The 72,089-nt window shown below is 34.8% G+C and overlaps 1 pseudogene; it reads left to right on the top strand.

Moving 5' to 3' along the window:
- The first annotated feature begins 13,170 nt into the window (after window positions 1-13,170).
- On the top strand, window positions 13,171-45,433 carry LOC116751131 (annotated as a pseudogene).
- Window positions 45,434-72,089: the final 26,656 nt, after the last annotated feature.

The raw sequence follows: 72,089 nt of genomic DNA, 5'->3' as shown, positions 1-72,089 counted from the left end.
TGTGCTGTACATTCCTAACAGTACTGGCCATTTAATCTGTATAATGTACCTGTTCACTCTGCATTTTTTAGATCGTTGACTTCCCATTACAGTGAGAAGTTTGGTTTTGGTTCATAATGATTACTATTTCATGTTAATTGACAGAGATGAAAATACCTATTTTTCAATAATATTTTGATTTTTAGAATGTTTTCTATAAAGTATTCAGAAACTAATACTCAAGCAATACATATTTATTAGATAACCTATTTGGTAATATCTCATAATTACATTACCTTTATGCTATAGCTCCAAAAGTTAAATTCAAACTTTTGTTTCACTCCTGAATTGTTATTTAAACATTTTGCTAGTGGGAGTCAGTTTTTAAATTTTGAGATTTAAAATTAAGAAATGATTACATTCATTCATGTAATTAGTTACATTTTGAAGGATGTTTCTTATATGATCAATACATTTTATCTTTTTGATATTATCTTGCAAGTGAAATAAGAATCCAGGAGGCAGGGATATACTTCTCATTTATAACTATGACATCATTCAATGGAAAGCATAAGTCAAATCGTCAATCTCTTTGTTAGGGAAGAGACAGTAAATCAGAACAAAATGCTAAATATGTAATTTTGATTCACTAAGTAGTATTAATACCTACTCTAGGAAATATTGTGTGTTTGTAATTTAGCAGATCATTTGAGCTATAAGAAAGTTTCATTTACCGTATCCCTTACTTATCAACTCTAAAACTTTTTGAGTTAAGTCACTAACTAAACTCCTAATAATAATGAAGAATGATGAAGAAACTACAATGAATCATAAGGTAAATTATTACCATACATCTAGGTGTAATCAGCTTTCGACCTACATGTCTTTGTTATGCAGTACTTAAGAAATAAAGGATTCCATGCCAACAATTCACTCAATTCAGTATAACTCTTTGTGGATGATACACAGTTTAAGTACTCAAAATCTTGGTCAAGGATTATGGACATAAGTAGGTAAAAAGTGTCTGAATTGGATTATCAGTTGACACGGGGAAAGGAGCAACCTCGTTGGGCACTAGGATGATAAAGATTTGAGAAACTAACGGCAAGGCAAGATGGAAGAAAAATGGTAAATATTTCTGAGAAAAATGAGGCAAATTGTGAATTTTTCTTCTGGGTACACTGCTTGGGCTGATTGGTCTGTATAAGAGCCAAAAATGTCAGGTATATATTTTCTCCTCTACCTGTTTTTGTGAAGTAGTATCCAGATTCCTTCTCCTTAAACATATTTTCCACCTTTGGTTATTAGTTAAAATAAGGCAGTAGAGGGACTTCCCTGGCGGTCCAGTGGTTAAGACTCCACACTTCCACTGCAGGGGGCACAGGTTTGATTCCTGGTTGGGGAGCTATGATCCCATGGGGCACGGCCAAAAAAAAAAAAAAAAAAAGACAGTAGAGTTGAGACTGAGCTCTGAGCATAGACCCTGATACTAGAGTGCCTGAGGTTGTTCCCTAGCTCTATTTTGGGGGGCAAGTTTTCTGCACTTAAATTTCCCCTTTTGTGAAACAGAGCTAACCAAAGTACCTAATTTATAATATTTTGTGAGAATGTTAAATAAGCTTTTATTTAAATAGAATGTAATCATTCTAGGCAAGAGGTACACATTTGAAAAATGCCTTTATGTCTCTTCAAAAAATTAATAAGTATTCAATAAGAAATTATTCTTCATTTTTACTGATATGAAAATGTTAATAGACTACAAATGCAAGCTATCTCAGGAAAGCTGGACAGGTGCTGGGGTAACAGGTATCCCCTCAGTTTGTTGCTTTCAGGTACAATAAACCTTGTGGGGAGTCTTCAGTTTGTGGTTCTACCAGAACATGGTCTGACACTGTGTCCCATGAGCCCAGAAATTAGAAAGCATGTGAGCTAGGTTTGGCATTCAGTACTTTGTCACTTTATGCTGACTATAGCCAAGAACTTCTCACCTCTGAGCATTTATTTCAAGAGTATCTTAGACAAATGACCCTTGGAATCAACAGATGGGTTCATGTTCCAGGAGCCAAGGAGGACAACACATAGTCCAAGAAATATGGCCGCTAGTGGTGTCCTAGCTGGTTCAGTTCCAGGCAGCAGTCTTGTATCTTTGCAGCTGTCGTCCCTTTTAATATTATCCAAACAAACTCCCAGGGTTACTACCCTGCCAAGATGGATGTGCTGCAAAATGGGACTTCTCAGTAATTTTAAATTCTTGATATTAATACATTCAAATAGATTTGATTCATACATTAAGTGGATTCAAATTCATTTAATTCATTTAAAAGTTCAAGAAGTTGAAATGCTACAGTTGCTCATAGAAAATAAAGTGAAGGTATTAAATCATTTAATTTCATCTGTTGTAAATTTTTAAAAGATGGTAAAAAGACATGTAAAATATTTTAGTTATGTAAAAATGATAGTTGTGTCTATCTAAACTTTGAAGAGACCATTATTAAAATTTATTATAAAAAACTACATGAGGTCATTTCCAGTGTAAAACCTGATATGAAAATGTTTATTAATGGAAGCAAGCTGTTTTAAAACTGTTAATAATTTGTTTTAAAATCTTCTTTATATTTGATATTTACTATATCCCTTAATATTTTGTATTTTAGTTTTTACTGTAATATATAATGCACAGAATTAAATTTTACCAAACCATATATGGATGCTCCCAAGTCCCCCAAATTATTTCCAGTATATGCCCACTGTAATGTATTATAATTTTCTGTACATTCCAGAACATTAAAGAGGTAGGAAAGTTGTCTCCCAGAGCTCAGACACCAATCTCTGACCAAAATACTGGATTTAAAAAAATGTTTTCCTGGAAGATGGCGGAAGAGTAAGACGCGGAGATCGCCTTCCTCCCCACGGATACACCAGAAATACATCCACACGTGGAACAACTCCTACAGAACTCCTACTGAAGGCTGGCAGAAGACCTCAGACCTCCCAAAAGGCAAGAAACTCCCCACGTAACTGGGTAGGGCAAAAGAAAAAACAGAGACAAAAGAATAAGGACGGCACCTGCACCAGTGGGAGGGAGCTGTGAAGGAGGAAAAGTTTCCACACACTAGGAAGCCCCTCCGCGGGCGGAGACTGCGGGAGGCAGAGGGGGGAGTTTCGGGACCGCGGAGTGGTGCACAGCGACGGGTGCGGAGGGCAAAGCGGGGAGATTCCTGCACAGACGATCGGTGCCGACCAGCACTCACCAACCCGAGAGGCTTGCTGCTCACCCACCGGGGCGGGCGGGGCTGCGAGCTGAGGCTCGGGTTTTGGTTTTGGACGGAGCTCAGGGAGAGGACTGGGGTTGGCGGCTTGAACATAGCCTGAAGGGGTTAGTGCACCACGACTAGCCGGGAGGGAGTTCGGGGAAAAGCCTGCACCGGCCGAAGAGGCAAGAGACTTTTTCTTCCCTCTTTGTCTCCTGGTGCGCGAGGAGAGGGGTTTAAGAGCGCTGCTTAAAGGAACTCCAGAGACGGGCGCGAGCCGCGGCTAAAAGCGCGAACCCCAGAGACGGGCGCGAGCCGCGGCTGAGGGCGCGAGCCCCCGAGACGGGCACGAGCCGCGGCTGAAAGCGCAAACCCCAGAGACGGGCGCGAGCCGCGGCTGAGGGCGCGAGCCCCCGAGACGGGCGCGAGCCGCGGCTGAAAGCGCAAACTCCAGAGACGGGCGCGAGCCGCGGCTAAAACCGCGGACCCCAGAGACGAGCGGGAGACGCTAAGGCTGCTGCTGCCGCCACCAAGGGGCCTGTGTGCGAGCACAGGTCACTCTCCACACCCCTCTTCCGCGGAGCCTGTGCAGCCCGCCACTGCCAGGTTCCCGGGATCCAGGGACAACTTCCCCGGGACAGCGCACGGCGGGCCTCAGGCTGGTGCAACGTCACGCCGGCCTCTGCCGCAACGTCACGCTGCCTCTGCTGCTGCAGGCCCGCCCCGCACGCAGTGCCCCTCCTTCCCCCATCCCCCAACCCCCGGCCTGAGTGAGCCGGAGGCCCCGAATCAGCGGCTCCTTTTTTTTTTTTTTTTTTTTTTTTTTTTGCGTTACGCGGGCCTCTCACTGTTGTGGCCTCTCCCGTTGCGGAGGACAGGCTCCGGACGCGCAGGCTCAGCGGCCACGGCTCACGGGCCCAGCCGCTCTCAGCGGCTCCTTTAACCCCGTCCTGTCTGAGCGAAAAAACAGACGCCCTCCAGCGACCTACACGCAGAGGCAGGGCCAAATCCAAAGCTGAGCTCCTGTGAGCTGTGAAAACAAAGAAGAGAAAGGGAAATCTCTCCCAGCAGCCACAGAAGCAGCGGATTAAAGCTCCACAATCAACTTGATATACCCTGCATCTGTGGAATACCTGAATAGACAAGGAATGATCCCAAATTGAAGAGGTGGAATTTAGGAGCGAAATCTATGATTTTTTTCCCTTTTCCTCTTTTTGTGAAGGTGTACGTGTATGCTCCTGTGTGACATCTAGTCTGTATACTCTAGCTTCCACCATTTGTCCTAGGGCTCTATCCGTCCATGACTTTTTTTTAAAAATTCTTTTTCTTAATAATTAAGTTTAATTGTAATAACTTTATTATACTTTACCTTCGTTCTTTCTTTCTTTCCTTCCTTCCCTCCCTCCTTTAGACAACGAATCACCCCAAATTGAGGAGGTGGTCTCAGGGAGCAGGATTTATGATTTTTCCCCCTTTACCTCTTTTTGTGAAGGTGTATGTGTATGCTTCTGTGTAAGATTTTCTCTGTATAGCTTTGCTTCCAACATTTGTCCTAAGGTTCTATCCGTCCCTTTTTTTTTTTTCTAAATATTTTTTAATTCAATAACTATATTATACTTTATTTTATTTTTACTGTATCATCTTTCTTTCTGTCTTTTTTTCCTTCTTTCCCTCCTTCCTTCCTTCCTCCCTCCCTCCCTCCCTCCCTCCTTTCTTTCCTTCTTTGCTTCTTTCTTCCTTCCTTCCTTTCCTCCTTTCCTTCTTTCTTTCCTCATACTTCTACTAATTCTCTCTACTTTTTCTCCCTTTTATTCTGAGCCGTGTGGATGAAAGGCTCTTGGTGCTCCAGCCAGGAGTCAGGGCTCTGCCTCTGAGGTAGGAGAGCCAACTTCAGGTCACTGGTCAACAAGAGACCTCCCAGCTCCACATAATATTAAACGGCGGAAATCTCCCAGAGTCCTCCATCTTAACACCAGCACCCAGCTTCACTCAACGGCCAGCAAGCCACAGTGCTGGACAACCTATGCCAAACAACTAGCAAAACAGGAACACAACCCCACCCATTAGCAGAGAGGCTGCCTAAAATCATAATAAGGCCACAGACACCCCAAAACACACCACCAGACGTGAACCTGCCCACTAGAGAGACAAGATCCAGCCTCATCCAGCACAACACAGGCACTAGTCCCCTCCACCAGGAAGCCTACACAACCCACTGAAACAACCTTAGCCACTGGAGACAGACATCAAAAACAACGGGAACTACGAAAGTGCAGCCTGCAAAAAGGAGACCCCAAACACAGTAAGATAAGCAAAATGAGAAGACAGAAAAACACACAGCAGATGAAGGAGCAAGATAAAAACCCACCAGACCTAACAAATGAAGAGGAAATAGGCAATCTACCTGAAAAAGAATTCAGAATAATGATAGTAAGGATGATCCAAAATCTTGGAAGTAGAATGGACAAAATGCAAGAAACAGTTAACAAGGACCTACAAGAACTAAAGATGAAACAAGCAACGATGAACAATGCAATAAATGAAATTAAAATCACTCTAGATAGGATCAATAGCAGAATAACTGAGGCAGAAGAACGGATAAGTGACCTGGAAGATAAAGTAGTGGAAATAACTACTGCAGAGCAGAATAAAGAAAAAAGAATGAAAAGAACTGAGGACAGTCTCAGAGACCTCTGGGACAACATGAAATGCACCAACATTCGAATTATAGGGGTTCCAGAAGAAGAAGAAAGAAAGAAAGGGACTGAGAAAATATTTGAAGAGATTATAGTTGAAAACTTCCCTAATATGGGAAAGGAAATAGTTAATCAAGTCCAGGAAGCACAGAGGGTCCCATACAGGATAAATACAAGGAGAAACACGCCAAGACACATATTAATCAAACTGTCAAAAATTAAATACAAAGAAAGCATATTAAAAGCAGCAAGGGAAAAACAACAAATAACACACAAGGGAATCCCCATAAGGTTAACAGCGGATCTCTCAGCAGAAACCCTACAAGCCAGAAGGGAGTGGCAGGACATACTGAAAGTGATGAAGGAGAATAGCCTGCAACCAAGACTACTCTACCCAGCAAGGATCTCATTCACATTTGATGGAGAAATTAAAACCTTTACAGACAAGCAAAAGCTGAGAGAGTTCAGCACCACCAAACCAGCTTTACAACAAATGCTAAAGGAACTTCTCTAGACACGAAACACAAGAGAAGGAAATGACCTATAGTAGCGAACCCAAAACAATATATAAAATGGAAATAGGAACATACATATCAATAATTACCTTAAATGTAAATGGACTAAATGCTCCCACCAAAAGACACAGATTGGCTGAATGGATACAAAAACAAGACCCTTATATATGCTGTCTACAAGAGACCCACTTCAGAACTAGAGACACATACAGACTGAAAGTAAGGGGATGGAAAAAGATATTCCATGCAAATGGAAACCAAAAGAAAGCTGGAGTAGCAATTCTCATATCAGACAAAATAGACTTTAAAATAAGGACTATTAAAAGGGACAAAGAAGGACACTACATAATGATCAAGGGATCGATCCAAGAAGAAGATATAACAATTGTAAATATTTATGCACCCAACATAGGAGCACCTCAATACATAAGGCAAATACTAACAACCATAAAAGGGGAGATCAACAGTAACACATTCACTAGTAGGGGACTTTAACACCCCACTTTCACCCATGGACAGATCATCCAAAATGAAAATAAATAAGGAAACACAAGCTTTAAATGATACATTAAACAAGATGGACTTAATTGATATTTATAGGACACTCCATCCAAAAACAACAGAATACACATTTTTCTCAAGTGCTCATGGAACATTCTCCAGGATAGATCATATCTTGGGTCACAAATCAAGCCTTGGTAAATTTAAGAAAACTGAAATTGTATCAAGTATCTTTTCCGACCACAACGCCATGAGACTAGATATCAATTACAGGAAAAGATCTGTAAAAAATACAAACACATGGAGGCTAAACAATACACTACTTAATAATGAAGTGATCACTGAAGAAATCAAAGAGGAAATAAAAAAATACCTAGAAACAAATGACAATGGAGACACAACGACCCAAAACCTATGGGATGCAGCAAAAGCAGTTCTAAGGGGGAAGTTTATAGCAATACAAGCCCACCTTAAGAAGCAGGAAACATCTCGAATAAACAACCTAACCTTGCACCTCAAGCAATTAGAGAAAGAAGAACAAAAAAGCCCCAAAGCTAGCAGAAGGAAAGAAATCATAAAAATCAGATCAGAAATAAATGAAAAAGAAATGAAGGAAACAATAGCAAAGATCAATAAAACTAAAAGCTGGTTCTTTGAGAAGATAAGCAAAATAGATAAACCACTAGCCAGACTCATCAAGAAAAAAAGGGAGAAGACTCAAATCAATAGAATTAGAAATGAAAAAGGAGAAGTAACAACTGACACTGCAGAAATAAAAAAAATCATGAGAGATTACTACAAGCAACTCTATGCCAATAAAATGGACAATCTGGAAGAAATGGACAAATTCTTAGAAATGCACAACCTGCCAAGACTGAATCAGGAAGAAATAGAAAATATGAACAGACCAATCACAAGCACTGAAATTGAAACTGTGATTAAAAACCTTCCAACAAACAAAAGCCCAGGACCAGATGGCTTCACAGGTGAATTCTATCAAACGTTTAGAGAAGAGCTAACACCTATCCTTCTCAAACTCTTCCAAAATATAGCAGAGGGAGGAACACTCCCAAATTCCTTCTACGAAGCCACCATCACCTTGATACCGAAACCAGACAAGGATGTCACAAAGAAAGAAAACTACAGGCCAATATCACTGATGAACATAGATGCAAAAATCCTCAACAAAATACTAGCAAACAGAATCCAACAGCACATTAAAAGGATCATACACCATGATCAAGTGGGGTTTATTCCAGGAATGCAAGGATTCTTCAATATACGCAAATCTATCAATGTGATAAACTATATTAACAAATTGAAGGAGAAAAACCATATGATCATCTCAATAGATGCAGAGAAAGCTTTCGACAAAATTCAACACCCATTTATGATAAAAACCCTCCAGAAAGTAGGCATAGATGGAACTTTCCTAAACATAATAAAAGCCATATATGACAAGCCCACAGCAAACATCATCCTCAATGGTGAAAAACTGAAAGCATTTCCACTAAAATCAGGAACAAGACAAGGTTGCCCACTCTCACCACTCTTATTCAACATAGTTTTGGAAGTTTTAGCCACAGCAATCAGAGAAGAAAAGGCAATAAAAGGAATCCAAATCGGAAAAGAAGTAAAGCTGTCACTGTTTGCAGATGACATGATACTATACATAGAGAATCCTAAAGATGCTACCAGAAAACTACTAGAGCTAATCAATGAATTTGGTAAAGTAGCAGGATACAAAATTAATGCACAGAAATCTCTGGCATTCCTATATACTAATGATGAAAAATCTGAAAGTGAAATCAAGAAAACACTCCCATTTACCATTGCAACAAAAAGAATAAAATATCTAGGAATAAACCTACCTAAGGATACGAAAGACCTGTATGCAGAAAATTATAAGACACTGATGAAAGAAATTAAAGATGATACAAATAGATGGAGAGATATACCATGTTCTTGGATGGGAAGAATCAACATTGTGAAAATGACTCTACTACCCAAAGCAATCTACAGATTCAATGCAATCCCTATCAAACTACCACTGGCATTTTTCACAGAACTAGAACAAAAAATTTCGCAATTTGTATGGAAACACAAAAGACCCCGAATAGCCAAAGCAATCTTTAGAACGAAAAAAGGAGCTGGAGGAATAAGGCTCCCTGACTTCAGACTATATTACAAAGCAACAGTAATCAAGACAGTATGGTACTGGCACAAAAACAGAAAGATAGATCAGTGGAACAGGATAGAAAGCCCAGAGATAAACCCACGCACATATGGACACCTTATCTTTGATAAAGGAGGCAGGAATGTACAGTGGAGAAAGGACAGCCTCTTCAATAAATGGTGCTGGGAAAACTGGACAGGTACATGTAAAAGTATGAGATTAGATCACTCCCTAACACCATACACAAAAATAAGCTCAAAATGGATTAAAGACCTAAATGTAAGGCCAGAAACTATCAAACTCTTAGAAGAAAACATAGGAAGAACACTCTATGACATAAATCACAGCAAGATCCTTTCTGACCCACCTCCTAGAGTAATGGAAATAAAAACAAAAATAAACAAATGGGACCTAATGAAACTTCAAAGCTTTTGCACAGCAAAGGAAACCATAACCAAGACCAAAAGACAACCCTCAGAATGGGAGAAAACATTTGCAAATGAAGCAACTGACAAAGGATTAATCTCCAAAATTTACAAGCAGCTCATGCAGCTCAATAACAAAAATACAAACAACCCCATCCAAAAATGGGCAGAAGACCTAAATAGACATTTCTCCAAAGAAGATATACAGAATGCCAACAAACACATGAAAGAATGCTCAACATCATTAATCATTAGAGAAATGCAAATCAAAACTACAATGAGATATCATCTCACACCAGTCAGAATGGCCATCATCAAAAAATCAAGAAACAATAAATGCTGGAGAGGGTGTGGAGAAAAGGGGACACTCTTGCACTGCTGGTGGGAATGTGAATTGGTTCAGCCACTGTGGAGAACAGTATGGAGTTTCCTTAAAAAACTACAAATAGAATTACCATATGACCCAGCAATCCCACTACTTGGCATATACCCTGAGAAAACCAAAATTCAAAGAGAGTCATGTACCAAAATGTTCATTGCAGCTCTATTTACAATAGCCAGGACATGGAAACAACCTAAGCGCCCATCATCAGATGAATGGATAAAGAAGATGTGGCACATATACACAATGGAATATTACTCAGCCTTAAAAAGAAATGAAATTGAGCTATTTGTAATGAGATGGATAGACCTAGAATCTGTCATACAGAGTGAAGTAAGTCAGAAAGAAAAAGACAAATACCGTATGCTAACACATATATATGGAATTTAAGGGAAAAAAATGTCATGAAGAACCTAGGGGTAAGATAGGAATAAAGACGCAGACCTACTGGAGAACGGACTTAAGGATATGGGGAGGGGGAAGGGTGAGTTTTGACAGGGCGAGAGAGAGTCATGGACATATACACACTAACAAACGTAGTAAGGTAGATATCTGGGGGGAAGCAGCCGCAAGGCACAGGGATATTAGCTCGGTGCTTTGTGACAGCCTGGAAGGGTGGGATGGGGAGAGTGGGAGGGAGGGAGACGCAAGAGGGAAGACATATGGGAACATATGTATATGTATAGCTGATTCACTTTGTTGTAAATCAGAAACTAACACACCATTGTAAAGCAATTATACCCCAATAAAGATGTTTAAAAAAAAAAAAAAAAAAAACTTAACATCCAATGTGATGGTATTTGGGGACTTTGGGAAGTGATGGTGGGACCTTTATCAATGCGATGAGTGCCCTTATACAAGAGACCCCAGAGAGCTCCCTTCCCCTTCCAACATGAAAGGACACAAGGAGAAGTTGGCCATCTGCAACCTGCACCTGAACCTGACCCTGCTGGCATCCTGATCTCAGACTTCCAGCCTCCAGAACTGTTCAAAACTGTGAGAAATACACTTCTGATGTGTATAAGCCACATAGAATTGTACCCTGTTTTCATGGACCTTTATTGGCTGTCTTCTTTTCCTTGTCTCACTCCCATCCACTGACTGCACTCCCTTCACCTCCCAAATAAACCATTTGCACTTAAAAAAAAAAAAAAAAAAAAAAAATGTTTTCCTTAGCCAATGCTGAGATACTGAACATGAACTTAGACCTTTCTTTTACCTAATGATGACATCATGCTCAGGGGGATATTAGGTTCCCTAATAGAGAATTTCAATTGAAATTGGAACTTCTCTTGAATATAATTAAAAATTGAATTTCCATGAGTTGTTTAATTCAAGATGATAAGACATTATTTGTTTAACGTTAATGCAGTCAAGTTGATGCCTTTGCATATATTTATAACACCAGATAAAACTTAAGTTTTCCTTCTCCTTAGAAAGGGAGTAGGAAGAGTTTATTACATACGTTTAGATTACTATAAGCCTCTGCTAAAAATGTTTTAATCTTCCATTAAATACATGCAGAAGTTCAGAGCAATTGGTTGGAGTACTCAGACTTGCACAGAATTAAAATAAAAGTTGGAATAGCTTGAAATAAAATAAAAACAGACTGAAAAAATAAATATTCCTTAAAGAGAGAAAATAATACATTTATTAATAATATTTCAAGGGGGTAAATTTTGCTGGATGTAAATTCAGCAGTAGGTATAAAGCTAGGACTTCACATACTACTAAATTTACATATATGTAAATTTATATATATAAATATACATATATAAGATCTCTATATATAAGTTTAACTTTATGTGTATATCTCAGATTATTTTACTTTTTACTTGTATAGATTTATTCTAATGAATTAAATATAAGCATGTCTGATGTACAAATATTTATGAGATATTTTAACTAAAAGAATAAATGTCAAAATTAGAGTGTTAATGAATTGATTATATAATATTCATGCAAGATAATAATGATAATAGCATTAGTTGGCAACTATCAATGCCCATTATACATTATAAACTGAGTTAATGGATTTTCTGTTTAAATATGCACTCTGCTTTTGCTTACCTGACATCCATTTCCAACCTTCTACTACCTTCTTTGCCTCTACTGTAGATCCTGAAGCAGGGAATACTACTTTATCCAAGCACCCCTAGATAGCAGAACAGTTGTTATAAAGTTCCAGACAATGAGATAGAAGCAGAATCCGTTGTACCCACCCCTTTTCCCCCATCATTCTTTTCCTGAACTGAGTGTGGTTATGACAGCTAGAATTATGTCAGCCATAAGGGAAAGGCCAAGAAAATCAGAGATATTAAACAGGCCCTATGGTCAAATTGTTAAACCAATGTCATCAAATTAGCAAATTGTACCTTCTAACTTCTTATTTTATATGAGGATAATATATATATGCATATATATTTACATACATTATATATATATTTGTGTGTATAATTTTCATTAGAGTCATGTAATTGTTTCTTGCAACCTTACATATTCTAGGCTAATATTTGTGCTTCATCTACTGTTTTCATTAAAATAACCATAAAGTGGTTTCAGTAGAGGATATCAAGTTTTATGGAGGTTAAATGGCTTGTCTGAAATCACATAATTTGTTTGAGAGTTGGAGCTTGAACCAACTTTTGTCTTGTCTCCAAAACTTATGTTCTCAGCCAGTCTACAACTACTGAAATTCGTGCTATGAAAGACCTGCTTTCTTTCTGCTATGAAAGAAAGTTAATGATATAATCTGAGTTTGTTTTTAGATGAACTGAATCTACTCTGCTCCTTTTTCCTCTGAGTTTTGTCTGGGTTTGTCTAATTGGAGGTACGTGCAGAATATTGGATGGTGGGGGGAGAAATAAGTATTTGTTATCCTGATTCCTTCTCTTCTGCACGCATGTTTTCCAGTGAGTTCCTACCAAAAACTATGGCTCCTACACCTGGGTTCTAGAAACAGCTCTCTCCCCTCAGACCTATCAGTGGTAACAGTGGTTAGCAGACATTTGGTTCTGTCCAAAATGTCCATAAGACATTTGGCCCTATTTGATCATATCCATTAGCATTTGGTGTGGACCAAATATGCTCATGGACATTTTGAACAGAACCTAATAAATGTCCTGCAAGGGTAACAGTTTCCCAATGTTTCTCGCTTTGGGTACTTTTCCATCTCTTGTGGATGCTCTTAACTCTGTCAGTACCTTTTGTTATGGTTAATTTTGTGTATCAACCAGACTGGGATAATGGATGCCCAGGCAGCTGGTAAAACATCATTTCTGCACGTATTGGTGAGGGTGTCTCAGGAAGAGATCAGCATTTGAAGCAGTAGATTGTATACAGAAGATCTGCCCTCACCCACACAGGCACCATCCAGTCCATTAAGGAACTGAATAGAGCAAAAAGGAGGAGAAAGGGCAAATTCTCTCTCTCTCTGTCTCTGTCTCTCTCTCTCTCTGTCTCTCTGCTTGAGCCGAGACATCCATCTTCCCCTTCCCTCAGATACTGGTGCTCTTAGTTCTCAGGTTCTTAAACTGAGAATAGGTCTACACCATTGCCCGCCACCCTTCTCAGACCTTCAGACTGGGACTGAATTACATCGCAGGCTTTCCTGGTTTGTTTCTCAGTCTTGTAGACTCCAGATCATTGGACTCTTGGCCTCCATAACTGTGTGAACCAATTCCTACAATAAATCTTCTCATATATTATCTATCTATCTATCTATCTATGTATCTATCTATCTCCTATTGCTTCTGTTTCTCAGGAGAACCTGACTAATCCACCTCTAAAACACTCTCTCCGTTAAACTCTCTTCAGGCACCCTGTGGTGGCAGCATGTTCTCTGGTCTCTGCCAACACTTTAAAGGATAAAATCAGCCAAGACACTATAGACTCTGCTATATTTATTACCTTTTATAATCAAAATGTAGAAAACTGTATATAAAATATTATTATATATGTTTGATTATATCTAAATTTTGAAAACCCTGAAGACTAAATGAAGATAGTGGTTATCTATAAAGTGAAGTGGACAGTGGAATAAGTGGGAACATAAGTAGATGAACAATTTTAATGCATACATTGCATTATGATTTGATGCTTAAAATATATAAAAAGAGTATGTATTCAAAGGAAAGCAAATAAGATTAATTACAGTTGTTTTAATACTAAAGGTGAATTTTTTTGTCCAAAAGAATAAGACTAATATTATTTACTAAATTTATCTATAGTTATTAAGATCATGTATCTTCCTTTTTATACCCTAGAATGTGGGTGATCAAGACCTCTCACTTTTTCACTTTATCACTAGACAATTTTTAATATAATCCTAGGACAAAAAGGAGACCAAAATGGGAGAAGTTCAGTGCAACAATATATGGAAAGAGAGAAGGCTTTGACTTGTTTCTTTTTTTTAAACTTCATTTCAACTCTATTTTCATTTCAGAATGAATGCACGATTTTTCAGGGCTCAAGGAAACATCTGGAAAAACACCCAAAAGAACACTAAACTGATCCTCTAGGCTCTATGGGAGACAGTGATCTAAGGAAAATATTTGGTCGTGCTCAGGGTAAGAGCACCGGGAGGAATCTGAAGCCTGCTCAGGCTACATATATGTGCTGCAGGCAAGGCCGGTGATGTTCACTGGAACTCACAATCTAGCCACCTGTGCTTAGGAGATACAACTACTATGAATGTGGTCAATTTAGGAAATGTATCCAGCCGTAGGCACCCTAACATCAGCTGATAAATATTTGATTTATAAAGCAATTTTCTGAGAATTTACTTTTTTTGTAGCAGGTAGAGAAAAGTGTTCATTTGTAACAACTCTTTACCTCTATTCATTAGTAATCTTTAAAAACTTTTATATAAAGAACAATACTTTTTTATTTTATTTAGAACTCTTAACAGCGCAAATAGGGATGTTCTATTATTTCATCCTCAATAAAGAAATCTCTTAATTTTATAAAAACAAATGTATAATCTCCCATGATTTTTTAAAAAATTTAATGCAAGCAAGGTATGTATATACTTACAGGGAGTAAGTTGACTTTTAAGAATCTGCTTCCTCCTTTCAATACTTTTCTAATTGTATTTCTATCATGTAAATCTGTTCTGTCATTTGTATCTCTTGATTCCAAGAGTCCCAGTGAGGATATGTATTTTTCCCTAGGGAGTATCCCAGGGGAGGAGTGTGTGGAATGTATTGGTGGATCCACAGGACTAATGGCTAGGGCTATCGATGAATCATGCGAAGACTTAAGTGGCAGATTTTCATGGCCACCACAAATTGATCTTACTGTGTTTCTTGAGTTAATATCGCCTTCCCAAATGATATAGCCTTATTATAGGTTTTAGTGTGCTGCATAAGGTAGTGCCTTACAATGTTTTATTTCACCCAAGGTTATGAAAGCCTGTCACTGAAGAGAGCTTATTAAAGTAGCAGGCATGCCAACTACAGAATCTATGCTTATTCATCTGTCATAAAGCATATCTACAGTCTATGAATCCTTGCACAGTTTCTAAATCATTTTCAAACTGGAACAAAAAAATAAGCATGGAAAATTCCGTTACCATTTTGTTTATCTCCCTTTCTTTTCTCTGCAATCTTAAATATTTTGGATTAAAAATTTAATACATTCAGATTATTAACATGTTACTATGTTTATTACAGTGACTCTGATCTTGAAACTTAAGTTCAGTTGGCCCTTGAACACCAGGGGTTTGAACTGCATGGATCCACTTATACACAGATTATTTTCAACAAATATACAGTCAGCCCTCTGTATCCCTGGGTTCCACATTGTAGAAGGCCACCTGTGGCCCTGTAATAACAGTATATTACACTGCAATTATTTTCTTTGTCTATAGCACAGTTAAAAGGTATAAATAATCATTAAAAAATATTAAACAGGGGCTTCCCTGGTGGCGCAGTGGTTGAGAGTCCGCCTGCCGATGCAGGGGACACGGGTTCGTGCCCCGGTCCGGGAAGATCCCACATGCCGCGGAGCAGCTGGGCCCGTGAGCCATGGCCGCTGAGCCTGCGCGTCCGGAGCCTGTGCTTCGCAACGGGAGAGGCCACAGCAGTGGGGGGCCCGCTTACCGCAAAAAATAAATAAAAATATTAACCAAAATATTTGTATTAAAAACAATGTTGGCAATGTGAGAAGTTTGAAAATTAAGTATTGGGAAAATTATCCCATATATGGCTGAACATTATTGCTTACTTGTTCTACATAATTAAAACTAGAATAACATACTGTACAGTCAGCAAGTAATCAAACCAGACTATGTATATTTAGCTGTCAGCTCTAGAAATTTCCAATTTAGTGACCATGAGTAAGATACCCTTCTGTGCTTTAACTTCCTCATTTTTAAAATTGGTAGAGTAATATAAACCACCTCCGAGGTACTTGGGAAGACCATTTAACATGTACAACACGCTATAAAGTGACCTACTATTACCGAACTCAGGTTTGGTTGCTAGTTGCTCAAGGATCCAATACTGAGAGACAAGTGTTGTGTAAAAAGAAAGACAGCTTTATTCGGGAAGCCGGCAACCTGGGGGAGGAAGTGGACTCATGTCCCAAGGAACCAATTCCCAACTCCCCAGGTTTTTTTTTTTTTTTTTTTTTGTACGTGGTAGAGGCAGGTAGAGGACATGGCGGCAGGGAGGTCTGTCCCAGGAAGGCTCCAATAACGTCCTGCTCAGTTACACTACTACGGTTTTAATTTTTTTAGTTAGAAAAAGAAATGTTACTTTAAAATTTGATATGAAGTAATGTTTTAGGATCACATAGCATATGTAGATGATTAACTTTATGGAATAAGAATTTATAGTATATTCATTTTGCCAATTGTGGATCATTAGAATGGTACGCCATCTATTGTTCCAGAAAACCTTATTGCGTGAATGATATTTAAAAATAAGTAGAGACTTATTGTGGTAATCATTTTGCAATACATACAAATATTGAATCATTATGTTGTACACATGAAACTAGTATGTCATATGTCAATCATATCTCAATAAAAATTGAAAAATAAAAATAAGTATAATCAATGTATCTAGTATTTTTATTAAACTTATAAAATTTTGATAATACTATGAATCTGAGAATAGCTTGCAAGTGGAATATATTTTAAGCCATATCAGTAGTTCAGGGAGTATACTCCCCTAGATTATGTTGGAATTATTATTCTATTCTAGGCTTTGTTTATGCTGTAGGAGAAAAATTGCCAACATTTAAAGGTTCAGAACAGAGAATAGTATATCAGTTTGGCCCACTTGTATATATTTCTTCCCATCAGGCTACAAACTACTACTAAAATACAGAAATGGACGAAGAAACATAGTATTATATGGACGTAATACATTCCTTATCACCCTCAATACAGTGGTCTCATGGAAAGTTTTAGTAAGCAATAAAACATGTTGTTTAATTCAGAAGGGGAAAACGTCTTGAAAGTTACAATGCAGATGTGATTTCCAATTGAATGTGGGAGGAGAGAAGGTGGAGATACTATTGAAAAGCTTTCAAGGATTGGGGTGTAGAAATAAGTTATGGGAATGATGTAATTATGCAGCTTTATTATCTTTATTATTTCTCAGAACTTTTTATTTTACTTTGACTGACTTGATTGTCTAAAGATAGCAGCTACACTGGGCCAGTTGGATATGTCACTGAAAAAGACAGGAACCTATAACACTGAATTTGGCTTGTGCATTCCTGAATAAAACCTTCAGTGGATCATAACATCCTCCTGTGTAGTTAAAATAGGGTTAGCTGTGACCACATTAGCAAGTAGAAGGCAGTTGTGTAGTTCTTTACCAGTCAGATGACATGGCATCTTCCAGGGGAGGAGGCAAAGGAGAAACCATATCAGTGTTATCACTGCTTGCTTTATGGCTAAGCTGTACTGCCAAATGAGGCTAATCTACCAGGGTAGGTTCAATGAGATGACAGATAGATACTGATGGAGACGGTGGCAAATGAGAAGACTCATAAGACCTCCTCAGAGAAAGAACAATACTACTACCAACTTTTTTTCAGGTTTCTTGCTGACAAAGCTGATGCTAAAAGCAGCTATCTATAGTCATTTTTCCAGAAAAGAAATATTGGGTCACTGCTTACTTCAAGTGTCTGCCTAAAGACTCGACCTGTATAGTCTGGATTTAAGATGTGTAGCACTTCCTAACTGGCCATTGCCTTCTTGGAGCTAACATTTGGTTCATGACATTAGAATTCTATTTTCTGTTCTTTTTCAAAAACTTAAGAAATATTACCTTTGTATCACACAGGATAAAGACTGTTGGATAGCTCAGCATCTGCACACTGTGTCACTGAATTAAATGACACATTGTTAGGCCAGATGTCTGGATATGATGAGAAGCAGATTTTGCCACCTACTTAGTTTGTCATGTCTTTACTTTTTCACCTCTACCAAATCCGAATGTGGATGAAATGCCTTTAAGAAGAGAGATAATGGGACCTGGATAGCCTTGAAGACAGTGACAGTGATGATAAAGTGGCCAAATATCACTGGTAATTATCCTCTGGTGTTTCATATGGGCCACTAGTGGGGAGTCCTATAGAGCACCCAGACAGCTGTCTTTATCAGAGAATGTGCTGTTCCTAGGTGAAAGTCCAAATAGTGGCACTAGAGGGAGCTCTTTTCCAAGAGTTCGCAGTGATCTTCACGTCAGTGGACAGGGTTTGCTTCCAAGCTGAAAAGGATACTCATCAGCAACACTGGAGGAGGCCTTTACTCTCACCCAGGAAGGAATATTAAAGATTTCTATTACTGTGGAATCTTTGAAATCATTCAGGAGTCCTAGAGGACAAGTTGGCATTGGGGGAGGCACTTCATTTATAAGAACTCTATGGTAGGCCTAAGCTATGGGAAAAAAAAAAAAAAACTTGTTGGATAGTGTGGCTTTAATTGAAATATTTGAGATATTGTGTCCCATGCATATTTTGAGAGACTAATTTGAAAAACCCATCTCAAGAGATAAACAATGAACTTGTTCAGCTGAAAGCACAGTGCAATTGCCCTTTTAAAACATATTAGTAATAATAATAAATTTAAATGGATTAAGGGTTCCATGGCACTTTCTTGTCAAAACTTAGCCAGTAAAATATACAGAAGGCTTTTTGGTTTTGCTTTCTCTACTAGAAATCCATCATGTATTTTAGGGAAAAATAGAATGGAAACTTACTGAATATTCATGAGGTTTATGGTATCAAACTGTGATGCTACAGCAAAGCAAAAATATTTAAACAATTGTTAAATTGTATCAGATCCAATAAAAATGATTTCTGTATATTCCAGTAGAGGTTCTTACATATATAATGCTATCAATATTTATTGAGCTTAATTAACTATGTGGATATATCAATACATGACTGCCTGATAACTTTAGGATACTTGACATACGTAGGATTTTGAGTCTTCTTCTGGTTTTAGCAGGAGCCATACTGAAGCCTACCTGATTTTAAGTAAAACAATTCATCAAGGTGTTTATACATTATTGATGAAATTAATCCACTGTAACTCACAATGCTTATGTCTTTCTTACTATCTTTTTGAACACTACTCTTCTGAGCATCTGTAATTCCCTGGGTAGTTTTCCTGACTCCCCTAATGCTGTGCCTGATAGAGACTTTTTACTCTACCTACAAAGCTCTGCACCCTAATTCTCCCCATTTACCCACCTAAGTAAGCAATTTACGTGATTCTTCTCAATTGAACTGTCAAAGTGCCTTGCTTTAGTTTTATCTTTCATGACACTTGCTATATCTTGTCTTACATTTTTATTTTTATTTATACTGAACCAGAAAAGATACCGTATTTTATCATAATTGTCTCATTTCAGTGGTTAGCACAGTGCCTTATGCATATCAATTTTTCAGCAATTATGTTTTATTTATGAGCTATAATCCCATCTACTTTGAGAATAAGATTGTTATTTTTACTATAATAATGATGCTTTTAATGATATTATTGCAAAAATGATTTAGGGAGGAATCAACAGTCTATTTCATCATTACTTTCCAGAGGTTAAACAAAAGCTCTGGTTTAAACCTGAGCAGGCTTAATACAATTCTAAAAACAACAAAACAAAACAAAAACCTGTAGAAAAACACACACACAAAAAAATTGATGAGTTGAACAAACTCATCAATTTAAATAACTTCTCCTTTTTCATTTTATTTTTATATTCTAATGTGTTTAATAAATATCTGTTTCTATATTCTGCTCAAGTTATGAACACAGTGTTCAATTCTATAGTCAATACTACTAGAGCCCTCTGCCGTGTGCTAGAAATATAACAGTAGAATATGGTTGCTTCAGATACACTGGAAATAGTGCAGTGAGTAATGTCCTTATAGCTACTCCCTTCATGTTTCAAAACTACATCATTGGGCTTCCCTGGTGGCGCAGTGGTTGAGAGTCCGCCTGCCGATGCAGGGGACTCGGGTTCATGCCCCGGTCTGGGAGGATCCCACGTGCCGCGGAGCGGCTGGGCCCGTGAGCCATGGCCGCTGAGCCTGCGCGTCCGGAGCCTGTGCTCCACAACGGGAGAGGCCACAACAGTGAGAGGCCTGTGTACCGCAAAAAAAAAAAAAAAAAAAAACCTACATCATTTAGGTTACCTAGGCTATATTACTATAACATGAATGGTAGTTTTAAAAATTAATACACTGTAGTAAGTAACTAGATTTTTTCTCTCTGTGACTGCTAGTTGTAAAACAATGATTTGTATATTCAAAAGTAGAAAGAAATCAAGAGCCAATCCCCTCTTCTCAGATTTCTTGTTAGTTTATTCCTATAAGAAATATTTTCTTATCCTGACAACTAGGGTCTTTCTTCATTTACTAGGGCTTTCAACTAACTGGCTGTTTTGCTCTTTTTTGATTATAGTGCCCAATCCATTAAATAATAGATCCTTCTTCCTTTCCTCCTTTCCTTCCCTTCCTTCCTTCCTTTCATTCTTTCTTCATAGAGCCAGACTTGTAAAATTCCAATTTTCTTTGCATTTCAGGAGTGACACACTATTTCACATACCATTCTTATTGCATTAGACAGGAACTTTAAAAATCTTGGGCACAGTTTCTCTGTGACTCACAGATCAAAATTTTTTTAAGCAGAATACATTCTCTCTGTTGGGGTTACACCTCTTATTTGAGAAATAATAGTATTCTCACCTTGATTGAGGGAAAATAAATGGTGTTCATATGACATTAAAAAACTTATGTTCAAATATTCTGTGAGATCAGGGGCTGGGTTTGGATTTTTCACATCTGTATTTTCAGTGTAATATACAGTTTTCAAGAGTAATTTATCAATTTATCAATTGTGTGAACAATCGGTAGTATTTGGATGGAACCCACAAGCACTCTCACTGTTCATTAGTTCTCTAGCATGTTTACACAGTGAAAAAATGCACACAGAAATCATTATAAGCTGAAGTTAATTTAAGAAGTTTTATTTATGCATAAAATAAAATCCATAGCATTTTGAAAACGTTATTGCTTCAAGCTTAATAGAGAATGTATTTCCACAAAGTGTAAACAGTCAGTAAATTATTATAAGAAAAAACTGACTAGAGCTTAATCTCATATAACAAGGGAACATTTTTGTGAATTAATTATACAGATTATAGTATTTTTAATTTCTAAAAAAAGAAGACTTTATTTCAAAGTATAGTGTTGTGCTAGTATGAACGTGTGTAGAATAAGATAAAGTTCTAATAATTTTTAAATTAATTTTATCTAAGGATATGTTAATATTGATAGAGCAATAATTATATGAGAAATTGACCAGGTTATTTTTTGTTCTGGCAATGTGAGAGACCACATCAATAATATCTTTAAAAATAATAAAAAATGTAAAGCTATGAAAGTTGAGAAATTTTTGACTCCTTGTAAAAGCAGCAAATTGCAATTAAATACTCACTCTGAAACTATACTTCTAATGACATGTTAGATTAGAAAAACTAAAACAAAAACTCTACTATCACAGAGGTAAAATATGACAATCATGTGTTATCTTTTCTTCCCTCAGCTGTGGATCTCCAGATCATTTAAAAACACTGGGCTTCATGGTGTTTTGGGGTTTGAATTTACATGGTTCACATTGTGTGAGAATAAATGCTACCAGACCCCCTGCCAGAAACTAATTTTTTAAATATAAAATTATTGCTTGACTAATGATTCTCCAAAAGCTCATATTAGAAAAGATTTTCACACAAAAGTAAGCCCACCAAATGTGAGCAAAAACTCAAATGTGTCATTAAAACCCTATGAAAACATAATCCCCCATGTCAGAGAATTGCATTGAATGCAGCACAGAGAGGTGAAACACCAGAATATGAAAGACTTCAGGAGCCTGGAGATTAGGATGTGAAGTCCAAGCTATATGTCTAATAGGAATCACAGAAGAAGAATTAAGGAAGACTTAGTATTTTTAAAACAGCCACAGAAATAAAAACTATAACGCACACAAGACAATAGAGAATTTACTCTTCACCAATTCTTCTGGAAAAAATAATAATTTTAAGATATTCTCCATGAGGATGGAACTAAAATTGATTAAAAAAACAAAATGCAAAAAGCTGTGGTGAAGAAGTAAATTTCTCTACGTGTGTGTGATGTGCACATTATTTTTCTGATCTGAAGAAATAAAAGGTTATAAACCTATAATTTAGATCAATATAACTTATAAGTTGGAGGGATGTGGAGATAAGAATGAAAGTGTATTTTGGAGAAATATAATCTATAATTCCAAACCAACACAGCAAAAGAACACAGAATCAAGAAAAAATAATTGATCTAATCGATGAGGGGGAAAAGCACAACATATAAGCATAACTAAATTAGGTAATAAAAAAATATCCAAACATTCAATAATCAAAAAATATGAACAAGTTAAATGTACCTTAGGAGACTATTTTTTCAGTCAGATAAATAGGTAGAGTAAGTATTCACTGCATATTTGATAAATTGCATAAATAATTTTCTAACAATGAAAAGATAACCTTTCTGACATTTCTATTATCCACCTCGCCATCTCCATCCTTAAGAACTTCAACAATAATTTGTCATGGTCTTTTCAATGTGATTTTTTTTTTAAAAGGAGGAATTTTTATTTATTTATTTTTATGATATTTTTTAACTTTTTATTTAGATTGTTAATCAACATTGTTGATTAACAATGTTTTAGTAGTTTCAGGTATGCAACAAAGTGATTCCGTTACACATATATATGTTTTTAAAGACATCTTATTAACAGCACTGATGAAGATAAAGCAATAGTTTTTGCATCAATGTTAACTTAAGAATACAAATAAGTGTTATTTATCTAGCATTCTTGAACATTTGTATAAGTAAATGTACTGTGTGCATATGGCATGATACTGAATTTTTCAAAGAGCTTGGCTGACCTCTATTTGAAAGATTTGCTAAGAAGATAATATCTTGATAAATTGGAAGGATATAAAAAATATATCTCAATTATTTTTTAAAAATATAAAAAATAAAAGGGATATAGAGTACATGAATTAAAAATCAGTAGTGACCCAATTTATAATGATAAATAAGAGGCAAGGTCCATAGTCTAAGTGTAATTTTCTAAAAGATTCTGAAGTAATCGACGCAAAAAAATATTTTTGTTTAAATGTAGGAAGAGGCACTGTTACATATTATTTGAGATGGTAATATCTGTTTCAAATTCTGCTTCCACTGACTATTAACTTCATTACATTTAGCAAGTGATTTAACTTTTATGTGTATTAGGTACTTCTGTAAAATTTGGGGAAAATGCCAAATATATAGAGCTATTGCGTGAGTTTAATTGGATAGGTCATGTGAAATAAAAGAACAGTGCCTGGAAAATAGAAAGCACTCACTAAATAAATCCAGGTATGATTGAAATCTGTAGCAGAGAAGATTATATTTCTTTAGATTATGTCTGTGAATAGGAAGCATGATACAGCTTCCTCCCTCAAGAAGATGGTTAGGAATTTTGAAAAATTCCTCTGATACCAAGTTGATTCATCTGTCATACTTGACACGGAAGGGAAAATGTATACAATATGAAATTTAAAAGTCAGAGCCCAAAGATGTAGATAGAAAATACATAGTAAGAAAAAAATGTTTAAAAATGTTCTTACTTGCAGCTCTTCAATAAGCAGGTTCCCTGTTGTTCAGTTTAGGTATTTAGGGTGTGGGAAAGTAGGCATGAGGACAGACAAAAATCAGGACCTGGACAGAGTTCCCCAGGACTGGTAGTGCAATATAGGTATATGGTAACTTGAATTGGGAACTAGTAGATATTTATACTTAACAATTTTTTTCTAGACTTGTCAATGAGACTCCAGTAGGCAGTACAATACAGGAGTGAACTATGGCAGTAAAGGGAAGAAAGACCATGTGTGGCCATCAATAATTAAAATCAGTTAAGGAGCCCATTAGATTAGACCCTGAAGAAAATTCACAGCATTTGAAAATAATATTGTTAATATACTATCTGTTTACAAAACCAAGCTAATTTGTTGCTGAGTGGCTTAACTGATGTGTTTAAGCTAATTATTTTCCCTGTAATGAAGAACTTGTCAATAGATGCAGTTCCTTCCTTGGTATCGGGTTTAGCATGTAGCCAGTTGGACTCTTGCAAGGAATATCACTATGATATGCTCAGAATGAGGTGAATGTGAATGCCCCAAATTCCATCATTTATCAGAGTGAAATATAATGTGGAATTTAGCTAGAATCAGCAGAGTGCCCTGAATATAACCAGACAGCTAATAGACATAGAAACATGAGGAATTTCAAGATATGTGACTACTACAGTAATTACTTTTTATTTTCAAATGTCTCAAACTTTCTGTGGAAATCTGTTGCCTTTAAAAGCTTAGAATTTACCCTGAGCATTGTAATATAGTTTGAAATCAGAAAATGTGATACCTCCAAGCTTTGTTTGTCTTTCTCAAGTTTGCTTTGGCTATTGGGGTGTCTTTTGTGGTTCCATTAAACTCTAAGAGTTTTCATTGTTTTTTTTTTTTTTTTTCCTTGTATTTCTGTGAAAAATGCCATTGCAGTTTTGGTAGGGATTGTGTGGAATATGTAGATTTCCTTGGGTCATATGGACATTTTAATAATATTAATTCTTCAAATTCTTGAACATACTAGACCAACAATAAATCCACACTTATACAGTCAATTAATCTTTGACAAGGGTATCAGGAACACACAATGAGGAAAGGACCCTCTTCAGTAAATGGTGTTGGGAAAACTGAATATCCACATGTGAAAGAATGAAACTAGACCCTTATCTTACACCACCTAGAAAAATTAACTTGAAATGGATTAAAATTTTTAACCTGAAACCATACAATTCCCAGAAGAAAGCATAAGGAGAAAGCACCTTGGTATTGGTGCTGCAGTGATTTCTTTAGGATATGAATTGAATATTATTTAGCCACGAGAAAGAAGGAAATCTTGCCTATTGCAACAGTGTAGGTAAACCTGGAGGACATTATGATAAGTTAAATAGACAAGGCAGAGAAAGACAAATTCTGTATCATCTCACTCTTATGTGTAATCTAAAAAGAAGTTTAACTCATAGAAACAGAGTGATTGCTAGGAACTGGGGAGTCAGGGAAATGAAGAGATGTTGGTCACAGGGTACAAACTTTCAGTTATAAAATAAATAAGTTCTGGGGGTCTAATGCACAGCATGGTGACTCTAGTTAATAATGCTGTATTTATATACTCGAAATTTGACAATAGAGTAGATTTTAAGCATTCTCACCACGCAAACACAACAGGTAACTCCTTGAGGTGATGAACGTGTTAATTAACTTGATTGTGCTTATCATTTCACAATGTATACATATATCAAAACATCACGTTGTACACTTTAAATATGTACAATTGTATTTGTCAATTGTATCTCAATAAAGTTGGGGGAAGAAAATAATTTACCCTGAGATTCTACCTTACGTAGAATCTACCTACCTAAGGTAGAGAGTAATTGGTCAATGACAAGGATACACTAGCTGCTCCAGTGCCCACACCACAGGCTGGCAGAATATATGTCACAGTGGCTCATGGTTTTAACACTGATCCAAAGAGATTCTGAAATTCCAGCACAACTGGGGACTCCTAAGTATCTATCAAAGGAGGGAAGATTTGATAGCTAAGTCATTGAAAGTAAATTGGAAATTTGGTTTAATTGATTTTCTAGCAAATAGAAGTTAACTTTTTGTCTTCTTCTTTGATCTCAGCTGAGTGCAGGACAAGAGGACCTATGGATAAACTGAAACATAAGAAAACTAAACATCACTGTATCCTCTCTATTTCTCCTATATTCACAACTTCTGTCTGTCTCTTTCATTTGGTGGTCCTCGGGATTTTCTCAGTCTCCCTTTCTCATCTCAATTGATACACAGCTCTTGCATTTCATCCAATTTTTCTTGGCTTCTACTACCTTTGTACACAGTTCTATGAGTCTCATTCCCAATTATACTCATAAGTTCCAAATCCATATGTCTGATGGGTTATGAAAACATCTACTTGAAAATCCATTAAGAAATATTAAATTATCATCTATATCATTAAATAATCTCTCATCATCTTACCACCTTTCTCCTAAACCTGCTTTTCTGCTGATCTCTCTTATGTTATTTGCGTTTAAATACTAGCGCTATACTTGACTTTCACTCCTCCATTCCTCTTTCTAGTCAGTCACAAACTCATGTTGATTCTGCCCCTTATATGATGATCAAACTGTCCATTTCTCTCCTACTCAGTGCTATAGCTGTAAAACACACCATTATAATTCTCACCTTGCTTATTGTAGTTACTAGTATTGTTTATCTATCTTTAGATTTGTATTGAAATATTCTGTTTCTAAAACCCAAATGTGATAAATGTTTAACATATCTTTCCTAACTACTTCACGCTGAAGCTGGGACATAGTTGCCCTTACTCTCTTATCTATACTTTGCGTTATCTTTTATGCCATATAAACTTCCCTAGACTGTCCTATATGAGACGGCAAGAATATCCACTCTATAAACCTTTGTATTCCCATGTTTTAGTAAATGCTGATCGCGTAGAGAGCTCCAATAATTTTATTGAATGAATAATAAACTTGGGTAGATTTTAGGACAATAAGAGGGTTCACAGTCTCTTCTTTCATCATCAAAAATAAGATAAATGTCTATTATCTGGGTTGCAAGTACTTATGTTCTTAGGGAAGAGTTTGTACTCCTAAGATTATAAAATGCGTAACTAATACCAGTGTAGAAAAAGCCCTCTATTCTCCATTGCATTAAAAAATAAATAAAAACTATAACAGTGGAGTACTGATAGTTTGTTCTATTGTGGTTTGTGTGTATGTGTGGTGGGTGGGATTCTTGACTCTGATCCTTCATTCCTCCCTGTATCCATAGCCTTGTCATAGCCTCATTGTGGGCAGAGTCCCTTGGCATTGGGTTTGGCCCAATGTCTTGCTAAGGACAATGGTAAGTACAAGTAGTTGAATTTTTAATGCACTAAATCCAAGCTGAGGTCTGAAAAAGTCTTATGCGTTTTCACTAGCTTGGTTGCACTTTTGACATCACCATGAGAGGATCATGGACCCAGGAAGAGGAAAGCCATGGGCAGCAGAACCACCACAACTGAACTGCCCCAGCCAAGACCTGCCTTAAGCAGCAAACCCCCAGTGACAAGCAGATGCATTAGAAAAAATAAATGAGTGTTGTTACAAGCCAGGGGTGTTGGGTGGTTTTATATAACAGTAGTTAACTGATGCAGTTTTATTAAACTTCATTAAAAGTACAGGCAAATCTGTAGTACAACTGAAACATCCATTGTTAATCAACCCCTGAGACTGATCACTTACCTCATTAATAAACTTAGTTTATATTCAGTTTCATACTAATTTCCCCAAAGCTGATAGGTGAACCTGTATGGAGGAAATCAGGGAGATAAAACTTTTAGATACTGTTATATATATGAGCTATGTAGGGAACAAAACAAACAACACTTCATGCCATAAAGAATAAAAGGTAAATCAGCTGAAATTATTTAAATTGATGTAGAACACTATGCTTCCCTGCACATAATTATAGATAATTTTTCTACTTGACCTTTGAAATATGCATGTACTTCTCAATCCTCCCTGGAAAAATAACGCTATTGGCAACTAATTATTAGAGTGAGGCAGTAAATGATGTGATTTATAATATGTGCTACAATTTCTTTATATTTTCATTATAAATAAGCAAATTTTAGTAACTGATAAATTTATATTTAATTGTGCATTAACTCAGACTTTAAATAGGAAATGTCCGGTAATTAAGCTTTACAAATACTCATAATTATTTGGTGTAGGGGTGGAAGTATTGAATAGCTGTGCCAGGAGGTTCTAGATTTGAGTTTTTCATGATCAGTTAGAGCAGGCAGTATGCAACATGCAGATTCTAAAGTTAAAGGAAAATAAATGTGTAGATTTACTTTTATTCAAGTGCTATGGCATATTTGGTCTTTTTATTTTTTTTAGCCAGTAGCAGCTAATACTTTTCTGTACTATAAACATGAAATCTGTTTGATAACTGTTATCAAAACATCTGTTCTGTATATGCCATTTCTGAAATAGGCATTTTTATGTCTTCCCACTGGAATAATTGAATCCAAGTTTGGCTTCTGCATCATATATGGATTTCTAGTTCTATTTCAAGAGTTATTTTGCTCTTGGATGTTATCAGTTTTAAAATGTGTCCCCCGTGTGGAAGAGAGGAGATAAATCAGCTTTATATTTTGTGGTAAAGCAAACATTGTGCTTAAACACTTATGGGCTGCAGGCTACCCTGATAAAGAGACTGAAGACAGTTCCCGGAGAAGGACTTAGATTAAAATTGTAATCCGTCAACATTCCTAGAAGATGGAGGAATGGGGCCTTGGTCTTGTTGGGGGATATAGGAAGAATACCACAGAAGTCTGCAGTATTAATTCTTTTTTAGACAAGAAATCCACATTGTGGGTTTGAAATTACTTTATTTACAATTTGATAGAAGTCTGCTTAAAAATGATATAAAATGCCAAATAGGTTTAGTCAGTATATAAGCTAAACATAAGCAAAAACATTAACCATTGTACAGATAATTGGTTTGCATAGATGTTACCCATTTAATGGCATGTTTCATGTTCTGTATTTTATGAACTTTAAGACATTATATTTTTTTTGTATTGAAAAACTTCCCAAACCAAGACAAATTAAATGATTACTCATTATAGCCATTCTTGTTGACATTGCCTGAACATATGTAAAATAGCTTATGTCTATTTCTGTTTCCTCACCTCGACTGAAATATATGCATCAGTGATTCCACTTACATTAATTAAGTTGTCACCTAATTTTCATTCCATAGTATTACAACCAGTCTTAACACTTGGGTAAGGGTTGTCAAGATTTGAAGAAAATGTTTGAAACAGTACTGGAGAGCTTTTTTAAGAAATGATACATTATACCCACAACGTTAACAGAATGAAAAAAAATGATTATCTCAATAGATGCAGGAAAAAGTTTTGACAAAATTTAACATTTATTAATAATAAATTTTTTTTTAAACTCTTAACAAAATCGGTATAGAAGGAATGCACCTCAGCACAATAGTCCATATATGAAAAGCCCACAGCTAACATCATAATCAATGGGGAAAAACATGAAAGCTTTTCCTCTAAGATAGTACAAAGCAAGGTTGCCCACTGTTGCCACTTCTATTTGTATAGTACTGGAACTCTTAGCGAGATGAATTGGACAAGAAAAAGAAGGCATCCAATTCAGAAAAGAAGAAGTAAAATTACCTCTGTTTGCAGATATATGTAGAAAATCCTAGAGACACAACAAGATAACTGCTAGTACTAATAAATGAATTTAGTAATATTGCAGGATCAAAAGTAACTTACAAACACCAGTCATTTTTTATATGCAGACAATGAACTATCCAAAAAAGAATTTAAGAAAACAATCCCATTCAAAATAGCAAAATAATGAACAAAATAACTTAGGAATAAACCTAACCGTAAATGTTGTTCACTGAAAATTATAAAATATTAATAAAGAAAACTAAAGGAGACACAGATAAATTTAAAGACATTCCATGTTCATGGAAAAATGAATATTGTCAAAATGTCTATACTACCCAAAATGATCTACAGATTCAATGCAATCTGTATCAAAATACCTTTACAGAAATAAAGAAGACAATCCTAAAAATCATACGTAGCCACAAAAGACCCAAAGTAATCAAAGCAATGTTGAGCAGCAAGAGCAAAGTTGGAGGCATTATACTTCCTGACTTCAAAATAAATTACAAAGTTACAGCAAGCAAAACAGTATAGATTGGCTTAAAAACAGACATATAGGCCAATTGAACAGAATAGAGAACCCAGAAATAAATCCATAAATTTATGATCAATTCATCTTCAGAATTGTGTACCAAGAACATACAATGGGGAAAGATTACCTCTTCAATAAATTATGATGGAAAACTGGTTATCCACATGGATAAGACTGAAACTAAGCCCTTATCTCATACCATATACAAAAATCAACTCAAAATTGATTAAAGATGTAAACATGAAGCCTGAAACAGTAAAAGTACTGGAAGAAGATATGGCGAAAAAGCTTCTTGACATGAGTCTGGTCAATTATATGACTCTAAAAGCAATGGCAACAAAAGCAAAAAATGACAAGCAGGATTGCATCAAACTAAAAATCTTCTGCACAGCAAAGGAAAACAGTCAAAAGGGTGAAAAGGCAACCTATGGAATGGGAGAAAATATTTGCAAGCCATATATCTGTAAGGGTTTAATATCCAAAGTATACAAGCAAATAGTCTGACTTAAAAATGAGCAAAGGACCTAAACAGACATTTCTCAAAAGAAATACAAATGTCAAAGAGTTATATGAAAAGGAGCTGAACATCACCAATCATTGGGAAATGCAAATCAAAACCACAATGAGGTATCATCTTACACCTGTTAGAATGTAGATATCATTCTAACATACGGAGAAAATGGAACAGTTTTATGCTGTTGGTGGGAGTGTAAATTGGCACAGTCATTATGGAAAATAGTATGGAGATTCCTGGAAAATTTAAAAATAGAACTACCATATGATCCAGCAACTCCACTTCTGGGTATATATCCGAAGGAAATGAAATCAGTTCTTCGAAGAAATATCTGCACTCCATGTTCATTGTAGCATTATTCACAAGTGCTAAGATATGGAAACAAACTAAACAGCCATCAATGGATGTGTGGATAAAGAAAATGTGGTATATACATGAAATGGAATACTTTTCATTATTTAAAAAGAAGGAAATCCTGCCATTTGTGGCAACACAGATAAAAGTTTCATCATCTGGAGAATGGTCAACTGTAGGACATTATGCTAAGTGAAATAAGTAGTCAGAGAGAGAAGAACAAATACTGCATTATCTCATTTATGTGTGAAATATTAAATTGTCAGACTCACAAAAACAGAATAGAATCGTGGTTGCCAGGGACTAGAGTATGGAAACAGGGACCTGTTGATCAAGGGGTACAAAGTTTCAGTTATGCAAGATTAATAAGGTCTGAAGATCTAATGTACAGCAATGTGACTATAGTTAACAATACTATATTGGATATTTGAAATTTGCTAAGTGGTTAGATCTTAAGTGTTCTCAGCACCATGGGAAAAAAAAAGAAAAAAGACAATGTTCACTGTGTGAGGTGATGAATATGTTAATTAGCTCAATTGTTATGATTACTTCACAATGTATAAGTAAATCAAAACATAAAGTAGTATACCTTAAATATATATAATTTTTATTTGTTAATTATACTTCTGTACCACTTGGTGGGGGGGAAGAATGATGCTTCACAAATGCCTTCGATGGTCCAGAAGACAATGTTATTTAAGAAAAATGCAGGAATGAGAAATCATTTTCATACAGTTTTACTGGCAGTGTTTTTGCTTTCTTAGTGATAGATGAAATAAGACTGCATAGTGCATAGCATAGTGATGCCTTATATATGATGAAATACAGTCCTTAAGAAATTTTACCCATAATTTCAAATTTTGTTTAATAATTATTAAAGTTGTATAATTATAATATCAATAAGTATTAATATTATATCAAATAGCATTGAAGACAATAAGTATTAAATATTATATGAGGCATTTTATGTAAATTGAAATGAATAAAATTGCAGAAACATACAAGTCATGATTATGTGTGTACCAGATAAACTATCTTCAAAAATATTCAATTATAATGATTAAAATAACTCAAGAAACTCACAGAAATACAGTTCCACAAAAAACAACTTCAATACAATTTGTCTGAAACAAGTAAATAGGACAAATATGATTAAAAACACCTAATAAATATTTAAAAGGTTAAATAATATATATTTATACAAATACATTAGAAAAATATATCAATTTTTAGTGATATTTAGTCTTAGATAAATCTTGTTAGTGATATCTAGTCTTGGATAAATATTATATGCCTTTTTCTAGATGAATATATACATAATGAAAGATAAAGAAAACAAGTTGGGCAGATATTTTTTAATACAACATGATAAAATAAATTTTTAAAACATGAAACAAATGACAATATGTTTCTACTCTTTTCTAAAACCTTTAATGTAGCTGATATTAATTTTGTCACTTAGCTTTCCACATCTTTCCTAATGTTTAAAGATATAGCTGAGTCACCCATGTAAGGTCTTCTTCCTTCCATTTTTTTCTCTTCCTTTTTCCCAGCCTTTTCTGCTTTTCTTCTGTCTCCCCTGCTTTCCTCCCCTCCCTCTTGTCTTTCCCCCTTTGCTCTTTTCTGTTTTCCCTCCTCCTCCTTCCTCCCTTTCTTCCTTCCTTCCTTCCTTATCTCTAATCTTTCCCTGTTATATTGAGAAAAAAATCTGTTCAGGTTATTACCCTTATTCATCTTGCTTGAAATAAGATTGTATATAATTAAATATTTAAATAAATATAATATAAATCAAATCCATAATCAGCAAATAATTGCTGCCTCTGAAAGTTAATAATAATTTTACTATTTACACATGAGTTTTTAATTTTTTACAATTTGTTTTGCTTCTTGTGTAGTTTATATGTTGAAATTTTTAGTTTGCTTTATTTGCTTTGCCTTTTTTGGCCGATCATAACAATAAAATACTACATTGATAATACAGGGCATATATGTAATATGTAATCAAAATTCATGGAAAACTAAAAATGAATGAGGCAAAATAAATGTATCTGTAAATGGTAAATTATAAAAGAGAAATGAATGTAATATGTGCATAAACAAGTTTTACTTAAACTCCATTACATTAGTGGAATAATGAACACTGATAGTGCTATGTAAAAGCTTTTCCATGTCTGGCCATTCGTTGAGTTTTGTCCAGTATGTAGGTGTACATAGCACCAAAGTAAGGAACAAGTACTGATACATGCTACAACATGGATAAATTGTGAAATACTATGCTAAATGAAAGAAGTGAGTCACAGAGGACCGTATGTGATTCCATTCGTATGAAATGTTCAGAATAGGCAAATCTATAGATAAAGTATATTGGTTGCCTAGAGCTAAAGATGGGGGTAAAGTGGGTAAAATAGAATGGGAAGTGACTACTAATGTTTACAGAGTTTTTGAGGAGCTGATAAAATTCCCCAGAATTAGATTGTGGTGATATATTCACAACTCTGCCAACGTACTAATAAAAGATTGAATAATACATTTTAAATAGGTGAATTTTATGGTTATGATTTGTATCATAATAACACTTAAAAACATGTTCTTTTAATAAATTACAATGATCTATGAAAAAAATTTACATAATCCTTTAAAGTTTCTTAGTAACCTAAAATTTAACTTTTAGACCACAAATTATCTAAATGAAAAGGGAACCATGTATATAATATTTCTAGAAATAATGCAAACAAAAATAAGAAAACTGAGGCAACATTAGAGAAAGAAAATCTTTAATGGTTTAGTATGTAATGTTAATTCTATGAGAAGCTTTATTTAAATACTACAGAAACGTTAGAGGATTACATATAATTCTTCAAATTGTTTCTGAAACATCGTGTGATATATTTTATTTGAATTACTAAGTAATCTGCTTATTTGCTGAATAACTTAAAAGCAGTTCTTTTAGTTATATAATGTAGAATTCATAATATTTTAAATTTTTGTATGTGCTTCCCATGATATGTGGTTTTTATTTAATCTTTGGTTAAACAGATTGGTATAACCTATTAATTATACTTACAAAATATAAAGTGTTTGACAGCAAGGGCAATACGTTTTTACATATTAAATCAAGTAAAGAAACTTGATTTTTTTTCTAAAATACGTGACACGCCCAGGAAGGGGAAAATTAAAGGTACTGGACTCTATCAAAGATACAGATTTCAGCAATGTAGCTATAATATACTCTGATCCAGTTTAATACAGCAAAGAGATTCCTCTGAAACCAAGCTGAAACCTGTCTCCTATAATGTTTATCGTATCATCCTATTCTAAATACCTTTGAAGCCACTTCATGGTACCCATTCAAACATCTTATTTGTTCTGAATAGAAATGTGAATAGTGCTTTTCAGGCACAGAAAGATTTATTGCATTTTCTCGATCCTAGACTGTGGAGAGACTATGAAGAAAATTATCTGTTCATGTGTTTGCCTGTGGTGAGGTTATAAAAGATACTGCCATTTCTTCTCTACTTCTGTATTATAAATATTTAGTGAGTAATAGATATTACCTTTAAGCCAAAACAACAAAAAATTAGGAGTTACTTAAAAAATTTTTAAGTTAGTCATATATTTACCAAAGTACAGGGACACTAAAATTTGGTTAAAGTATTAAAGTTATCAATTTTATACAAAATTTTAATCTTGAGTATAAAAACATATGGTTTCTTAAAATTAGCTAAATATGAGTTAAGAAAAATAAACCTAAGGAAATGCTAACAAATATTTTATCAAGTGTTGAGTTGATTTAAACATGTAATTTTTAAATATAAAGTAAAGGCAGCTAGACCCTAAGCTGCCCTCCCCCGCAAAATGAGAGACAGAGAATCAGAAGAAAACCAAAGATCTCCTGAAGCCTTGATTATAAATCTTACGGACCTAATGACACTTCTGTGTAGTCCTGATGTCAATATTTTACATAATATGAAATAATTTAAAACATTTTTCATTTTAATGAAATGTTTCTTACAATTTTATTATTAGCACTTTGCCTAGGAAAATTGAAAAGTAAAATAATAACAATTTAATTAAAACTATATTTTATTTGATTTTTAAACATTATTAGAATTTTGCAAGATACTGGCCATAAAAAAAAAATTTACTGTTTGAATGTATACAAAGCAAGAAAATGCAGCCAAGCAAATATTAAGTAAACTCCAAATTTTCAGGATCAAAAATCTAAAAGAGGTAAACACTACTTCTGATTTATGAGCTAGAGAACATGCAAGAAAACATCAGTGGTATAGTTTGAGGTTTAAGATTTGGAAAGCAAAATCATTAAAGAGAAGAAAGGTTGTATATAAAATGAGTGACAGTGGTAAGGTGTAGTAGAGTGTTGCTGTGCCAGCTTGAATTTTGGTTTTTTTAGTTGATGCTTTGCAATCTTTGCATCCCTGTGACTTACCATGTAAAACACACAACTGAAAATGTAGATCAGCAAGAGTGAAGTCCTGGTTCAGTACCATCTTGTGGGAGAAGTTCACTTTCTTATAAGCATTCTTTGGATGAGATATTTAAGAAGAGTCAGGTGGGTGTTAAGGCAAATTATTTTTCCTACATTTTTGTGTATTTTAATCATTAAATAACCTTTACATTTTATAAGTGTATGGTTTATTTCATATGGTAGTTTGAAGTTGAGCATTTAAACATGATTTTACATTATTTTTTTAAATTTTAGTTGAGATGGTTCTTTTAAGGATGAGAACTGAAATCCAAATAGATCAAATAAGTTAGGTTTTCTCTGGAAGACTGAGGCAGATTTCACAAGCACCCACAAAGTGTTATGAAAATACGATTGTCATCTAAGGGACAATTCCATACCATTCATTGAAGATATAGAATAAATATTAAATGCTGCTTATTCCTTCTAGACATAGAATTGCTTTATTATTTTACTATTTTTTTAAACATCCAGTGAAATGTGCAAGGTGGAGATGATGCCTGGAAATTCATATTGGCCAATATCTTCTAACAATCTGCTCTGGGAAATTGGTGGTATTTTGCATCCTATTTCAGCCTTATTCAGGCTTGAAATGTGGCACAATAGTCAGTATAAGCAACTGGTACATCATGACCATCTGGCTTTTTTTGGCAAAGTGCAGTTGTAATTTCATAATACTGTGGGAAACAGTGACATATGCTTAGTGTAGCATTCTATCCAAAATGGATAAACCAATTCACTGTAATCCTGATAATGCGAGTGTTGTGGAACACTTTTTTACCGTGTGTGTGTGTGTGTGTGTGTGTGTGTGTGTGTGTGTGTTGGCAATCTTTTTTAAAAACAGCATGTTTCTATTTTTCTATGAAGGAAAAAATGTTCTTTGAAACATAAACACACACACACACACACACAAATCATAGCAAAGCAAAATTATACAAAGTTTCAAAGGGAATAGGAAGAAAATAAAGATTCTCTTTTTACCACTCTCAGTTTCGCAGTCCAACTACTCAGAGGTAAGCGCAACATATTTTATGTATCCTTCCATACATATGCACAGATTATACATAGATGCAAATAAAATTGCAAATATATTTTAGACGTATTCAAAAGTGAGAATGTGTTTTAGATAAGCAAGATGATGCTCAATATATATCTTCAACTTCGCTTTATTATTCTATGGTTTTCCATTGTAAGGCTATCTTGAAACTACAGAATTTGTCTAATTCAACCTATATTTCTAGTTATTAATATTGTTTTCTAGATTTTGGTTTAGGGGCAATTGTAAATACTATTTCAGCATATCTGTAAGTGTATATCAGTGTCCTTCGTGGAGTAGATTACTTTAGATTACTTTCAAAAGCACAAGTGAAAATTCTATCTCCAATATAGTACTGGTTACTTTTTGAACAAAATAAACAAACAATATGCCCACAAAACTGGATGATTTTTACTTTAGTGTATGTATTATACTCAGGCATAGAACAGCAAATAATGAACATCTACTCTACTTTGGCATTGTTGTAGATACATTATATTACAAAATTAAATATAAATACATTTCATCCCTTTTTAGCACTAGCAATTTTAATCTAAAGCTTACTCTGTCAAATATCAGTATGTAATCAAAGATTTATTTGGTTGTTATTTGTGTGATATAGATTTTATGTCTATTCTAATCTCACATTTTCTGTGTCCCCATTAAAAATAAAAAGTGTTTCTCATGCAAAGCATTTTTTTTAAAAATTTCTTTGTATTTCAGCAGCTGTATTAAGATGTGCCTAGGTGTGATTTTCTTTTTATTAGTTTTTATTGTACTTCAGGAATCTGGGGGTTAATGTCTATTATGTTTTTTAGAAAATGTTTAGCTAGTGTTTCTTCAAATATTTCCACTTAAATTATATATATTTTAGAATTTCTTATGCTTCTCACATATTTCTTCCCCCCCCCCCCTCCGTTTTTTTCTGCACTATCCATTCTCTTTATTTATCTCTTCTCTTTATTTCTGTGTGTTCAATTCAATAATCTTACATTGGGTCTAGCCTGCATTTAAAAGGATATATTGAAATCCTAATTTCATTTTATTTTTTTTTTAAACATCTTTATTGGGGTATAATTGCTTTACAATGGTGTGTTAGTTTCTGCTTTATAACAAAGTGAATCAGCTATACATATACATATGTTCCCATATGTCTTCCCTCTTGCGTCTCCCTCCCTCCCACTCTCCCCATCCCACCCTTCCAGGCTGTCACAAAGCACCGAGCTAATATCCCTGTGCCTTGCGGCTGCTTCCCCCCAGCTATCTACCTTACTACGTTTGTTAGTGTGTATATGTCCATGACTTTCTCTCGCCCTGTCAAAACTCACCCCTCCCCCTCCCCATACCCTCAAGTCCGTTCTCCAGTAGGTCTGCGTCTTTATTCCTATCTTACCCCTAGGTTCTTCATGACATTTTTTTTCCCTTAAATTCCATATATATGTGTTAGCATACGGTATTTGTCTTTTTCTTTCTGACTTACTTCACTCTGTATGACAGACTCTAGGTCTATCCATCTCATTACAAATAGCTCAATTTCATTTCTTTTTAAGGCTGAGTAATATTCCATTGTGTATATGTGCCACATCTTCTTTATCCATTCATCCGATGATGGGCGCTTAGGTTGTTTCCATGTCCTGGCTATTGTAAATAGAGCTGCAATGAACATTTTGGTACATGACTCTTTTTGAATTTTGGTTTTCTCAGGGTATATGCCAAGTAGTGGGATTGCTGGGTCATATGGTAATTCTATTTGTAGTTTTTTAAGGAACCTCCATACTGTTCTCCACAGTGGCTGAACCAATTCACATTCCCACCAGCAGTGCAAGAGTGTCCCCTTTTCTCCACACCCTCTCCAGCATTTATTGTTTCTAGATTTTTTGATGATGGCCATTCTGACTGGTGTGAGATGATATCTCATTGTAGTTTTGATTTGCATTTCTCTAATGATTAATGATGTTGAGCATTCTTTCATGTGTTTGTTGGCATTCTGTATATCTTCTTTGGAGAAATGTCTATTTAGGTCTTCTGCCCATTTTGGATGGGGTTGTTTGTTTTTTTGTTATGAGCTGCATGAGCTGCTTGTAAATTTTGGAGATTAATCCTTTGTCAGTTGCTTCATTTGCAAATGTTTTCTCCCATTCTGAGGGTTGTCTTTTGGTCTTGGTTATGGTTTCCTTTGCTGTGCAAAAGCTTTGAAGTTTCATTAGGTCCCATTTGTTTATTTTTGTTTTTATTTCCATTACTCTAGGAGGTGGGTCAGAAAGGATCTTGCTGTGATTTATGTCATAGAGTGTTCTTCCTATGTTTTCTTCTAAGAGTTTGATAGTTTCTGGCCTTACATTTAGGTCTTTAATCCATTTTGAGCTTATTTTTGTGTATGGTGTTAGGGAGTGATCTAATCTCATACTTTTACATGTACCTGTCCAGTTTTCCCAGCACCATTTATTGAAGAGGCTGTCCTTTCTCCACTGTACATTCCTGCCTCCTTTATCAAAGATAAGGTGTCCATATGTGCGTGGGTTTATCTCTGGGCTTTCTATCCTGTTCCACTGATCTATCTTTCTGTTTTTGTGCCAGTACCATACTGTCTTGATTACTGTTGCTTTTGTAATATAGTCTAAAGTCAGGGAGCCTTATTCCTCCAGCTCCTTTTTTCGTTCTCAAGATTGCTTTGGCTATTCGGGGTCTTTGTGTTTCCATACAAATTGCAAATTTTTTGTTCTAGTTCTGTGAAAAATGCCAGTGGTAGTTTGATAGGGATTGCATTGAATCTGTAGATTGCTTGGGTAGTAGAGTCATTTTCACAATGTTGATTCTTCCCATCCAAGAACATGGTATAATCTCTCCATCTATTTGTATCATCTTTAATTTCTTTCATCAGTGTCTTATAATTTTCTGCATACAGGTCTTTCGTATCCTTAGGTAGGTTTATTCCTAGATATTTTATTCTTTTTGTTGCAATGGTAAATGGGAGTGTTTTCTTGATTTCACTTTCAGATTTTTCATCATTAGTATATAGGAATGCCAGAGATTTCTGTGCATTAATTTTGTATCCTGCTACTTTACCAATTCATTGATTAGCTCTAGTAGTTTTCTGGTAGCATCTTTAGGATTCTCTAATGTATAGTATCATGTCATCTGCAAACAGTGACAGCTTTACTTCTTCTTTTCCGATTTGGATTCCTTTTATTTCCTTTTCTTCTCTGATTGCTGTGGCTAAAACTTCCAAAACTATGTTGAATAAGAGTGGTGAGAGTGGGCAACCTTGTCTTGTTCCTGATCTTAGTGGAAATGCTTTCAGTTTTTCACCATTGAGGATGATGTTTGCTGTGGGCTTGTCATATATGGCTTTTATTATGTTTAGGAAAGTTCCCTCTATGCCTACTTTCTGGAGGGTTTTTATCATAAATGGGTGTTGAATTTTGTCGAAAGCTTTCTCTGCATCTATTGAGATGATCATATGGTTTTTCTCCTTCAATTTGTTAATATGGTTTATCACATTGATAGATTTGCGTATATTGAAGAATCCTTGCATTCCTGGAATAAACCCCACTTGATCATGGTGTATGATCCTTTTAATGTGCTGTTGGATTCTGTTTGCTAGTATTTTGTTGAGGATTTTTGCATCTATGTTCATCAGTGATATTGGCCTGTAGTTTTCTTTCTTTGTGACATCCTTGTCTGGTTTTGGTATCAAGGTGATGGTGGCTTCGTAGAAGGAATTTGGGAGTGTTCCTCCCTCTGCTATATTTTGGAAGAGTTTGAGAAGGATAGGTGTTAGCTCTTCTCTAAACGTTTGATAGAATTCACCTGTGAAGCCATCTGGTCCTGGGCTTTTGTTTGTTGGAAGGTTTTTAATCACAGTTTCAATTTCAGTGCTTGTGATTGGTCTGTTCATATTTTCTATTTCTTCCTGATTCAGTCTTGGCAGGTTGTGCATTTCTAAGAATTTGTCCATTTCTTCCAGATTGTCCATTTTATTGGCATAGAGTTGCTTGTAGTAATCTCTCATGATTTTTTTTATTTCTGCAGTGTCAGTTGTTACTTCTCCTTTTTCATTTCTAATTCTATTGATTTGAGTCTTCTCCCTTTTTTTCTTGATGAGTCTGGCTAGTGGTTTATCTATTTTGTTTATCTTCTCAAAGAACCAGCTTTTAGTTTTATTGATCTTTGCTATTGTTTCCTTCATTTCTTTTTCATTTATTTCTGATCTGATTTTTATGATTTCTTTCCTTCTGCTAGCTTTGGGGTTTTTTTGTTCTTCTTTCTCTAATTGCTTGAGGTGCAAGGTTAGGTTGTTTATTCGAGATGTTTCCTGCTTCTTAAGGTGGGCTTGTATTGCTATAAACTTCCCCCTTAGAAAAATCCTAATTTCATTTTAAATTCTAAAATTTCCATTTGATTTGTTTTTAGATATTGAATCTCTTTTAGATATTGCAATGTTGACACAAATAATCAGTAAAGAATCTATACTAAGAAATAGAATAGAGTTTTATTCAAGCCAAACTGAGGACTAGCTCAGGAGTGCAGCCTCTACCAAGGAAGAAACTGCTCCAGACAAGCATGGTTTTCAGTACAGTTTTATACCTTATTAGAACAAAAAACATTCATCAAACATGACAGGGGTACGTTCCTTCAGGTTTCAACAGAGGTGTATAGTTACAGATTAGCATGTACACAGAAAGTCTCATGACCCTGGCATCTGGGAAGGGAACCTTATCTTTGAAGGCATGGCAACACTGTTGTCATAGGAAGGGAGGCATTTTCTATCTTCAAAGTGGACATTCTTTACTTTAATGATTAAAGCAGATGTACAATGTATGTTTGGCAGGCCACAAGTCAGGCTGTTCTATTTCACATAAACTTCAGGTGAAATTATGTATAAGCCAGAATGGCTTCCCCGTACCCCAATATGCAAAAATTTCTTCCATCAAAAATTTTCTGAAAAAAAAAATTCTGCTGAAAATCTCTATTATGTTTTCAGGACATGAGAAACTTAAATTATCCTTTCAAGAAGGTAAAACATCCAAATCTCAATAGCGTTTCATGTGTAACATCCATTAGATCATAAGTCAGATGGGTACTTCTGACCTGCCCACTGCTGGCCCAGTGAAACCAGCTTGAAACCGTGACAAAGCGGCGCTGAACATGCTGCAAACTTTTCACATATGAGAGTTTCTATCTGAAGCTGCTTCTGTTTCTCACTGGTTTAATAATCACTGTTCCTATAGGGTTATATTTTACTACTAAATCGCATATATTTGAAAGAGCCTTTGGTATAGAGACAACTGTGTTTATGCCAATATTTTTTCCTGTGGTTGCTGTCCATGTGATCATGGTGCTTTTTGTCTCAGAGGCATTTGTATTCAATGTGGACAACTGGAAAAAATGTATATTAAAAAAAAGAAAAAGAAAAATTCTCCCATAATTTTACCACCCATAGATAACTGCTATTTTGGTTTATATTCTGCTCAGTTTTGAAAACTATTTCTTACTGCTAGTTTAATATGTACTTGTAGTTTAAGGTAACATTCTACCAGGTTACCTGAGAGCTATTTGTAGCCTTTCACATGAGTGGCTATTTAATTTTGCTGTTTTCTAATAAAACATATTTTACCTTTTTTTCTTCTATTTGAATTTTATTTTAATTTTTTATATAGCAGGTTCTTATTAGTTATCTATTTTATACATATTAGATAAGTTACCTTTTATCATTTAACTAGGCATCACATTATTCAAGTATCCTGCTATTGATACTTGAATAAATGACTTAAAACAATGATCTTTACTTAAATGGTTAGGCATAAAAATGGTTAAGCAAGAAAACCAAGAAATGGTTAGGCATAAAAACCAAGTAAAAGGCATTCATTTTTATTTGTTGAGAAGAATAAATTATAAGAGTGTATTGTTATTTGGGGTCTATTTTTATTCTTATTGTGGTTACATGCCATCTACAATTTAAAATCTCCTTTAAGCAGTTAATCCAAATATAAAATGTTATAAATATTTGATATGGGAGTATTACGTTGGGTAGGTTTGTAGGCAGTCCCATCTTTGGATGTGCAAACATACTTAGAATTGTTGTTCATCTCATTTCTTTTTATATAATGCCAATGTTTTTCTTGTATTTGGGGGATCTTTTTCGCTACTTGTAAAAGATTAACATCTATAGTGTTCGATCGTTTTGTAGATCTTAGATATTTGCTGAGTAGATATTAATATGTGTGTGTTTCTTCAAGTATTTAAACCATGGATACATTCAAAAGCAATTCTAGCTGCCACCTGGTAAAACATATCCTATGGTGTCTACCTTATTCAGATGTATACACTGCAAGTGTTTTAAAGTTGGAATCAAATACTGGCATTGATATTTTAAAAGATTGCATAATAAGCTTGTTTTTAAGCCTCTAGATTTTTTCCCCTAGATTTTGACTGTTGACTCACTAGTCACTGATATTTTTAACTATATTAAATAGATAGTATTTATTTATTTATGGCATTTGAAAAATAAATATATTTTTCAAGCTCTTTCTCTGGTGTCTTCTAGGGTGTATGTACTTGATGTACAGAAAGAAAAGCTACAGTTAACCCGTGTAAATGTCTTAGTGATATATGAAATTTTAAACAATGATTATTAAAATAATAACCTTAATTAGGAATTGCAACTTGAAGTGTCAGTACAAGCTGCAGGTTTTACACCATTTACTGTAACCAACATAAAATTTTTTTTTTTTTTGTGGTATGCGGGCCTCTCACCGCTGCGGCCTCTCCCGCTGCGGAGCACAGGCTCCGGTCGCGCAGGCTCAGCGGCCATGGCTCACGGTCCCAGCCGCTCCGCGGCATGTGGGATCTTCCCAGACCGGGGCACGCACCCGCGTCCCCTGCATCGGCAGGCGGACTCCCAACCACTGCGCCACCAGGGAAGCCCCACCAACATAAAATTTTTACCATTAAATGAATATATTAGAAGAAAAGCTGCTATGATCTATTTATTAAAAACTTTGAGATAGATAAAAAGCACTAAAATAACTGTAGCTAGATGACTTTTTACATAAATGTACATTTGTTTTATCATAACCCTTATCAAGATTTTTCTAGCATCCTTTAATCTTTTTTTCAGTCAGTAGGTCCCCAACAAAGGCGGTTCTAACAACACAAAGTAATCTTGACTGTTTTTGAACTATATATGTATGGTATCATGGAGTATATATTATTTGTGCTTACTTTTTTGTGTGTTGTGTGTAAAAAGTTATTTTTGTGTGTGTTTTTGCTTTTTTAGCAAAAAAAAAGGCATTGTGTTTTATGGGTATTTCATAATTTAGTAATACGTTCTACCACTAATGGACACTGGGTTGTTTTTGTTTTTTAACTGTTATGCATGAAATGCTATGAAAATAATTTCACTTTGTGTGTGTGTGTATGTGTGGACATTGGCACTCATTTCCTTTGCGCACATACCTATGAGTATAAATGCTGGGTCATAAAATAGGTGTTTGTTTAGTTTTAACAGTATTGTCAAAGAGTGTTCAAAACTTATTGTATCAATCTTTACTTCCATCTAGAAAATTATGATTCCCTCTGACTTCACATTTTATCCAACACTTATTATTATCACCGTTTAATTATAATTCCAGTGTGTGTGTCTGTCCTTCTTATAGTTTGATATGCACTTACTTGATAAGTACTGTGCTGAAACAACTTTTTTTATTCTTAGGAGTCTTTGATATCCTCATTTATTATTATTATCTCTCAGATTATTTATACTTTGTTTTATTAATTTATGGGATTAAAAAATCCAGATAGGAGAACTTACTCAGTTCTGCAAATATTTTCTCTGTTTCTGGCTTGTTCCTTCTTCTGTGATTTTTGGTTGATAGAAGTTATCAATTTTAGTGATGAGCAAACTATCCATCTTTACTTTTACGGTTATTGATTTCTGTGATGTGTTTAACAAATGTTTTTGTACCCTGGTCATGTATTCTTCCTTCTTTTCTCTAAGTTTTATCACTCTATGAATATTTAAAGCATCTGAGCTTAATTTTTGTGTGTAGTGAGACCCAAACTAAATTCCCGGTGAAGGTGAAAGTAGAGAAATAAGAATTGAAGATGTCCCAGACCAGGAACAACTGGATGCCCTTCCGCAGTGTCTGTTGGAGGAAGAGTTACAAGGACAGGGTGCATCTGGCTGAGGAAGCCTGGAAGACCCACTCAGATACCCACAGCATGGATTGCTCCATCATTGTGGCCACCGGCAAAAGGCCATCTGCCCACTTCTGCCACCAGCAAATGAGGAAGAAGAGGAAGATGGATGGGCTGGCAGAGGGAGACTGCAGGAAGCCAATAAGTATGTGATCAAGCTGTTTGACTGGAGTGGTGATTTAGCTCGGTTTAGGGAGAACACACTGCTGTAGTCAATCTGTAGCGCCTGGATGTGCAGTAGCCTCTCATTGCTAATGTGGCAACGCTCGTCCAGCTCACTGCTAATCACAGTGTTTGAGGATGCAGAGGTTTCAGAGGTCACCAACAGCAAGAGTCGTTAGGTGTACAAGCTGCTTTCGCCCATAGCCCCTGGGCCACCTGGAGATGCCTGCAGATTCTGCATACCTTCCCCACTGCAGCCAGAGACACAGGATACCCCCAATGATGGGGCCAAGTCTGAGCCCTCAACTACAGCAATGTGGAGAACTGGAAACTCATTTGACAGTGGTTGACCAGCATCCTTACTCATAAATCATGAAGTTACAATAGGAGATGTCAGAGAAAGAGTGATGTTCCCTTGTCCCCCCACTCCAATAAGCATTTCCCTTCTTTGAAAAATAAGGTCAAAGTACATTTTTTCATATAGAGATTCACTTTCACTTAGGACCATTTCTTAAAAAGACCATCATTTCCCCGGTGAACTGCAATGGCCATTTTGCTGCAAGTCAGGCCAATATATATGTGCCGATCATTTTCTGGAATGCCTATTCAACCTATCTTTTGACTGTGCTTATGCCAGTATATCTTTATAGTTAGATTTTAAATGTGGTGATATATGCCCATCTATTATTTTCTTCTTTTTCAAGGTTTCCTTGTTTTTTTCTGGGCACTTCTCATTTTCACATGAAAAATAGAATTATATTACCATTCACACACTCACACACACAGAGACTGCTTATGATTGGAATCAAAATCAACTTGGAGAGAAGAGACATTTTAACCTCTTGAGTCTTCTAACTCATAAATATAGTACATCTCACCATTTATTTTGGCCTTTTTAGTTTCTCAGAGCAATAATTTTTAGTTTTCATTGTATATAACTGGGACATTTTTGTTACATTTATATTATAAACATTTGTATATATATGACCCATTAGTAGTCAGGAGAGCATTGTGTAAAATCACTAGACAAAGGAATAGAAGAATTTAAAACATGTGTGTCAGTAACTTAGGTAAGTAAAAGTTTAAGTAAACTAAGAAAAGCGAGGAATACATCCATAAAAACTAACATTTTCTCCAGTAACTTGTCCATTTAGAGAAGTAGGAAAGTGATCAAATTTATCTCAGGAGCAGGGTGTGTGACACTCCAGAGACCATACTGGGAATCTTTGGTTTCACAATGTTTAATACAAATGCATAGACATTTCCTTTAGACTCCCTGTGGATTCTTAAAGGAGCTGTGACATGAAAAACCATGCCTGAATAAAATATTCTAACTGGCCATTTCAGGATGCAAATATTTTGTGAGTAATGAGGAGGGAACAAGTGTATTCCCTGTTACCCAGATTTGTTACTGTGCTGAATCAATAAGACTGAATCCAGTGTCATTCCCAGGTTATTTCTCATTTGAACAAATTTATGTTCTGGATAAAGTAAAAGATCACAAAATTTTCTAGTGAACATCCAAGGTGATGACTTTTTGGAGAAGGATGTATCTTTCCCAGGCTGCAGTATGTTACAACAAGGTGCTAGTCCCATTACTAACATGGTGTGGAAGGACGGAGAGCAGAGAAGCTTTTTAGGCATAGCTGATAAAAGCTCTGGGAACATTAGGGGAAAAAAAACCAGTACCTTAAAAAACAAACCTGTGGGGCCAAGAAAATCTCAAGAAAAACAGTACACTCTCCGAAATCCCTACTGTTAAGGTAGCCCCTTGAGAATTGCATGTTTTCACATTATATTTTTTACCCATGCTTTCTGGATTGATAGAGAGTATATTGATGGAGATACAATTTTCTTAAAACTTCATTTAAGAAGTGGCAGGTTGGGCTTCCCTGGTGGCACAGTGGTTGAGAGTCCGCCTGCCGATGCAGGGGACACGGGTTTGTGCCCCGGTCCGGGAGGATCCCACATGCCGCGGAGCGGCTGGGCCCGTGAGCCATGGCTGCTGAGCCTGCATGTCCGGAGCCTGTGCTCCGCAACAGGAGAGGCCACAACAGTGAGAGGCCCGCGTACCGCAAAAAAAAAAAAAAAAAAAAAAAAAAAACAAAAAAAAGAAGTGCCAGGTTGCTAAGATTGTCAGTATTTCAGTAATAAATGATTTTCCCCCTGAGTTTTTTATAGTTCAAATAATAGTTTTAAGGAACAGAAAATTTTTAAACACGTGTCAGTTTCCTATGGATAGCATCTTAAAATAATCTATATTTACTTAATTTTTAGAAGAAGACCTAGGATTTAGTGTAGCATTTGTATGTGATAAATCCTTGAAAACTTGACTTAAACTCCTACAGTCCTGATAAATAATTCAGCTGTCATTCATTTTTTCTCATTTAAACATAATATTCAAATTCTAGGCATAGACTCAGCTAAAACTGAAGATTGATAAGCCTATTAACCAGCCTGTGTGGAAAATATTAGAGATTTTTTAACAAAGAAATAAACTTCCAGTTCACTTCATAACTATGAGCAGAAAAATAAAAGACAAAAGGAATGGTATATACAGCAAGTGTCTACTCACAATATTGAAAAACTTAATTCAACATTATTTTAGACACATTTTTTAAATTTATGTAGTGAGCAAAGAAATAATAGCAGTCGTTTCCAATTTTGGAAATGTCAGAGCCTGATCAAAATAGATATTTATTAGAAACATGAAAATTCTGAGTATACTAACTCATCTATTATAAAATAGTTATTAAATGCATCACAGACTTGGTTTGCTCAAGAAGACATTAAATCCAGAGACAACAGGCCTTGAAGCAAAGGAGTGTGATGGTTTGGATTCCATATTAATGACCAATGGCTGAAATTTGAGACAGAAAGTCAGGAGAATTGTGTTTAGACCCAAGAAAGCTCAGTAGCCAGAAGTAAGATCACTGCATAAAGCCAAGGTTCCGGAAGTTTCACACTTATTACCAAAGGAACTAAAGATCAGTAATCAAATAAATAAATGAAATAACATAGGTCCTTAAAAACTAAAGTAAGTTAGCCATAGCATGCAACAGCGGATGAAAATACACACGTGTGCGTGCGCACATGCACGCACACACTCACATATATTAAAAACTTGTTAGGAATTAACAACCAAAATATATCACATAATGGCATAGAGTCCAAATGTATATTGAGCATAAAGGTAAGAATTTCCAAGGTGAATAATTATTTTACAAACCAATTCCAAGCTGGTAAAACCCCAATGGCACATTGCATGAGGAAAAAAGAAAAAAAGGAAGAAAAGAAGCAAGGAAGGAAGGAAGGGAGGGAGGGAAGGCGGATGGGGAGGGAGAAAGAAAATGAAAATATCTTTCTAAGAATTGCTTTAAATCTATTTCAGTCTAGAATTTGTTTTGTACCAATATGTAATTCAAATAATATAAATTAAAAACAGAAGCCAATCTTTTAGAAAATTAGTTCCATAAACAATATACAAATGGAAATAGTTCTAACATAAATAGAGTCAGAGGTATAAGAGAAAAGATTTGAAAATTTACAACTATATTATATGAGTAATATACAATAAGTAAACAGATTTTACTTCAGTATGAAATAATAAAATTCTAAGGTAGATGTAACCAAATAGTTAACTTAAAAATCAAATTTAGTAGGAAGACAACGAGTTAAAATTAGACGTGGTTGGAATTGTCATTGTAAATACAATTGTGGAAAGCATTCAGAATACAACACAGAGATTGGAATAGAATTTTTTTAAAAAGGAGATTAAGGGACATGACGATAAAATAAGAAAGCCAATGTGGGTCTTTTAGGAGATTCAAAACAAGAAAGTAGAAAGAATGGGAATAAATAATATTTAAATACATAATGACTGAAGTTTTCTGGAACAGATAAATGTCCTAATTGATTGAACACTGATAACAACAAAAACAACAAAAAATCCATGAAAGTAAAATAATACTTAGAAATATGTAATAAAATAGAAATTATTACAGGCAAAAAGATTTTATGATTTTAAGAGTATCCAAAGAAAAAAAAATAAGTTACCTACAAAAGACAAAATATTAAAGTGAAAAAAACTTTTCGTAACAACAACAAAACACATAAAATTGTATCTTTCAAAGACTGAGATAAAATAAATGTCATATTGCAATTTTGCATCTAGCTCAACTATCTCCAATAATAAGAAAAAACATTAAGACAGACAAACTGAGAAAGTTTGCTACCAACAGTTACTCAATGAGAGAAATAGCAAGGATAAATTTGAGAGAAAGAAATTAAAGGAAGAAAGGGGAATTAAGTATTATAGAGGAAATAAATGGTAAATACATGGACAATCATAAAAAATAACTGAATGACAAAAATATATTGAAGACATTAATAAAACGAGAACTGAGTTTCAGGCAGCAATAGTATGGACACTAAGGATGAATGAAATTTAAGTTAAAATATTCTTATTTATTAATACTGTTGTTTTTGAATTTTATTTTATTTTTTATACAGCAGGTTATTAGTTATCTATTTTATACATATTAGTGTATATATGTCAATCCCAATCTCCCAATTCATCCCACCACCATCACCCCCACCACCACTTTGCCCGCTTGGTGTCCATACGTTTGTTCTCTACATCTGTGTTAGGTCATTTGTAGAGACGTGGATGGATCTAGAGACTGTCATACAGAGTGAAGTAAGTCAGAAAGAGAAAATCAGATATCATATGTTAATGCATATATGTGGAATCTAGAAAAATGGTACAGATGAACCGGTTTGCAGGGCAGAAATACTGCTTGTTGAGTAGAAAGATAATCTCCTGAAAGTGTGCTCAATTTATAAGGGTAACCATTAAAAGAACAAAATTAGACATAAAACATTTACCTAGAAAACTAGGTAAATGGAAGGAAGAAAATGAGAAAAATGAAAAAGGGAAATGTGTGCTATAAATAACACAAAATAATAATATAAAAATAAACATATATGTTAATAATCACAATTCTGTAAACAAAACCAGTTAAATGATTTTTAAACACACTGCAAGAGCAGTGTGTTTACATGCTTGCTCAGCTCTGATTCTTTTGCTCTTCTGTGATGACAAACAAGACAGTGAAGCTTCTTGCTCTTCCGTCTGCACAGTCTATTTTATGTTGTTCTCTACATTCTCTCTTCTCCCTGGAAAATAACCATCCTTTAATATACCAGGGAAACATGTATTTTTTTTTCAGATGGCTGCTTAAGTATCATATCTTTCTGAATTAGGATGCCTCATTTAAAAAAAAAAGTTTCCAAAGGAATTAATAGACTATTATTATCTGGGTACTCTAAAAGCTACTTACTCCTTATTTTCCAGGTCACTTTAGTGTCTCTCATGAAAAATACTGTTAGATATATTCAGGAAGGGACGGCATTGTGTTAAAATCAGAAAAGTGGTTTAGATCATAATTCATATGGAAAATGTACCCTGTAAGAGTCTCTCTCTACTGTCAACCATGCTTGGAAATATTTTGTGTATGGCATATATACTAATAAAAATAAGATGTATTTCATATGGCCGACATGTGGGAAAATAAAATTTATTAAATGTTATAGTGAGTAAAAACTTTAAGCTGAAAGAATTATTCATGAATAGTGTGGGAGAAAAGACTATCTCAACAACAAGAAGAGAGGGAAGAACCACTATGCAGCCTTACTGTAGAAAATAGGGCATGAGATTATGTAGGAGAAGGTTTAATTTATAGATGACTTAGATTTTACACAGCCCTCATAATTGAAGTTGCTTCAAGTATTGAATATGCTGCTCATTTTCCCACTATTGTGGTTTCAGTGGGTATAAATAAAGTATGAAGCAGCCTCCCTTTTCTTCTCAGAGGCAGTCACGAAATGGAAAGATGCCACAGGAGGCAGTTGTCCACACTATCTTTGGGGCAGTGGTGGTTGAGGGCTCAGAACCATTACTGCTGCCCCCTCACTCAACACACACTTCTGTTGCCATAATTCAAAAAGAAGTAACAGTCCAGTTCTGATCGTGTCATTTTCCCATTGATGATTCTTCTACGACTTCTTGTTGCCTTTGTAATAGAGATCTATATCCTATATTATAAATTATATATCCTATAACATAAACTGGCCTCTTACTAACTCCCCAAAGGCATCCAGAGCTTTTTCCCCATTGCTTACCAACATCAAAGCAGAATGATCAAATTTCAGTTCTCAGAAAACTCAGCCCATACAGCTTTCAGAAAATTCACATACTGTTATTACTGTTATACATTTTCTTATTATGGTCTAACTCCAATTTATCTATCACAAATCAAATTGGAAATGAAGAAGTCTTTCTGGACATACTAGACTAGATTAGGTTTCCTATTAGATGCTTTCATATCACTTTTACTTCTCCATTAGATAATTGACATGATTATAATGAAATAATTAACACTGTAAATTTTTACATGACTTTGTTCCTGTAATGGGATATGAGCCATGATAAATATAAACACATTTCTTTTGTTTAGTATTCAGCATACTTTGTCATACAAAAATAACGCAATATATTTAAATACTTCTTAAAAGTGGGCATAATGATACTTCCCTCATGTCGTTGCTGTGAGATTAAATAACAAATAAAAAAGCCCACTAGGGCTTCCCTGGTGGCGCAGTGGTTGAGAGTCCGCCTGCCGATGCAGGGGACACGGGTTCGTGCCCCGGTCCGGGAAGATCCCACATGCCGCGGAGCGGCTGGGCCCGTGAGCCATGGCCGCTGAGCCTGCGCATCCATAGCCTGTGCTCCGCAACGGGAGAGGCCACAACAGTGAGAGGCCCGCGTACCGCAAAAAAAAAAAAAAAAAAAAAAAAAAAAGCCCACTAATAATTTGACTGACACTTCATGTATGACCATAGCCTCATGTAATTTAAGTCTCACAGTAACTCAGTTTGTCAAGCATTTACTCATTTTTTACAAATTAAAAAATAATGTATCTCAAACAGTTTTATAATTATTTCAAGGTCATAAAACTAGCACATTTCTATTTTACTCTATATACTCCTTATTTTTGGTTACAGCTTTATTAACTATAATTTACAAACCGTACAATTTACCCACTTAAAGTATATGTCAGTGGTTTTTAGCATATTCACAGAGTTGTGCAACCAATACTGCAATCAACTTTACAGCTTTTTCATCACCCCAAAAAGAAATTCCATACCTTTAGCAGTCATCCCTTATTTTCCTACAGTGAGGCAACCACTAATCTACTTTCTCTGTCTATGAATTGGCCTGTGCTAGACATTTTATATAAATGCAGTCATGCAATATATGGCCTTTGTAAGAGGCTTGTTTCACTCTGCATAATGTTTTTAAGGTTCACTTGTAGTGGAACATGTATCAGTACTTCATTCCTTTTTATTACCAAATAATATTCGATCGTGAGGATTTTATTATCCAGCCATTAATTGATGAACATTTGTATTGTTTCTACTTTTTGGCTATTATGAATAATGCTGCTGTGAAGTTTATATGCAAGTTTTTGTGTGAACATGGTGTTTTCATTTCTCTTGAGTTAAAGTATATACTCTATATCATTTATAATCATAGCATTTTATCCATTATTTCATTTTAGGAATTATTTGTGACTTTTAAATATCATCCCCCTTATTATTTTTTTCATTAAAATGACTATCAGTCCTTAACTTTTCTCAATAATTAGCATAGTTGCTAAATGCTGGATTAATGAATTCTGCACTGTTTGGAAAGTAATTCATACAACTTTGCATAGATTTATGGAACTTATCAGGAAATTAAAGCAAATTAATAAAATAGTTCTCTATGACTCACTCCTCATAACAGTGGCACTAGATGTGTCTTCTCTTTAACACTATCTGAACATTTATAAGCTAGAACTTCATATTAATTGTATAAGGATATTTTAAACATATTAACATATTATGTATTGGAGATTATTGGAGGTTTCAGTAAAATACTCAGCTTGGGCTATACAGGAAACCAGATATCAGATGCATCAGTGAGTCACACATGGCTTCTGTAGCTTTAATCATATATACCTAAAATAAACACAGTACCTTCCTGTATGTCTGTCTTCATGAATTTTATTTTTGGTTTTATATCATTTTATAGATAATTTGTTTTTAAAATCATGGGGAGAAAAACAAACATCTCTAACCATTTTCAAATATAATCTGATATTTTCATGTACCTTCCACGGTGTCATAGTTTCACTTGTTTGTACCTGGTAACTACAGTTGATTTTGAGCTGTTCATTCCAGAGTTCTTCAAAGGCATTATTTAGATTTGTTAGGAAAAATATACCCCATATTTCAAATATATTTTTGACTTTGAAATTTACTGAACCTCATAATTATTTTTAAAGTTTAAAACTGAATTTATAGTAGATCACATTTATACATTTAAAGGTCTCTGTGGTATTCTTCAAGCCCATGAACAGAATGATTTTATCTTAACTAGGCACTGTTAATTTCACTGCAGTGATTAATAAACCCTGTCACTATGCATTTATAAACCTGCTATTCCAGGGTTGCATTTATTGCTTTCCTGTTTTCAAAGTGCCTTTTCATAGGAGCAGTTTAACAAATGTTAAATTTCAAAGACACATAATAGAAAATTACAGACATTTAAATGATGGATGCTAATTTGATCCTTATAAAACGTCAGGTAAATTAAGGTCATGTCTATAGAAGACAGTCATTCTAAGCTAAATTTTATTGTTAGATAATAAATATGTCTCCCCTCTTACACCCTACCCATACAGTTATCTACTCAGAATTTAATGTAGTTTTTTTTAATAGATCTTTATTGGAGTGTAATTGCTTCACAATACTGTGTTAGTTTCTGTTGCACAACAAAGTGAATCAGCCATATGCGTACATATATCCCCATATCCCCACCCTCTTGAGCCTCCCTCCCATCCTCCCTATCCCACCCCTCTAGATCATCGTAAAGCACTGAGCCAGTCTCGCTATGCTATGTTTCTGCTTCTCACCAGCCAACAATTTTACATTTGGTAGTGTATATATGTTGATGCTACTCTCACTTCGCCCCAGCTTCACCCTTCCACCCCATGTACTCAAGTCCATTCTCTATATCTACCTCTTTTTTCCTGCCCTGCAACTAGGTTCATCAGTACCATTTTTTTTTTTTTTTAGATTCCATAAACATGCGTTAGCATATGGTATTTATTTTTTCTTTCTGACTTATTCACTCTGGATGACAGACTCTAGGTCCATCCACCTCACTACAAATAACTCAATTTCATTTCTTTCTATGCTTGAGTAATATTCCATTGTATATATGTGCCACACCTTCTTTATCCATTCATCTGTCAATGGACATTTAGGTTGGTTCCATGTCCTGGCTATTGTAAATAGTGCTGCAGTGAACATTGTGGTACATGTCTCTTTTTGAATTATGGTTTTCTCAGGGTATATGCCCAGTAGTGGAATTGCTGGGTCATATGGTAGTTCTATTTTTAGTTTTTTAAGGAACCTCCATGCTGTTTTCCATAATGGTGTATCAATTTACATACCCACCAGCAGTGAAGGAGAGTTCCCTTTTCACCACACCCTTTCCAGCATTTATTGTTTCTAGATTTTTCGATAATGTTTCTAGATTATCAAAACAATGTTTTTGATAATTGTTTCTAGATTTTTAAAACAATGTTTCTAGATTATCAAATGTTTCTAGATTTTGATAATGTTTCTAGATTATCAAAACAATGTTTTTGATAATTGTTTCTAGATTTTTTGATAATGGCCATTCTGATCTGCGTGAGATGATACCTCATTGTAGTTTTGATTTGCATTTCTCTAATAACTAGTGATGTTGAGCATCATTTCATGTGCATCTTGGCCATCTGTATGTCTTCCTTATGGAATGTCTATTTAGGTCTTCCACCCATTTTTCAACTGGATTGTTTTAACTAGATTGTTTTAACTGGATGGTTTTTAACTGGATTGTTTTTTAACTAAATTTTTTTTTGATATTGAGCTCCATGAGCTGTTTGTATATTTTGGAGATTAATCCTTTATTTGTTGTTTAATTTGTAAATATTTTCTCCCATTCTGAGGGTTGTCTTTTTGTCTTGTTTACGGTTTCCTTTGCTGTGCAAAAGCATTTAAGTTTAATGAAGTCCCATTTGTTTATTTTTGTTTTTATTTCCATTACTCTAGGAGGTGGGTCAAAAAAGATCTTGCTGTGGTTTATGGCAAAGAGTGTTTATCCTGTGTTTTCCTCTATGAGTTCTATAGTGTCTGGTCTTACATTTAAGTCTTTAATCCATTTGGAGTTTATTTTTGTGTATGGTGTTAGGGAGTGTTCTAATTTCATTCTTTTACATGTAGCTGTCCAGTTTTCCCAGCACCACTTATTGAAGAGGCTGTCTTTTCTCCATTGTATGTTCTTGCATCCTTTGTCGTAAATTAGGTGACCATATGTGCATGGGTTTATCTCTGGGCATTCTGTCCTGTACCATTGATCTATATTTCTGTTTTTGTGCCAGTACCATACTCTCTTGATTACTGTAGCTTTGTGGTATAGTTTGAAGTCGGGGAGCATGACTCCTCCAACTCCGTTTTTCTTTCTCAAGATTGCTTTCACTATTCGGGGTCTATTATGTTTCCATACGAATTGTGAAACTTTTTGTTCTAATTCTGTGAAGAATGCCATTGGTAGTTTGATAGGGATTGCATTAAATTTGTAGATTGCTTTGGATAGTATAGTCATTTTCACAATATTGATTCTTCCAATCAAAGAACATGGTATATTTCTCCATCTGTTTGTGTCATCTTTGATTTCTTTCATCAGTGTTTTATAGTTTTCTGAGTGCAAGTCTTTCACCTCCTTAGGCAGGTTTATTCCTAGGTATCTTATTCTTTTAATTGCAGTGGTAAATGGGAGTGTTTCCTTAATTTCTCTTTCTGATTTTTCATTGTTGGTGTATAGGAATGCCACAGATTTCTGTGCATTAGTTTTGTATCCTGCAACCTTACCAAATTCATTGATTAGTTCTAGTAGTTTTTGGTGGCATCTTTAGGATTTTCTATGTATAGTATCATGTCATCAGCAAACAGTGACAGTTTTACTTCTTCTTTTCAAATTTGTATGCCTTTTATTTCTTTTTCTTCTCTGATTGCTGTGGCTAAGACTTCCAAAACTATGTTAATAAGGGTAATGAGAGTGGACATTCTTGTCTTGTTCCTGATCTTAGTGGAAATGCTTTCAGTTTTTCACCATTGAGTATGATGCTTGCTGTGGGTTTATCATATATGGTCTTTATTATGTTGAGGTAGGTTCCCTCTATGCCCATTTTCTGGAGATTTTTTATCCTAAATGGGTATTGAATTTTGTCAGAAGCTTTCTCTGCATCTACTGAGATGATCATATGTTTTTTATTCCTTAATTTGTTAATGTGTTGTTTCACATTGATTGATTTGCATATATTGAAGAATCCTTCCATCCCTGGGATAAATCTCACTTGATCATGGTGTATGATCCTTTTAATATGCTGTTGGATTCTGTTTGCTAGTATTTTGTTCAGGATTTTTGCATCTATGTTCATCAGTGTTATTGGTCTATAATTTTCTTTTTTTGTGTTATATTTTTCTGGATTTGGTGTCAGGATGATGGTGGATTCTTAGAATGAATTTGCGAGTTTTTCTCCCTCTGCAATTGTTTAGAAGAGTTTGAAAAAGATTGGTGTTAGGTCTTCTCTAAATGTTTGATAGAATTCTCCTGTGAAGCCATCTGTTCCTAGATTTTTGTTTGTTGGAAGATTTTTAATTACGGTTTTAATATCATTACTAGTGATAGGTCTGTTTATGTTTTCTAATTCTTCCTGGTTCAGTCTTGGAAAATTGTACCTTTACAAGAACTTGTTCATTTCTTCGTGGTTGTCCATTTTATTGGCATATATTGATTTGTAGTAGTCTCTTAAAATCCTTTGTATTTCTGCAGTGTCATTTGTGATTTCTCCTTTTTCAGTTCTAATTTTCTTGATTTGCGTCCTCTCCCTTTTTTTCTTGATGAGTCTGGGTAAGGGTTTATCAATTTTGTTTATCTTCTCAAAGAACCAGCTTTTTTTTTTTTTTGCGGTATGTGGGCCTCTTACTGTTGTGGTCCCTCCTGTTGCAGAGCACAGGCTCCGGATGCACAGGCTCAGTGGCCATGGCTCATGGGCCCAGCCACTCCGCGGCATGTGAGATCCTCCCAGACCGGGGCATGAACCCGTATCCCCTGCATCAGCTGGCGGACTCTCAACCACTGCGCCACCAGGGAAGCCCCAATAACCAGCTTTTAATTTTACTGATCTTTATTATTGTTTTCCTTATTGCTATTTCATTTATTTCTGCTTTGATCTTTATGATTTCATTCTTTCTACTGATTTTGGTTTTCTCTACTCTTCTTTCTCTAGTTGTTTTAATTTAGGGTTAGATTGTTTATTTTAGATTTTTCTTGTTTCTTGAGGTGAGATTGAATTGCTATTAACTTCCCGCTTAGAACTGCTTTTGCTGAGTCCCATAGGTTTTAGGTCATCATGTTTTAATTGTCATTTGTTTCTATGTATTTTTTAATTTCTTCTTTGATTTCTTCAGTGATCTCTTGGTTATTTAGAGCACACTGTTTAACCTCCATGTATTTGTGTTTTTTATAGTTTTTTTACTGTAATTGATTTCCAATCTCATAGTGTTGTGGTCAGAAAGGATGCTTGATACAATTTTCTTAAATTTTCCGAGGCTTGATTTGTGACCCAAGATGTGATCTATCTGGAGAATGTTCCGTGTGCACTTGAGAAGAAAACGTATTCTGCCACTTTTGGGTGGAATGTTCTATAAATACCAATTAGATCTATCCATCATTTAAAGCTTGTGTTTCCTTATTTATTTTCTGTTTGGATGATCTGTCCATTTCTGTAGGTGGGGTGTTAAAATCTCCTATCATTATCATGTTACTGTCAGTTTCTCCTTTCATGGTTGTTAGCATTTGCCTTATGCATTGAGGTGCTTCTCTGTTGGGTGCATTTGCATGTCAGTAGCATTATATTCATATAAACATTTATAATTGTTATATCTTCTTCTTGGATTTATCCTTTGATAATTATGTAGTGTCTCTCCTTATCTCTTGTAACAGTCTTTATTTTAAAGTTTATTTTATCTTATATGAGTATTGCTACTCCAGCTTTCTTTTAATTTCCACTTGCATGGAATATCGTTTTCCATCCCTTCACTTTCATTCTGTATGTGTCCCTAGATCTGAAGTGGGTCTCTTGTAGACAGCATATATATTTGTCTTGTTTTTGTATCCATTCAGCCAGTCTGTGTCTTTGGGTTGGGGCATTTATTCCATTTATATTCAAGGTTATTATCAGTATGTACGTTCCTATTACCATTTTCTTAATTGTTTTGGGTTTGTTTTTGTGGGTCTTTTTCTTCTCTTGTGTTTTCCACCTAGAGAAGTTTCTTTAATACTACTTGTAAAGCTAGTTTTGTGATACTGAATTCTCTTAACTTTTGCTTGTCTGAAAAGCTTTTGACTTCTCCATCAAATCTGAATGAGATCCTTGCTGCATAGAGATATCTAGGTTGTAGGTTTTTCTCTTTTATAACTTTAAGGATATCCTGCCACTCCCTTCTGGCCTTCAGAGTTTCTGCTGAAAAATCAGCTGATAACCTTATGGGAATTCTTTGTATGTTATTTTTTATTTTTCCCTTGCTCTTTTTAATAGTTTTTCTTTGAATTTAATTTTTGTTTGTTTGATTAATATTTGTCTTAGTGTGTTTTTCCTAGGGTTTATCCTGGATGGGACTCTGTGCTTCTTGGACTTGGGTGACTATTTCCTTTCCCATGTTAGGGAAGTTTTCATCTATAATCTCTTCAAATATTTTCTCAGACCCTTTCTTTTTCTCTTCTTCTTCTGGGACCCCCATAATTCGAATGTTGGTGCATTTAGTGTTTTCCCAGAGGTCTCTGAGGTTGTTTTCAATTATTTTCATTCTTCTTTCTTTATTCTGCTCCTCAGCAGTTATTTCCACCATTTTGTCTTCCACCTCACTTACTCATTCTTCTACCTCAGTTATTCTGTTATTGATTCCTTCTAGTGTATTTTTCATTTCAGTTGTGTTGTTCATCTCTGTTTGCTTGTTCTTTAGATCTTCTAAATCTTTGTTAAACATTTCTTGTATTTTCTCAGTCCTTGCCTCCATTCTATTTCCGAGATTCTGGATCATCTTTACTATCATTACTCTGAATTCTTTTTCAGGTAGATTGCCTATTTCCTCTTCATTTATTTGGTCTTATAAGTTTTTACCTTGCTCCTTCATCTGTGACATATTGTTTTGCAGTCTCTTTTTTTTTTTTTTTTTTAATGAGTTGGATTGTTTTCCTGTCTTAGTGGTTGTTTGGCTTGAAGCTTCCAACACTGGAGTTTGTAGGCTATTGGGTAGAGCTGGGTCTTGGTGCTGAGATGAGGAACTCTGTGAGACCTCATTCTGATGCATATTCCCTGGGATCTGAGGTTCTCTGTTAATCCAGTGGTTCGGACTTGGAACTTCCACTTCAGGAGCTTCAGCCTGACCCCAGGCTCATGAACCAAGATCCCACAAGTGGTGTGGTTTCTCAAAAACAAAGAGAGAGAACAATAACAAAGTTAAAAATAAAATTAGGCTAGGAAAATAACAGATATGTTAGAAATAATATAAAAATAAAAATATAGATGAATCAACAACTGGAAGGTACATCAGTAGCACAATTTTAAAAAAGAGGAGGAGGGAAAAGAAAAAAAAGGGGGGGGAAAGGCCTTGGCTGTGGAGGGTGTGGCCTAAGCAAGGGCGAGGTTTAGTCTGTGGGCAGGGCCTATGCTTAGGCCCTACAGGGGTGGAAAAGGCCCTGGGGGCTGTGGAAGGTGGAGCTTAGGCTCAAGGAACAGAAGGTACCCAGGCGTGCCCCCCACCCCTGGTCTCAGAGGGCAGGGGACCTCACCTGGGAGCCCAGTAGGCTTCCTGGGCTCGAGTGGGCAGGGCAAATGCCCTCCTCTCCTCTCTTGCTCCTCTGGTCTGGAAGGGCCCCTCCCGCCTGCCTCTACTGATCTCCCCAGCCTTAGGGGCGCAGATCCTGTCTGGCCTTCACTTCTCCTCCCCCCCTCAGTCCTCCTACTTCCTACCAGTTCTTTGGGGGTCCTACTGGTACTTTGGGGTTCCTCCCATCTCCTTAGGCTTCAGAGTCCCCCACCAGAAGCCAGTGGTACCCTAGTTGTGGGGAGAAGCTAACTCTGCATCTTCCCACACCACCATCTTGGGCCCTTTTCTAATATAGTTTTTAAATAAGCATTAGATATGACTAAGTTACTCATCAACACAGATTTGAAATAAACAATTGGATAAAATGTTCTAAAATAATAGAATGATATTGAATAACCTCACAACAACACACATAGGTCAAAAAACTTTTCCCACTTTACCCATAGGAAAAGTCTGGCATAAGGAAGTTACAGCAACCTGGTGAAAGTGATGAAATACAACTTCTAACCAATGCCAGCTCCAAACTCATCAACATAAAATGAACAATTCCACTACTAAAACGTTGTGTTAGTTATATATGAATATAATGCTACTGACATGCAAGTAAAACAATGTGAATGTGTCCCAATAGAAGTCGTATTTATAAATGGTCATCTGCAGCCTTTGTATAATTAATAATTAGCAATTACTGTCAGGTTTACCACTTTATTTGGGGCTTAATTAAAACCAATAAAGTTAAAATATATACTCTAGGGCTATGATCTAAACTCTTCTTAACAAAATAAAATTGAAAAATATTTTGAAAATATTTTGGAAAAATATTTTCAGTCATATTCTGTTAATAAACATTTCATGTCAATTTTTATCCAATTAAAATTTTTTGTATTGTCATTATATCTATTTTAGATTTTTTTAAAAGACTCTATTAAAGAAAATTAATCAAACAATTATGTTACTAGGTGAAAGCACATATATGGAGAGATTTTAAGAAAAAGGAGTGAAAGAATCAGAGAAGAAATGAGTAACAGCAAAAACAAATTGGACTCAGTGATAACCTATGAATGTACTTCTAAGGAATCACACAATATTGTTTCTCAAATAATTCAAACAACAGATATTAAAAATGTTCTGGCGACTTCTCTGTTTATTCTTACTGCATGATATTTAAAATATATACACTTTTGCAACTTAATAGGTGAATTAAATAATTTTTTCGTGACAAAACCAAATGGAATAATTTTATCTTCAAGTTCTGAATATTACAGAGCCAGAATACTAACAGATGGATACTTCAGGTTATTGCATGTGTATGCATATGTGTATTTTATCATGGGAAATTTGATTTTTTTAAACTAATATGAGAAAATTAATTCCATAAAGAAAATGATTCTGTAAGTATATTTTATTTTGTATGCTACATTTTCTGGAACATACTGATCAATATAAATAGTTATATAGTGTCATCAGGTTAATTTTTTCCTGGTTAAAAATATTATAAGGCTAAAAGTTTATACTATTCATTGGACACACTCGTGTTTGAATATGCACTTTAGGAAGAATCCTATATAAAGTAAGTGGAATTTTTCTAGAATATCATCAGTTTCTCTACACTAAAACCAAGATATAATCAATAGTCAATATAATTCATCCATTAATTAAGTTTGAATTTGAAGTAAAATATAAAAATCCAATGTAGATTGTTCAATTTATCTTGTCTATTCTGGCAGGTTAATGAACTTATATTCATAATTATGAAATGGAATACTATAAGCATATTCTTAAGGTTAATCAGTGGTGTCCCAGGATATAGCCATGCCCCTGGTTTAGTCTGAGTTCTCATTCAGAGAGATAAGTTGATTTGGCTCAAATATTTATCTCTCTGAAATTGATCTCTGTTTACTTCACAGAGGGATACAACATACTCTTCAAGTATTTGTAAGAAAAGATTTCTACTGATCTAAATGATTTTAGTTTTAATTTAGTTTTCATGTTTTCCGTATATACCTAAATATATGGTTAAATTAGTTGATTTGTTTAAATGGACCAAGATCCTGATATTCACAAAAGATCTCTTCTTCATTAAAATATTAACATAAATTGTTCACCTAAATTTTAAAATGTATTATTTTCAAAAACGTGTTTTTAATCTATGTAAGTTACCATTAAAGTATTCTAAAAATAAATATATAAAATAAGAATATAGGGCTTCCCTGGTGGCATAGTGGTTGAGAGTCCACCTGCCGATGCAGGGGACACAGGTTCATGCCCCGGTCCGGGAAGATCCCACATGCCGCAGAGTGACTGGGCCCGTGAGCCATGGCCGCTGGGCCTGCGCGTCCGGAGCCTATGCTCTGCAACGGGAGAGGCCACAACAGTGAGAGGCCCGCGTATGGCAAAAAAAAAAAAAAAAAGAATATAATTTGATAAATAGAAAGGCTGCTATATTGAGAGTATTCATGGGAGATGATGAATAACTAATAACCAGGGTTTTATTTTTTCAGATTTTAGTTTATTTAAATATTTTATAAAATTCTTGTCATCTGATATGTGATTTCAAAGATGTAGAACATGTACACTTTGTACATTAATTAAATGGTTAGCTTTCAGTTTGATTTATTTATAAACCTCAATGATTTTATCAAAGCAGAACCTTAGTCCTTCTTCATACCTCACCATAGGAATAAAACATAACTAGGGAATATCTAATCACAGAGAATACTGTCAAATTGACTAGTCATGTTCTCAGATTTAGTAAATATTTGTTTTAGAAGAATATCTTTAGAGACCTTCTGTGTAACAACAAGAATAAACAACTTAAAAACTGAAGACACAAGAGCTTTTGCTCTTTTCATTATGAAATCTCTTGTCTGCCTAGCTTGTGTGGCTCATTAAAAAGGACCCCTAATGATGGTTTATAAAAGTTGCACTATTTTTTTTCAGTCTTTAAAGATTGAAATAATACATTTTGAAAATAGTGAGATTATTTTTTTTTTATTTAGTCTCAGTATAAAGGAACACAGAAGCAGTATTGAGATAAAGGAGTGTCTTGCTGTGTTTGTTTATATTAAACATTTTCAGGAACTAATGAATAGGCTTTTTAGGAAGAGGGCATTTGAAGTCAGAATTTTTATATTCAAATATTAGAAGCCAATTTAATTCAGTTAGAAAAATAAAGGGAATTTTAAAGCAGGCTAATTGGTAGTCTAGAATCTATGACACTGATGGAGAATAGAACTTAGGTAAACATAAAGTAAGATTGGCAGAGTTGAGACGCAGGCATTGGAATGTTGTGCTTAGGATGTTGCCCCTAGCAAAATCTACAAATACCCCACTATGGTCCCTGAAAATGTCAACATAGGAAATGATACGGGGATCTGGGAATAGTGTTTAACAAATCCTGCAACTTTGTGTGCATCTCTCAAAATGTAGAATCTCAGTAGAAAGCACCTTGATGGTCCATGCATAGAGCCCATCCTTATATTTTGAAAGAGAGGATGGGGCACTTATAGTTCCTTATAAATCTCTGTAGAGAAAAGTAGTTACTACCTGATACCAAAGTCTCCTAGTGTTTATGTTTTTAAAGTTGTTTTTATTGCCATGTTTTTAATATAAGCCACTTTTTAATTGATTATGAACTAACAACTAAGCATAACTAAAAATGTGTTGACTGTAATATTTTGGAAAATGTGAATGGTACTGTTTAGAAGACTGGAAGTAACTTATATTTTTAACTTTCCTACTTCTTCTGTCACTTTTTGTGTGTGTGTTTGTTTTTAATTTAATTCATTTCCTTGTTGCTTATTTATCTTATACATAGTAGTTTGTGTCTTTTAATCCCATTCCCCTATCTCCCCCCTCCCCCCTTCCCTTTCTCCACTGGTCACCTTTAATTTGTTCTCTTTATCTGTGAGTCGGTTTCTGTTTTGTTATATTAATTCATTTGTGTTATTTATTAGATTCCACATATAAGTGATAACAAAGAGTATTTGTCTTTGTCTGACTTATTTCACTAAGCATAATAACCTCTGGGTCCATCCATATAGTTGCAAATGGTAGAATTTTATTTTTATGGCTGAGTAGTATTCCATTGTACATACATACCACATCTTCTTTATCCAGTCATCTGTGATGGACATTTAGGTTGCTTCTATATCTTGGCTATTGTAAATAATGCTGCATTGGAGTGCATTTATCTTTTTGAATTAGTGTTTTTGTTTTCTTTGGGTATAGTCCCAGGAGTGGTACTACTGGATAATATGGTAGTCCTATTTTTAGTTTCTTGAGGAAAATCCATACTGTTTTTCATAGTGACTGCACAAATTTATATTCCCACCATCAATGTACTAGCACTCCCTTATCTCCAATTTGTTATTGGTAGACTTTTTGATGATAGCCTTTCTGACAAGTGTGAGGTAATATCTCTTTGTGGTTTTAGTTTGCATTTCTCTGATGATTAGCAATGTTGAGCATGTTTTCATGTGCCTCTTGGCCATCTTTATATACTCTTTGGAAAAATGTCTATTTGGGTCTTCTATTTTTCAATTGGGTTGTTTAGATAGATAGATAGATAGAGAGTTGTGTGAGTTGTTTATATATATATATATATATATATATATATATATATATACACACACACACACACATATGTACATATGTATATTTTTTGGATATTAACCCCTTTTGAGTCATATCATTTGCAATTATTTCTCTCATTCAGTAGGTTGTCTTTTTGTTTTCTAGATGGTTTCCTTTGCTGCGCAAAAGCTTTTAAGTTTAATTAGATCCCATTTGTTTATTTTTACTTTTGTTTCCTTTGCCTTAGAAAACAGATCTTAAAGAATTCACTACAATTTATATCAAAAAGTGTTCCATCTATGTTCTCTTCTAGGAGTTTTATGGTTTCAGGTATTACTTTTAGGTCTTTAATCTATTCTGAATTTATTTTTTGTATCTGGTGTTACAGAATGTCCTAATTTCATTCTTTTAGATATAGCTGTCCAGTTTTTTCCAGCACCACTTATTGAAGAGACTGTCTCTTCTCCATTGTATATCCTTGCCTCCTTTGTCATAGATTAATTGACCATAAGTGCATCGGTTTATTTCTGGGCACTCTATTCTGTTCTAGTGATTTGTGTGTCTGTTTTGTGCCAATACAATGCTGTTTTAATTACTATAACTTTGAAGTATAGTCTGAAGTCAAGGAACATGATACCTCTAGCTTTGTTCTTTTTTTCTCAAGATTGCTTTGGCAATTTGGGGTCCTTTGTAGTTCCATATAAATTTAAGTTTATTTGTTCTAGTTGTCTGAAAAAGGTTATGGGTATTTTGATTGGAATTACATTAAATCTGTAGATTGCTTTGGGTAGTATGGACATTTTAACAATATAAATTCTTCCAATCTATGAACGTGGGATGTCTTTCCATTTCTTTGTATTATCTTCAATTTCCTTCATCAGTGTTTTACAGTTTCAGAGTACAGATCTTTCACCTCCTTGGTCAAGTTTATTCCTAGGTATTTTATTCTTTTTGATGTGATTTTAAATGGAAATGTTTTATTGCTTTCTCTTCCTGATAGTTTATTATTAGTATTTTGAAGAGCAGATTTCTGTATATTAATCTTGTATCCTGCAATGTTACTGAATTCATTTATTAGTTCTAATAGTTTTTTGGTGGAGACTTTAGGGTTTTCTATGTATAGTATCATGTCATATGTAAATAGTGACAGTTTTACTTATTCCCTTCCAATTTTGATGCTTTTTATTTCTTTTTTCTTGTCTGATTTCTATGACTTGGACTTCCAATGCTATGTTAAATAGACATGATGAGAGTGGGCATCCTTGTCTTGTTCCTGATTTTAGAGGAAAACTTTCAGCTTTTCATGGCTGAGTATGATGTTAGTCTGGGTGTCATAAATGGCCATTATTGTATTGATTTATGTTCCCTCTATACCAACTTTGATGATTTACTTTATACACACACACACACACACACACACACATACATGCAAAACCCTTTTCAAAAGAAACCTTATTACAGAAAATGATATAGTACATGGATAATTTCATAAATATTCAGGTTTAAAATTGTCTAGGAATCAGGACACTGGAATTTATGAAGATGGTTAGTTTCCTGGAGTTGTACCTGAAGAGACTTTATGTCATATAGTTTCAAAAGTTCAACCCATTCTAATTTCATCAATATGTAAACTGTAAAAAGAAGATTAATGAATTATTCAAAGTATTGGAATTATTATAACTACATATTTTTATACATTTTTCAGTTGATGGGCATTTGGGTTGTTTCCAGTTTGTAGCCATTTTGAATAAATCTGATATACATATTGATATACAAGTCTTCATTTAGACATATGATTTTGTTTCTTTTGGGTAAATATCTAGTAATTGATCATTGGGTCATATATTAAGTGGGTGCTTACAATAATGCCACCTATTTTCGAGAGGGGCTTTACCATTTTACATTCCCACCAGCAACGTATGGGAGTCCAGTTTCTCTTTACTTTACATTTGTGTGATTTTCAGAGAAATCCTCTGAAATTATTATGAGTGACTTCAAACTTCCTTTAGTTTCTCTTCTTTTAGTCATAGGTATAATATTAGTAGTATTTTCAAATTTCTAAACTTTAATCTTTCCTCAAAGACAGATGCCACTTTTTTTTCACCTTTCTCACATTCTCTCTCTTTCATCTTACTATTAAATAAGCATCACAAGAAAATTTTTAGAGATTTTCAAAGAAAGCACCTTGTAAATAAGAGGACACTTTGTAACCTTCAGGGCTTTCTGGGGACAAAACTTTTATGTAAATGAGATAGGTAATCTTTCATCTGTTTCCTCTTCTCCTTTTTAATAATATTAACTCTGAAAGAACATCCTCGACTGTAGGTGATTTCACTTGTCTCTTAAAAGCAAATTTTAATTGTTTTTTATAAAGAAGGTTTTTAAAATATATATATATTATGTGTCAATTGCTTCTCAATATAAGGATTTTTAAAAATAGAGAAATGTAAGACAATTTTAAAGTATATAAATCCAGAAGAAATCAGGAAGGTTGGAAAGCTGCAACAGTTCTTTTTACTTTCTAATACTAGTTGTTTTCACATTTCTTTTTTTGATGTGGAGTAAAAACTGAGGAAAAGAAAAATGGACCCTTTGTATTTAGGTGAAGTAAAAATGAATAAATCCAAGGGAATAAATTCTCTAAATAAACTTAGAAAAAAGCACATTTTAAAAAGCATATTTTATTCTTATAAAGCTTTAAAAATTATTTAACATATTTGCAGTCAGATTGCAGCTGAATACACAGCATGTCAAACTTTAACTGAAACATTTTTTCTTATTAATATATAAAATGATATTGAAATTTAGAATTCTTAAGTTTGATTAAAATGTCTTACCTTTTCAATTGAAAAAATACATTATATAAAATAAGTATTTGGCATTTTCAGTAAAATTTGGGTAAAAGGTAATGACTGAGAGCCTACAAAGATAAAAATAAGCTATACCAGAGGTGGAAATATTGCATTGTTCTAGATGTAAAAGGTAAAAAGAATTAAGTGTTCCTTAAAAGGAATAAACATGGGAAATGGCTCTTTAAACTAGAATCAATGTTAGGTTGATATAATGAGTTGAATAGTGTCCCCCTAAAAGTAATGTCAACCAGAAAATCAGAACATGATCTCATTTGGAAATTGAATATTTGCAGATGTAAGTTGAGTTCCCACTGTATTTGGACAGGCTCTAAAGCCAATGACTAATGTCCTTTTAAAAGAAGATATGACACACAGAGAAGCACACAGATACAGAGGAGACAGAGACATAGAGAGGAAAGCAATGTGAAGAGGAGACAGAGATTGGAGTGATGCTGCCACAAGACAAGGAACACCAAAGATTGCCAGCAACCACCAGAAGCTAGGGGAGGGACGGTTTCTCCCTCACACATTCCAGAAGAAACCAACATTGACAGTGCCTTGACTTCAGACTGATGGTCCCCTGAACTGTGATAGAATAAATCTCTGTTGTTTTAAGCGAAGTCTATGATAATTTGTTATAGCAACCCTAGGAAATAATGTATTTGGGAAAAATTGATAGAGATGACCCATTCAACAATAGATTTAATGGCATCAAAATGGACACTCAAAAGATTAAAATACTTGATGTATTCAAGAAGATAATTTGACAAATCAAATACCCAAATATGCTCCACCTTTATTCTCCAGAGTTTATAAAATGAGCTCAGACCACTAGAAACAGATACACTATTGCTTCCACTTTTAACCAGGGATCTCCACCTTTCTCTATAAAGTATTTATCGGCTTAATATTTTGTAAAGGGTAGCTACTATCATTCACATGCACAGCACAGCACTGTACTAAGGGGGTTTACCCAAATCATTTTATTTAAGCCTCGGAGCATCCCTATGAGATAGATATTTTTTGTGCTTATTTTAAAAATAAGAGTGGGGAATTAAAACAAAAAAGGACATTAGTAACTAACATATCGCTATTAACTAGAATAATTTTATGAAAATCCTGATATTACTCCAAGATCTGTAATGTAAGAATAATGGGATTGCTGTTAATATAGTACAGGAATAAAACAATAGAACTAAAAGGTAAAAAGGTGGTAAAATAGATACTTGACCAATTATACCTTAAGAAGATAGAGATATAGGTCGACCTATATTTGATGAAGTCAAGAAATTAAAGTAAAATACTGCCTTTAAAAGAGAATTAGAATCAAGTCAAAGAGTGAAATTTAAAAAACGAAAAACAAAACTTATAAAAATTAGAATAGTATCACTTTCACTTCATGGCTAGTAAGAATTTCATAAGATACCAAAGCATGTACATAAAAAAAAAAATCACAATAGTAAAATTTTGCATTTTTAAAAAAAGTACAGAAAATTTTACAAACCCGGATTAAGATATTTTAACAAAAAATTAATACTCAGAACACATAAATAAATTTAAGAAATCTATAAGGAAATAAGTAAGCCTTCATTAAAATAGGCAGTTCTCACAAGTGAAAACATTTAAGGTCATAAATGTTTTAAAAGAAGCTAAGCATAGCAACAGTCAGATAAACAAGAATTAGGACCTTTAGACATGATTTCACACCCAATGGAAAGGCAAAAATTTAAATAGTCTGACAATACTAAGTCTTAGAGGAATATGAAGATACAGTAATATGAGCAATACACTTTGTTGATACTTCATCTTTGAAGGGGCATTTATCTACTAAATTTGATGTTTCACATTCATATAAGCTAGTAATTCCTACAGAGAAGCCCTAAAGATGATCTCATGCCTCCACAGACTCATGAAAAATATTTACTATAATAAAACATAAAAAGCAAAAAAATAATTATTGAAAGAGCATTGGAAAAAATATACGGTGTTATATTCATTCAATAGAGCAACTACAGAGACTAAGATAAAATTACATGTAGCATTATGAATAAATCTTGAAAATACTCTGGGGAAAAGTAATAAGTGTATACATATGTAAAGATTGGTACCATGTTTATAATATATAAAGCATAAAATATTGTTAAAGTATAATTTTCAAGAAAATTAAATGCAAATATAAAATGAACAAATGCCAAATATTTTATTTAACTCATTAATTAATGAGAGAATGAGAAATACGTTGGGTCCTTGTTCAAAAGAGGACCCAATGTGTACACATTTACAGCCAGAAAAAGAACGCTGAAATAAATTTACAAATAGAAGAAAAACAGGCAAAACTGACCTATATCCAAAGACAAATAATAAAATTAATTTCGCTGAACACAATTTATATTGCTACCAAAATAAATTATTTACATTACCATCTTTTTTTTGGAAAATTATGTTTTAACTCTATAATGTATCAAAATAGTCTATTCAAGAAAATGAAAGGAAGAGATAGATAGCCCAGATTCACTTTACAAAATGTGACTCTTCAAAGCTACTTACATTTGTATATGCAGAATAATCAATAAGGATTTTTAGAATAATGCCATTTTGTCATTTAGGTATAATTTATTTTTTTCAACTTTTTAGAAAGGAGATTGGCTAGTTACTAGAGGGTTCAAATGTGAAGTTTGATAAATAAGAGAAAATTTAATATTCAGTAGTATCAACACACATTCATATTCCTTACAGAATCATGTTTTAAAAGGTAATGTTTATATTCTACTAATATAAAGTTAGTGTTATAAAGAAGAACATTTTTGAAATAATATTTTAAATGTCATAAAACTAATTTAGTCTTCAGCTAACAAAGTCTTCAAATTGTCTTATTAGCTATTTAATGTGATTAAGTTCCATGGCTTTTTATATTCAGTACCCATTTCATATATACTTAACAGTGTAGTTAAGCCATCTATTTTGAGCATTAAATAACTTGGTTTAGTTGATAACTAAGCTGTTTCTATGAACACTGCCTCAGCAGTTTATTGTTTGATTTTATAATATTTTTTATTTTATACATTATTTTTTAATTTTTTTGTTAAGGTAAAATTCACAAAATATAAAATTATCCACTTAAAGTGTATAATTTTTTTTTTTTTTTTTGCGGTACGCGGGCCTCTCACTGTTGTGGCCTCTCCCGTTGCGGAGCACAGGCTCCGGACGCGCAGGCTCAGTGGCCATGGCTCACGGGCCCAGCCGCTCCATGGCATGTGGGATCTTCCTGGACTGGGGCACGAACCCGTGTCCCCTGCATCGGCAGGCAGACTCTCAACCACTGCACCACCAGGGAAGCCCTAAAGTGTATAATTTAACAGCATCTAAGACATTCACAATATTGTGCAACCAATACCATTTTCTAATTCCAGAAAATTTTTATTGTCTTAAAAGTAAAGTCAGGGGGCTTCCCTGGTGGCACATTGATTAAGAATGTGCCTGCCAATGCAGGGGACACGGGTTCTAGCCCTGGTCTGGGAAGACCCCACATGCCGCAGAGCAACTAAGCCCATGCATCACAACTACTGAGCCTGCACTCTAGAGCCTGTGAGCCACAACTACTGAGCCCATATGCCACAACTACTGAAACCCACATGCCTAGAGCCCATGTTCCACACCAAGAGAAGCAACCGCAATGAGAACCACACATACCGCAACCAAGAATAGCCCCCACCCCCTGCAACTAGAGAAAGCTCACTTGCAGCAACGAAGACCAACGCAGCCAAAAATAAATAAATTTTTTAAAATATTATATAAAAAAGGTAAAGTCTATACTCATTTGTCAGTAGGTACTTACCACCCCTCAGCCCCATGGCTACCAACCAATCTGTTTTCCATCTCTATGGATTTATTTATTTTGGCTATTTCATATGAGTGGAATCATAGAAGATATGACTTGTGTCTGGCTTCTTTTACTTAATAAAATGTTTTTAGCAAGTCATCCATATTATAGCATGTATCAATACGTAATTCTTTTAATGGTTGAATAGTATTCCATTGTAAGGATAAATCATCTTTTGTCTTCCCATTCATCTGTTGATGAACATTTAGGTTATTTCCACCTTTTGGCCATTGTAAAAAGTGTTGCTATAAACAATTGAGTACAAATTATATTTTGAATAACTGTTTTTAATTCTTTGGCATGGATATACAGAAGTGGAATTCCTGGACCATAAGTTAACCTTATGTTTAGAGTGAAAGTTTTGTGAGGAATTACCAAACTATTTTCCATAGCAGCTAGACCGTTTCACATTCCCATCAATAACATAAGAGGTTTCCAATCTGTATATATCCTCATCAGCAGTTATTATTTCAAGTTTTAAAATTATAGTCATTTAGTAGGTGAGAAATGGAACCTCGTTGTTTTGCATTTACTTAATAACTAACGGTGTTGAGCATCTTTTCATGTGCTCGTTGGCCATTTGTGTATTTTCTACACAGAAATGTCTATGCAAATTCTTTGCCCATTTTTAAATTGGATTGTCTTTTTTTC

The sequence above is a fragment of the Phocoena sinus genome, chromosome 3 (assembly GCF_008692025.1).
Source record: "Phocoena sinus isolate mPhoSin1 chromosome 3, mPhoSin1.pri, whole genome shotgun sequence".
In the NCBI taxonomy this organism is placed as follows: Eukaryota; Metazoa; Chordata; class Mammalia; order Artiodactyla; family Phocoenidae; genus Phocoena; species Phocoena sinus.
This window is presented reverse-complemented; position numbering and strand designations above follow the sequence as displayed.